General features: G+C 46.0%; 1 long non-coding RNA gene across 1 annotated transcript; it reads right to left on the bottom strand.

Annotated features, from left to right (window-relative positions):
- Positions 1-14,951: 14,951 nt before the first annotated feature.
- On the bottom strand, positions 14,952-36,352 carry LOC149444182 (uncharacterized). Its single transcript, XR_016306548.1, has 3 exons — positions 36,211-36,352; positions 36,012-36,084; positions 14,952-15,134 (listed from the first exon to the last, which is right to left on the bottom strand). It is a non-coding gene; the product is annotated as an uncharacterized LOC149444182 (long non-coding RNA).
- Between the last annotated feature and the right edge of the window lie 35,737 nt (positions 36,353-72,089).

Here is a 72,089-nt window from a genome sequence, read left to right on the forward strand (position 1 = left end):
AACAGACCCCCTCCCATCGTGTGATTTGGAAGACAAAAGAATGTTTTTCTCTTTTTAAGATAAGACTGAAGAAGATCACACCTATACCATGACGAAGATTGTTTTCATGTAAAGTGACCAATCAAAGACTAATATAATGCTTATGCTGTTATCACATGATGTTCGCATCATTTTTCATATATAAATTCACGGTTTCATTTCAATAAATTAGAGAGAAGTTTTCACAGACCAAACGTGTCAGTGCGAGTTTCTTCATGTGCGCACATTCCAAAAGCCAGCATCATAAATTAGGACAGGAACAGATAAGCACTGGACAATTAGGTCCACTACTAAATCATATATATATATATATATATATATATATATATATATATATATATATATATATATATATATATATATATATATATATATATATATATATATATACACATACATACATATATACATACACACATATATATACACACACACACACACACACACACACACGTGTGTGTGTATATACACACACACACACACACACACACACACACGCACACACACGCTGAGGGCATGTGGCCTGGTATGGTTCAGGAGGGGGCGCTCACTCGTTTTCCCCCCCCCCCTTTCCTGACCTGCCGGGCTGCATGCTTGGATAAGGGTCTGGTATTGATTTTGGGGGGAACTCCATGCTGTTTTATTTTAATTTCGGCGTGGAGTTACCCCTTAATATCCATGCCAGACCCGAAGGGCTTGGTGTGGATGGGAGGGGGGACCCCATGCCGATTTATTATGGTGCTGGTTTTTAAATGTAATTTTCCCTTTTTTTTTTTCTTCACTATAGCTCAGAAATTCAGATGTCACTTCCCCCAGCTAAAAGAGAAAGTTTTCTTGGAATTTATATCCCTAAAGGAAACAATGTTTACTTTGAGTTTATTAAAAGATACAAAGTTTTCTGTAATTTTGGGAAAAGTGACTTCTAAGCTTGTGATTCGAAAATCAGCGCCAACATACTTTGTATTGCGAAAAAAATTTATTAAATTGTGTAAACCGAGGCATTATTTTCAATGGATTTTCATTTGTAAACCGAAAATTACCTTAACTGAGGCGTTGGTAAACCGAGGTACGCTTGTATTAGTATTGCAATCCTTTGTATTGGGATACATAGAACCAACATACATCTGAATTCGCAACATAGCACAACATTTGTGTCATATTTGAGATATCTAGCTAGTTACACTGACCTTTCCCAAGGACTTAGGGTTGATTCACACCACAGAAATACAGGCTGCCTTAGTGTTCAACAGCTCTGTGGATTAGTGGTTAGCACTGCTGACGCTAGGGTTGTCAGTTTGTTGTGGACCTTTTGAATTATGTCTCAAAAATATGACTTTATCAAGACATAATATTATATGACAAACAGCTCAGTATAGCCGGATGCTAAGAGTTAATTTTGTCTTGGTTGAACCATCAAGGATTCTAGTTAAAGAAATGGAGAGAATGGGGGAAGTAAGACTTTTCCAAGACAATAAGACTGTTTGGACTGTCAACAAGGACTATTTGTATATTGAGGTTGAGAAGAATGCATATACAGAAAGTCAAACAAATAGCCAGATAAGACTTCGACTTTCAAACATTTTAACAATAATGAGACGGGAACTCAACTGGTTGAAAGCTTAACCAAAACTTGCAGAGTGTGATGAACTAACAGACCTCTGAAACTATTACAATATACTATTGTTCACCAAGGGTGAAAGCATTAACAGTTGTTTACCATGATTCCAATACAAGAGCCAGGCAAACAGAAAGTTTTTCCCTACACATAGAAAATGTTGATTCTAAAACAAAGAGGTGAAATTCAGGACATTTAAGTCTAAAAGTTGACTGTATATAATTACAAAGATATATTACAAAAACATATTATAAATGAGATGTTATGGATTTTACACACCACTAAATATTCAGAAATGGGAACTATATATCACTAACTTGAGTATTGAGATGATGGGAAGTAAGATGTATTATAAACTAGCATTAGTTACATGTCTTATCAGGAAACAAACAGGATGGTATTTCAAGAAGGAATAACTGAATATACACCTATATTCCATGGTCCCTATTTAGAATATTATAGGTATGATCACTTATATCTGGAAAAAGACGTATATTTGATCCCTGAAATTACCTTAAGATTCCACCCGAGGTATGAGTCATCTCAAATACTCAAATTGTTCTATGATACATGACCGCCACCTGGCGGGCAGGTGAGAAATAGCTTATGTACACACATTTCTCAACTAGCCAATCAAGAAGCCTGGTGGGAAGGTATCTTAGAACAATGGATTAGTGGATATAAAAGCCCTTGTACCTTTAAGAAAGAAAAACCTCTTGAAAAAAAAACCTCATGAAAAAAACCTCATCAGAAGACCTCATCAAGAAAAACTCATCAAAAGAAAAGACCGCAGCAAAAGAAAACCTGACTGAAGAAGATCTCTGCTGAATAACTACTCTTCCATACTTTCAAACTTCCTAAAACTTTAACTAAATTTCTAAACCTATAACCTTATAACTTCCTACATTCTCCCATACTAAATACCTATCACTTGCCCTATAATATCAGTCTAAAGGCGTTCCACTGCCAGCTAAATCCACGGGAGAGTTGCCTAGTCTGAATGCCGGGTGCGGTGAGATTGTTTATTTGATTTTGTATCACCTATTTTTTCCGTTGTGTGGGATCATAAAATTACCTTAGTGTATCACAACAATATTGGGTAGTTAGATATATGTAGAGAGATCCTGTTTTACTGTTAAAATTGTTTATTGCCATATTATAATTTTTTCATATTTCATAATTTATTGAATATTAATAACCAGAGCATCATATATCAAGGGCTTGCTTCTTGCAATCCTATGGCCACGGCTTGTGAGAATATAACCTTTGAGATATTCGAAATTATTAATTATTAATACATTTAATAAATAATCATATCATTTAAAAATTGTGATATTGATGTAATTAGTTAGAAACCTTATTATTGTGTCTTACATTGGTAGGATATATTTTTGATTGTGTGTACCAATATTCATTTATCACCAGTCTTTTGCGTTTTGTGTTAATATATATATAATTTTTGTACATAAATAAATTCTTATATTTATCTATTACAAGGCAAATTTTGTGTGTATGGTACGAAATCATATTGGCTAAAAGAATTCAAGGTATAATAATAAGTGGTGATCAAATTATCAAGGTGTCCAAATTATTGGTTTACTAAATATTTGCCGTATTTTAACGGCTGGAGGCACTGTAATATTTCATCTAAGGGAAAGGGACACGCCCTTTATAAATAATATATATCCTTACATTAACCACCACAAGTTTGAACCCCAACCACGGCAATGAATTTGCAAGATCTCTGTGTGACTACCCTAACATACATGTGCTGGTGGCAGCATCTTTGCTTTCTGTCTAAATGATCCCTAGAATGTGAATTAGAATGAGGCCTTGTCTGTTCAAACACCTTTAAAGTTGCACCTTATGTGAATGTCAACCGATGGGATGAGGTGGTTTGTCAAACCATGAGAAGAGTGAGCGAGAAGGATTAAAATTAAAAAAAAAAAAAAAAAAAAATTAATAATGGGGAGGAAGAGATATTGTGGTGAATTGCCCCAGGCCACACTCACGCTGTGTTTGGATGTGGGCTGTAAATGTTTTGCATGTTCTTCCTTCTAAGGTGCGTTTGTGTGTTATTGTACAATGATTGTGTGTTTATCTTTGCACTGTAATCCTAACACATGTCAATTGCTCTGCTCTTCCAAGATTGCTTTATTTAGAATGAAATGCAGTTTTCAGACAGACAAACATGTTGAGAAATGTATGTGTGGGGGATTTGGGGAGGTGGGAGGTGTTTTATTTTGGCATGTATGTATTTTTATATTGATATTTTGATCTGCAGCTTGTTTTGTGGATAAGCCTAAGTGATTCATATTAACCGTCTGTTTCCTGCTGTAACCTGTGAAAGCACAGTTCATTAGAAGTATAATCTTTTAGATTGTAAGCTTTTATCAGCAGGATGTCAGGGCAGGGCTGTGAAAATGGACAGCTAGGCCTAGTGGCAGGGTAACGCACTGGCTGACGACAAGCACCACCAACAGACCGAAGTCCCTCAGGGCGCAGAGTCTATGTCCCAGGCTGCCCTTCACCAGGGCCCCTGATGGTGGGGATGGACTTGACGCAGCCAGGAACCAGGTCACGGCCCCCAGAGACATCCCGGCTGCGGTAATGGCCGCCGCCAATGGCATGTAGCTGGTAAGAATGACAATAGCGTAGTCAGGCAGGCCGGGTCGACAACGGGACAAAACGGTACATTACAGTAGACAGAATCACAGGTCATGGGCCGGGTTCAGCAACGGAAGGTCAGATCGAAGGAAAACACAGAGAATGGTCTAGTCACAAGCCGAGTCAGATACCAGAAGAGTCACGAGAGTATACACAGAGCTGTAGCAAAACAAAGACACAAGTGCAAAGAGCATGTGCGGATCACAGGCTTACATGTACTCAGCCACACCCCTCTGGGGGATGGACCTCAGAGACCTGAAGGCATAAAAGATTCCCACCATGCTCAGCAGAAATCCAAGATGGATGCCAGCACATGGAGTAACATAACCTCTGGGAAAAGGTAGGACCTTGACAGTACCTCCTCCTCAAGGGCCCCTCCCCCTCCGCGGCTCAACAAAAGGTTTCTGAGGAAAGCGGGTATGAAAAGCGCGGAGGAGGGCAGGAGCATGGACATCCGCGGAAGGAACCCAGGAACGCTCCTCGGGACCATAACCGCGCCAATGAACCAGGAACTGTAATCGGCCACGCACCAATCGAGAGTCCAGGATCCGGCTCACCTCATACTCCTCATGACCGTCAACCCGAATGGGACGGGGCCAAGGCAGAGAGGTAGTGAAGCGATTGCAGATCAGAGGTTTCAACAGTGATACATGAAAGATATTGGAGATCCGCATCCCAGGCGGAAGGGCAAGGGCATAGGCCACCGGATTCACCTTGCGGAGAATGCGAAAAGGACCGACAAAACGGGGAGCTAGTTTGGATGTGGGCACCCGAAGATTGAGGTTACGAGTAGACCACACCCGATCGCCGACCTGGTATGAAGGAGTGGGCAACAGTCTGCGATCAGCCTGGAACTTCTGACGCTGAGCCAAGTCTCTCAAGGCCCTCTGGATCTGCCCCCATGAAGAACGCAGGGCAGCAAGATGGTTCTCCACAGCCGGAATGTCCTGTGGTGAGAACCTCTCAGGTAATACCGCGGGTTGGTACCCATAGTTGGCCATGAAGGGAGACATCCCGGAGGAGGAGTTGACCGCCGAGTTCCTGGCAAACTGTGCCCAAGGCAGGAGATCGGCCCAATCGTCCTGATGGTCCGAGATAGAACACCAAAGAAATTGTTCTAAGGCCTGATTGGAACGCTCCGCAGCCCCATTGGACTGCGGGTGGTAGGCTGAAGAAAAGGAGAGACTAATACCCAACTGGGAGCAGAAGGCGCGCCAGAATCTGGACACGAACTGACTCCCGTGGTCCGAGACAATCACCTTGGGCAACCCATGCAGGCAAAAAATCTCCCTGGAAAAGACCGTGGCCAGTTCTTGTGCTGTTGGTAATCTCCTGAGTGGAATACAATGGCACATTTTGGAAAAACGATCGACGACCATGAGAATGACCGTATGACCCCGAGACACAGGGAGGTCTACAATAAAGTCCATGCCCAGGTGTGACCAAGGACGCTCCCCATTGGGAATGAGTTGCAGAAGACCCATTGGAAGATGCCATGGAGATTTATTCTGGGCACAGATCGAACATGCCGCTACATAAGAGGCGATGTCGGCATGGAGAGTTGGCCACAAGAACAACCAAGAGACGACCCAAGACAACTGGTTCCTCCCCGGATGCCCGGCAGTTTTGGAGTTATGGTAGGTACGCAGCAGACGGGTGCGCAACCCCTCGGGTACAAAACATCTACCCTCCGGTCTCTCGGGAGGAGCGTCAGTTTGAGCCGCCAAAATCTGCTCCCCAAGGGGAGAAGTCAGACTGGTGCGAATGGCAGCCAGGATCTGATCCAGAGGTATGACCGAGGTTGGCTCAGAGTCCTGCATGGACAACTCAGTATTGCCGCGATAATGCATCAGCCCTGACATTCTTGGAACCAGGCAAATAGGAGACCACATAGTTGAACCGTGACAAGAACAAGGCCCATCTGGCCTGACGGGGTGTCAATCTTTTGGCCTCCGAAAGATAAGTCAGGTTCTTATGATCGGTAAGAATGAGGACCGGAACCGCGGAGCCCTCGAGCAGGTGCCTCCATTCCTTGAGAGCCAGAATGATTGCCAACAACTCCCTATCTCCAATCTGGTAATAGCACTCTGCAGAGGAAAGCTTCCTGCCTGGGAGTAGAACCCACAGGGAAGTAGGGGTCCATCGGGCGACAGACGTTGAGACAGGAGATCGCCTACTCCAGTCTCGGATGCATCAACCTCAAGGATGAAGGGCAATCCAGGATTGGGATGAGACCGTATCGGAGCCGAAGCGAAGGCGGATTTCAGAGCCTCGAAAGCTACGATGGCCTCGGATGGCCACTCGTGAGGATTACTGCCCTTCTTGGTTAGGTCTGAGAGAGGCTTTGCCAGCGTGGAGAAGTTCCTGATGAACTTCCGATAGTAGTTGGCGAAACCCAAAAAGCGCTGAATGGGCCGAAGACCATTGGGACGAGGCCACTGCAGAACCGCCGCAACCTTCTGAGGGTCCATGGAGAATCCCTCTGCAGAAATGATGTAGCCCAAAAAGGCAACTTGGGATTGATGGAATTCGCACTTCTCAAGTTTACAAAAAAGTTCGTTCTCACGTAATCGTTGGAGCACCTGCTTGACATCCTGGATATGGGACTCCATGGAGGCAGAGTAAACCAGGATGTCATGCAAGTAAACTACCACGGACTGCTGCAACAAGTCACGAAGGACATAATTTATGAATTCCTGAAAAACTGCGGGCGCGTTACACAACCCGAAGGGCATCTCCAGGTATTCGTAGTGACCGGTTCTGGTGTTAAACGCAGTCTTCCACTCATCCCTGTTTGATCCGTACGAGGTTGTACGCCGCCCTAAGGTCAAGTTTGGTAAAGACTGTTGCCCCCTTAAGGCGGTCGAACAACTCAGTAATCAAGGGACTCGGGTAGGCATTCTTAGTGGTGATTCGATTGAGACCCCTATAAAATCGATGCAAGGCCTCAATTCACCACCCTTCTTTACAAAGAAAAAGCCCGCTCCTGCTGGGAAAGTAGACTTACGAATGTGCCCCCGGGAAAGCGCATCCGCAACGTTGCTCCTCCATGGCCTTATTTACGTATGTAAATACGCCTCCATGTACGTACTCCTCCATTGCCTTATTCTCCGCAACCGAGAGAGGATACACCCTGCCACGCGGAGGAGTGGCACCGGGTTGCAAGGATATGGCACAGTCGTAAGGACGATGAGCAGGTAAGGCACCAGCACGTACCTTATCAAACACGTCCTGGTACTTTCCATAATCGGTGGGCAACGCAGAGTCCGAGGAGGCACACAACACCTTAACCAGCCCACGTATGCACCCGGCCCCACACTGTGGAGACCACGAAAGAATCTCAGCCGTTCGCCAATTAAAGGTTGGATTGTGCGTCTGGAGCCAGGGATACCCCAAAACCACCGAATAGTGCAGAGAAGAAATCACCTGGAAACAGGCCAACTCCCTGTGAACAGCCCCAATCGCTACTTCAACTGGCATGGTCTCGTGGGTAACCTGCGGTGGTTGCAGGGGCCTGCCATCTATCGCCTCGAGATCCAATGGGGTAACTCGAGCCTGCAGGGGAATGGAGTGCTGGGCAGCAAATGAGCTGTCCATAAACAACCCGCCGGCCCCAGAATCTACCAACGCCTGGGCCGTCACACCAAGCCCTCCGCCCAAGAGAGGACAACGGTGATCAGTGGTTTATCTCTGCATTACACCGGGGACGAGGAGACTCCACCCAAGATCTGTCCCCGACAGGATCTCAGGTGCGAGCGTTTCCCGGACGGACCGGACAGGACTGCCGAAAGTGCCCACCAAGGCCACAGTACAGGCAGCGACCCTCCCGATGCCGAGCGGCCCGCTCTCCCTCGGAAAGGCGAGCAAACCCCAGCTGCATGGGCTCACCACCAGACAGACAATCTATCCCCAGGAGGCGTGGGAGGAGAGGGAGGAATGGGTGGGACAGAAAAACAGGTGCCAGTCGATTGGAAGGCCTCCACAGGCGTTCCTTGAGTGAAGGCCTCTCCCTGAGCCTGGTATCAATCAGGATCAGGAAGGAAATTAGTGCTTCCAGCTCCACAGGCAGTTCCTTGGCTGCGATCTCGTCCTTCAATGCATCAGAAAGACCCTGAGAAAACGCAGCCACCAGAGCCTCATTGTTCCAACCCACCTCTGCCGCCAGGGTACGAAACTCTATGGCGTACTCGGCAACGGTCCGTAAACCCTGATGCATAGACATGAGCAGCTTGGCAGCCAAGGCGGAGCGAGCCGGTACGTCGAATACCCTGTGGAAAGCATTGACAAAACCGGAAAACTTGTGAATCACCGGGTCATTCCTCTCCCATAAGGGATTTGCCCAGGCCAAGGCCTTGTCTGAGAGTAGCGATATTAGGAAACCCACCTTTGACCTCTCAGTCGGAAAAGCGTGGGGTATTAATTCGAAGTAAATCCCCACCTGGTTGTGGAACCCTCGGCTCACCCCCAAAGCGCTGTGGAAGAGGGGCTGAACCAGTCATACCTCTGGGCGCCGCGGGTGCCGCAGCAGCCACAGCAGTAGGTGCAACAAGCGGAACAGCAGTGGGAGCGACCACCGGAGTGACAACCGGCCTAATAGCACCAGGAGTAAGGTGCGCGGTGCGTGCAAGCAGAGTTTGCAACGCCTGAGCAAACTGATCCAACAGGAGATCCTGTTGATCCAGTCTGGCGACCAACATTGGAAGCGAAGGCGTACCTGCACCGTCAGGATTCATGGCACTTGTGTAATGTCAAGGCAGGGCAGGTCTGTGGAACGGACAGGTAGGCCTAGTGGCAGGGTAACGCACTGGCTGACGACAACCACCACCAACAGACCGAAGTCCCTCAGGGTGCGGAGTCTAAGTCTCAGGCTGCCCTTCACCAGGGCCCGATGGTGGGGATGGACTTGACGCAGCCAGGAACCAGGTCGCGGCCCCCTGAGACACCCCGGCTGCAGTAATGGCCGCCGCCAATGGCGTGTAGCTGGTAAGAATGACAATAGCGTAGTCAGGCAGGCCGGGTCGACAACAACGGGACAAAACGGTACAGAACAGTAGACAGAGAATCACAGGTCACGGGCCAGGTTCAGCAACGGAAGGTCAGATCGAAGGAAAACACAGAGAATGGTCTAGTCACAAGCCGAGTCAGATACCAGAAGAGTCACGAGAGTATACACAGAGCTGTAGCAAGACAAAGACAAGTGCAAAGAGCATGTGCGGATCACAGGCTTATATGTACTCAGCCACACCCCTCGGGGGGATGGACCTCAGAGACCTGAAGGCATAAAAGATTCCCACCATGCTCAGCAGAAATCCAAGATGGATGCCAGCACATGGAGTAACATAACCTCTGGGAAAAGGTAGGACCTTGACACAGGACCGTTCTATTTTAGCAACATCAATCCTGTTTTTTGTTTTTTTTTTCACCAAGATATTGAAATGTACCTACTTGTTGTTGCTGTCCAAATAAATGTGGAATGTGTATTTGATCAATAAACATTTGGACTATGTATTTTTTGGGGCGATTATTTCATGTTCTAGTTGAATATAGCCCAGTGGCTAAATGGTTAGTACTTCCACCTGGCAGTACTAGGGTCGTTGGTTCGAATCCCAACCATGGCACCTCCTGCCTGGAGTTTGCATTTTCTCCCTGTGCGTTTCCTCCGGGTACTCCGGCTTCCTCCCACACTCTAAAGACATGCTGGTAGGTTAACTGGATCCTGTCAAAATTGGCCCTAGTACATATATGAATGTAAGTTAGGGACCTTAGTACGCCCCTTGAGGGTTAGGGACTGATGTGGATTTACCACATATATGTAAAGCGCTGCGTAAATTGACAGCGCTATATCCAAATATGTCCAAACTAACAAACCAAAAGCCCCCTATTGCACCACAAGACCATGTTATGTACCAATGAATAGGTAGTGTTCAATGTGCAGCTAGCTATTCTTTTTCTACAATCCTCTTAACAGTAATAAATTGGGCCCCCCCCAATTTATATTAACTTTGGGCCTTTACAGGCAAATATATATTCGCCAATGTCATATACACAGTATAGCTGCAAGCATACATTCACCAATGGCAAATCTACAATAGAACTGCAAACATATATTTGCAAATGTTATATACACAATGGAGCCGCATGTAAAAATGCTATGATGCACAAATAAACACCAAGACGGCTGTTGGAGGAGGCGCTAGAGCAGCTGTCATACTGGAAATACGCCATGACGTCTGCAGAAGGACGTTTGCACACACCCAGAAGTGGTGATGGGGAGTGTTAGTGGATGGGAGTGTAGTTAGGAGAGTTTAGTGGTAATTTGCAAGTCTATTTTTGAGCTTTGTGAATTGTTCTTTTGTGGAATTCCAGACCACATCTGGACATAGCGAGATCGCTGTTCTCCACCAAGGAGCTGATCCTCATTTGCCGGGGAAACAGTCCTAATAATTGTTGTATTTTCAGTTGAAAACATGTCCAATTCCTAGATCCGTTGAGGCACGTAGCAGAGGTTCAAGGTTCTTCCTAACTATACAGGTGGCACAGACAAGCATACACCCAGGGCCACTGTTAGATATCACGGGCCCCATACAGCATACCTGACAGTCCCCCACCTCCAGAGAAAATTTCCAAATTATATTTATGGTAAAAATACCCTAAAAACATTAATGCACATAATCCCAACCATATTCCTGTGAAATCTAAATGATAAAACTGTACTGAGTTCATAAATAAAGCTTGTGTGTAATTGAGGTCTTGGGGCTCATTCACATGGGTGCAGTGGCCTGTAGAGTGGGAATCAGTGGTTTGTTTTTGTGGCTATCGCAGTTTGCAGGCAACCTATGTTACACTATGGAAATGCTGCAGATCCTAATTTTGACAAGCATATAGGTGCAGGTGTACAGCCCTGAACACAGACAGTGAGCATTCAGGGCCACTACCCAACGCCTTCACACCTGTCAGATTAAAACCCGTGTTCATACAGCTGCTGTGTCCCCATAGTGTAACAGGTGGCTCCAGCCACATGAACAACCCACTCATTCATGCTGTACAGGCCAGAGAACCTGTGTGAATGGGGCATTTTTTACTTTTTTTTTCCTCAGCTCATTAACTTCAATAGGCTGCCTGACGTGTGGGAACATGCAAAAATACTGCAGGCATATTATTTTAAAAGTGTGTTGCACCTAACCGCACAGTAGTGTGGTGCCATGCGTTTTGGTGGCTGTGAATGGGTCTGTTTTTAATAGACGTGTGTCGGTGCAATTACGTTTTCATCATGGTACCTGCGCACATCTGCAAAGGGCATTGCATTTCTTTGCTGTGCTGGAAAATGTGTGTTCTTGCATGCGTTTCTGCACCACCAATGGTGTGAACAAGTCCTAAGGGCCAGTTTACACTATAGAAACAGTGTAGATGTGTTCCTGATGCGTTTTTGCATGCCCTTTTGGCATGCATGTTTAGTGTGTTCCAGTACATTTTGGATGCATTTGGACACGTTGCATTGCATTTTTGTATCCCTTCCAGTTAGTTTTTTGTGCAGAAACAATGCAACGTGGTCAACTTTGTTTACAGCACCTGCAATGCACTGAAAATGCAAGTGCTGATGTGAATTATGACATTGACAACCATATAACCTTCTTTGTGATGCCGAAAAAGCAACTGAAAACACATGTAGTGTGAACTGGCCCTAAAGATTATTAGAAGTAAGGGAACGGGACTGACCAGGAATTGTGAATTCAATCAGACTAGTGGTGAGATACAATCAATCGTATATAATTATGTGAGATCTGAGCTGTAGATGATAGAAAATGAGACATTCACTTGATCAGTAAATAGTTAAGAGTGGAGCGGTGATCCATAGATTTGCATATGGGACAGGTGATGATGGGGTGGGGGAGAGGGTCAAGTTGTATAAGGAGACAGGTTTAAAAGAAGATAAAAAAGTTACAATGAAATATACACAGCATGAAACTTGCACATTTCCAACTTGTCAGAAGAACAGGACGCAGGTAAGAGTCACCCCCTTTCCACTTTCTAGTCATTAGGCAAAATCTTAATTGATTGATCATATTCCTGTCACTGACAACCTAGAAAATGTATCTCCATTTTTTTAACATTCAGAAACGTCAAGGAGCTTATAATCTAAGGGCAGAAACTCAGCCATGTACTAGGCCCAATTAACCTAACAGCATGTCCTTGGAGTGTTGGCAGAAACACATCCATACAGGGAAAGCATGCAAACTGGGATGCAGCCATGACCGGGAGTTAGAACCCATGACCCAAGTACTGTAAGTTCTGAGTTCTAACCACTAAGTCACTGTGGGAGACAGAGTTTAAGCTCCAATGTAGAATAGTTACATTGTTTATATAATTTGACCATTATATCATTTTTAGACTACTAAAATGGTATTACACAAGATAAATATAGGTATAGATATGAAGATCGCAGCTAGCACTCAGGGTATTGGCAACAGTCCCAGAATAGAAATACGTTAAAGTAATAGCACAGCGCTATAAATGCATGTTAATCATAAACGCATGTAAAATCTAAAAAGTGCAAATAAGTGCAATAATTTCAGGTACTTATATAGCGCTGTCAATTTACACAGTGCTTTACACATATATTGTACATTCACATCAGTCCCTAACCCTCAAGGGGCGTACAATCTAAGGTCCCTAACTCACATTCATACATACATATACTAGGGCCAATTTGGACAGGAATCAATCCACCTACCAGCATGTCTTTGGAGTGTGGGAGGAAACTGGAGTACTCGGAAGAAACCCAAGCAAGCACAGGGAGAACATGCAAACTCCATGCAGGAGGTGCCATGGTCAGGAATCAAACCCATGACCCATTTACTGCAAGGCAGACGTGCTAACCATTAAGCCACTGTGCCGCCCATTAATAATGATGTAAACTGGTAAATGGTGCTAAAAAAAGTTCATATAATCATTCCTGAATAATGGAATGTCCTTCGGGTTTACCTTTCACGAGTTCATGCACTACTGTCCGTCACGGGCAACCGCACGTGCCATTCATAGGCACTCTGAGTTGGTACTCTCACACGAAGGACATTCCATTATTCAGGAATGATTTGAACTTTTTTTTAAGCACCATTTACCATTTTACATCATTATTGCAATTATTTGCATTTTGGATTTTACATGCATTCATTATTGATCACATGCATTTATAGCACTGAACTATGACTTTAACATAGAATAGTTACATGATTAAAGAGAAGGAAGCTATATCATATTGGGAACTTAGAACTAGACATTCCAAATTATTTGAGATAAGTGTGAAAAATGTTTAACATTTGAAAATAGAATGATCATTTTGGAGGAGAAACAGCAAAAAAAAATAAAATATATAATAATAATAATATATACACACACACACACAACTTGTTGTTATTTTACATTCTAAGTATTCTCATATGCAAACAGAAAAACGCCAACAGGACGAAGCCCGCGCTTGTGAGCCACCTAGCAAACATATCCGGGATTGCACCTAAAAATGTGCCAGAAGCGATTACACATTTACTAACAAGAAAGTAGACGCTTTTCAATGAGATTGCTAGACGCCTCTCATAAGACTGACAGGTCTTAATTGATTTAATTGAGTCTACCTGAATGGTCAGAGTCTGCAGGTAGACTCAATTCTTAGTAAATCAGGGCCATTGAGTCAACATGAAGAGGATATAGAATCAGTTTTGGAGATATTTTATGGTGGGTTGTTCATGTCTTTTCAAATTATTATACGCTGTTGGACACAGTACGTGTGTTTATAACTTACATTTACTGCACTTTCGTGGTGTGGCAGTAGTGTTTTGGACCTTCTTCCCCCTCCTTTCTTTGGGGGGGGGAGGTGAGAGAAATGTGACGGGAATCACTTTGGGTGGGGGGCCCATAGAACCCAGCTCACTTTAGAGAGGTGGGGAGACCCCTGTCTTAGCTCCCCATATCCCTATTATGTGTAAGTCACCCCTGTGCCTGTAGGGGTACAGGGTGATCTGTCCTAATATTGGGGTGGGCGGATTGGGATGTATGTGTTTATGTGTATTAGCTTACGGGGGGGGGGGGGACGACTGATGGGACTGTCTGCTGGTGTGAAGTTTGAATACCTGTGTGTCTCTTGTTGCTAAGTGTAGATTTCCTCGCCCTGTGTCATTATGCAGGGAGGGGGCGGGATTGTCCCCAGAGTCTATAAAAAGCCAGTTAGAGTTTGAAATAAAGAGTTCCATGTTCAGACAGATTGGTGTCATCTAGTCTTGTTTGGTTGGCTGTAGTCGGAGTTCAGACGGGGAAGCGGTAGTCTAACAGAAGTACCCGAGCGCAGTCTGGGGTCTGTTCCGTTACAGGGTGTCTCTCACGAATTTCCATCAAATACAATTTTGAGTTGGTGTGTGCTGACTTAGCGGTCTATACAGCTTATGGTGGGTCCCCTGTTTTACAAACTAACATGACATCTTGGTGCGATATACAGCATGTTTCATTACTCATATTGTCAGCTATTGCAGTGACCTGGGATGCCCTTGTGATTCGAGGCCTTTGAGGGGGGGGGGGGGGGGGGGTTCTGCTGTCCCAGTTCGTTCGGCCCCTAGTTTGATGAGGCAACATTTCTAAAGCATTTATGTCTTTTAACCAATTATTTATTTTGCATTTTCATATACTGCAAGTATATCTACAGATTACAAGGTATTATATGTTGTTTTGGATATGAGACATGTTCCAAACAAAATAGGTTTAATCTTGTAGATGTCACCCATATGCAGAGTTCTTCTCTGTTCCCTGAGGAAGGAGTGGAACCACTCTGAAACACATTGGAACAATTAGATTAGTATCTCTGCAGCTTTATTACCTTTATGAAGATACCAACTTCTATGACCAAACACTTATATTGGGTATCCTTATGTCATCTAATTTTCTGATTGTGATGCTTTATTATGACTCTGTATGATGTATTGTATGTCTTTGTGTTATCACCTTTTTTGACAATAAAATTTATACCTAAATACTTCCAGTACTTTTTAAGCCCTTAAAGTCCCAGTGTTATGGGGTCTCTCCTTTTTCCAATTGTTGTCTTGGGGTTGTTTGCTAATAAATCAGGAATTTGTCCCTTCTTTCCTCAGTGTATCAAACTGTTGATTTGGCAACACCTAATGTTGCTATTTTTCTGATGGATTTATTTCGTTTTTGAAGCCTTACAATGGCCTGTTTCACTTGCATGGTCAGCTCCTTTGAACGCATGATGTAGGTTCACAGCAATAGATTCCAAATACCACTCCAGACCTTTTAACTGCTTAATTGACGAAGAAATAATGGAGTAGCCCACACCTGGCCATGAAACAGCTTTTGATTCAACTTCAATTTGCCAAACGTCAGCCACCAAACCTTAAAGACGGAGAGCATCTGCCAAGGGGAGTGGGCCAAAATCCCTCCAGAGATGTGTGCAAACCTGGTGGTCAACTTCAGGAAACGTCTGACCTCTGATTGCCAACAAGGGATTTGCCACCACGTACTAAGTCATGTTTTGTGTAGGGGATCAAATACTTATTTCCCTCATGAACATGCAAATCAGTGCATAATTTGTTAGACATGTATTTCTGTAGAATTTTTTGTTGCTATTCTGTCTTTGTTACAATACACCTACCATTCGATTTTTAGACTGATCATTTCTTTATGAGTGGGCAAACATTCAAAAATCAGCAGGGGATCAAATACATACATATATATACGGTATAGATCTATACAGTGAGGAACAGAAGTATTTGAACACCCTGCGATTTTGCAAGTTCTCCCACTTACAAATCATGGAGGGGTCTAAAATTCACATTGTAGGTGCATTCCCACTCCGAGAGACAGAATTTAAAAAAAAAAAAAAAAAAAATCAGGAAATCACATTGTATGATTTTTAAAGAATTTGTCTTGCACTGCTGAACATAAGTATTTGAACTCCTAAGAAACAGCAAGAATTCTGGCTCTCAAAGACCTGTTACTGTGCCTTTAAAAAGTCCACCTCTACTCCACTCATTTATCTAACTTAGTAGCACCTGTCTGAGCTCTTTAAAGACACCTGTCCACCCCACAGTTAGACGCCAACTACTACCATGGGCAAGACCACAGAGCTGTCAAAAGACACCAGAGACAAAATTGTGGACCTCCATGTTAGATTTCCAGAGTTATGAGAAAACTATTAGTATTTCTAGGTTCTTGTAGATGGTTGTGGGAAGAAATCCTTATGGAAGCCAGTTAAGACTAAACAGTGTGACTTTATTTGATCACACACCAAAAAATACAAAGTCAATAAAAAACAGTAAATTCAGATATATGTAGCTTAATATGAAATAAAAATAAAGAATATAATTTGCTTGTTCCTTGGATATTAGAAGAAAATGTAGTTCCTTTGAATAGCTTAGATAGAAGTTTTGGCCTAGCTTAAAAATTGTCTATGTGCTGTTCTTTGTCCTTTGTTCAAGCATACCATGTGCTGTTCTTTTGTGTAAGTGTCTGAAGTGTAGGTATGTCTGAATAAAGTGAAATGTAAAGAAGATAGGAGCAAACTGACTCTCGTTCCTTGAAAAGCTACATACTTAAAATGCATGAGAAATTAAGTCCTCCCATTAACCTTTGTTTCAAATTCACGGGCTCCTTAAACACTCCCCTAGTCACTCCCAGCCTAACTAAAACATGTGTTACTTATTCAAACCACCAAGTCATTATCATGATTGACATGCATACTATGAAAGAGGTCTCTGAAGTTCTTATATTACATACAGCTGTCTGAATACGTGATTTATGAATACAATTTAAACTCTCAGACTCATTATAAGAATTCAAAATAAGGTATACATTACATAGACTAGGCTTAAAGAAAAAAACATGAATTTAAACCTCTACTGATTACCTAACTCAGACACAAATAATTCACATCTGTGACTACTCAATTTCAAAACCTCGCATTCACATCCAATTAAGAGGGTATTCTCTGCCAGGCATATATCAGAACTTACTAAAGACCGAATTAAAGTTTAGATATGAAAAATTAATTACACTCCACAAGGCTGGAAAGGGCTACGGGGCAATTGCCAAGCAGCTTGGTGAAAATAGATCAACTGTTGGAGCAATTGTTAGAAAATGGAAGAGGCTAAAGACAACTGTCAGCCTCCCTCGGACTGGGGCTCCGTGCAAGATCTCACCTCGTGGGGTATCACTGATAAGAAAGGTGAGGAATCAGCCCAGAATTACAAGGGAGGAGCTGGTCAATGACATGAAGACAGCTGGGACCACAGTTTCAAAGGTCACTGTCGGTTGAACACTACGCCGTCATGGTTTCAAATCATGCATTGCACAGAAAGTTCCCCTGCTCAAGTCATTACATGTCCAGGCCCGTCTGAAGTTTGCCAATAACCATCTGGATGATCCAGAGGAGGCATGGGAGAAAGTCATGTGGTCAGATGAGACCAAAGTAGAACTTTTTACTCTAAAATTCACTCGTCGTGTTTGGAGGAAAAAGGATTGGTTGCATCCCAAGAACACCATCCCTACTGTGAAGCATGGGGGTGATAACATCATGCTTTAGGGGTGCTTTTCTGCGAAGGGGACAGGACAACTGCACTGTATTAAGGCGAAGATGAATGGGGCCATTTATTGTGAGATTTTGAGCAACAACCTCCTTCCCTCAATCAGAGCATTGAAGATGGGTCGTGGCTGGGTCTTCCAACATGACAACGACCCGAAGCACACAGCCAGGATAACCAAGGAGTGGCTCCGTAAGAAGCATATCAAGGTTCTGGAGTGGCCTAGCCAGTCTCCAGACCTAAATCCAATAAAACATCTTTGGAGGGAGCTGAAACTCCGTTTTGCTCAGCGACAGCCCCAAAACCTGACAGATCAAGAGGAGTGATGTGTGGAGGAGTGGGCCAAAATCCCTGTTATAGTGTGTGCAAACCTGGTCAAGAACTACAGGAAACGTTTGACCTCTGTAATTGCAAACAAAGGCTTCTGTACCAAATATTAACACGGATTTTCTCAGGTGTTCAAATACTTATGTTCAGCAGTGCAAGACAAATAAATTCTTTAAAAATCATACAATGTGATTTCCTGAAATTATTTTTTTTTTTTTTTTTTTAATTCTGTCTCTCAGAGTGGGAATGCACCTACAATGTGAATTTCAGACCCCTCCATGATTTCTAAGTGGGAGAACTTAGAAAATCACAGGGTGTTCAAATACTTCTGTTCCTCACTGTATCTATAATCTACATAATCTACACACACACACACACACACACACACACACACACACACACACACACACACACACACACACACACACACACACTTGAAATCACCTTAGTGCGACAACATCTATAAGTTGTTCCTTATAATTATGAGTAGGATCCTTTAACACTATATTCGGCGTCATCTAATAACATCTGCTGTAACTGGAGTGTGTAAAACTCCTTATCCATTACAACACCTCCTCCTTTGTCTGCTGATCACACTATGATGTCATTTCTTTTTTCTAAGCTTTTAATACCTTCTGAAATATAAGTATTTCAAAAGGTATTAAAAGCTTGGTTATTGCACTAAGGTGATTTCTAATAAAGATCTGGTGCCTAGTAGTTTAAGAATTCCGGTTACACATTACCAAAAGTACATAAAAGTTCATTACATTCCCCAGGCCGTCCTATAGTGAACAGCATAGGTTTAGTCACTGCAAGACTGGGGGAATACCTGTACAAGGTCTTGCAGAAGAGCGTTCTAGGTACCAAAGCATACTTGAGGGATACGAAATATCTATTAGAACATCTGGAATTCTTAGAATTAAATGAGAAGAATACATTGTTTGTGACCCCAGAGGTAAACTCTTTGTATACTGTCATCAGTCATGAAGATGCCCTATTGGCCCTTAAAGAGATGACCTTCCCCATATTAATAAAGTATTTTTGGCAAAGTGTGATGGGCCCATAGAACACAGCCCCCTTTGGAGAGGTGGGGAGACCCCTGTCTCAGCTCCCCATATCCCTCATGTGTAAGTCACCCTGTGCCTGATAGGGGTACAGGGTGAAATGTCCTGCTATTGAGTAGACATGTATAGGTGGGGTGTGGGGGTTGTTCATTGTTTAATGCCATGTGGTTGTCTCATTGTTCTATTGTTTACCGCCATCCACGACCTCTTTGTTTCCCGCTCCCTCAACCTCCTAGCGATGACAGAAACCTGGATCCAGGCCACTGACTCTACCTCCCCTGCTGCACTCTCCTACGGAGGTCTCACCTGGACCCACTCACCCAGACCCAACGGACGTAAAGGTGGTGGGGTTGGTCTGCTCCTGTCACCGCAGAGCACCTTCCGAGTCCTCCCAAACCCCCCCTCTCTATCCTTCTCCTCCTTCGAGGCCCACTGCATCCGACTATTCTCCCCAACCCCCCTGAAGATTGCTGTGATATACCGGTCTCCTGGATCCATATCCCGCTTCCTGGATGAATTTTCCTCCTGGCTACCCTTCTTCCTCTCCTCTGAGCTACCCACCATCATCCTTGGGGATTTCAACATCCCTGTCAACCACGACAACCCGGCCACATCCCATCTCCTCCACTTAACCTCCTCCTTTGCACTTGCACAGTGCATACAATCCACCACCCACTCCGACGGTAATATCCTTGATCTCGTCTTCTCCAACCGCTGCGCTCCCCACAACCTCACTAACACCCCCTTCCCTCTCTCTGACCACAACCTGATTACCTTCTCTATCTCCTCGTCCTCCAACGCCTACCCCTCCAAATGTCACACTACTACCAGCCGTAACCTCCGCAACCTTAACCCTGCAGCTGATCAACTCCACGACAGCATCCTCCCCTGTCCTGCCCCGACTTGGCTATGACTGCCTATAACAACGCACTGTCAACAGCCCTTGACTCACTAGCGCCTTTAACCACACGCAACATCAGACCCCGACCGCTCCAGCCCTGGCAGACTGATCACACCAAAACCCTCAAACGACACAGCCGTGCCCTGGAGCGACTATGGCGCAAAACCAAATCCCAACAAGCCTTCACCCGCTACAAATCTGCCTTCCACACCTACACCTCCTCCCTCCAAGCAGCCAAACAAGCCTACTTCCTGACCCTCATTAAGGCCCTCTCCTCCAATCCTCGCCGACTCTTCTCCACCTTCAACTCTCTACTCTCTCCACCCCCACCTCCACCCAGCACCTCACTCACCGCCCTTGAGATTGCCAATCACTTCAAAAACAAGAGATTGACACAATTCGCAAGGACATCTCCGTAACTCACACGCCCTCTCAACCCGTCCCCTCTCACACAGCTACCCTCTCATCCCCCCTCTCCCTCGACATAACCCGCAGGGACTTAGTCACTGCTCAAACTCCCTCCAACCCCGTTCTCCCTCACTCAGCTACCCCCTCATCACCCCTCTCCCACGGCCCCACCACTGCTCTGCCCTCCACTTCCACCCCACCCTACATTCCTCATACTGAAGCACCCTCAACACTCTGCACCTTTGACCTTACTACCATCGAGGAAGTCTCCAAGGTCCTCTCTGATGCCCGCCTCCACCTGCCCCCTCGACCCTATCCCCTCAACTCCTACAACCTCCTTCCCCCTCCATCCTACGCTCCCTCACCCACATCTTTAATCTCTCCCTCTCCTCCGGCACTTTCCCCTCCCCTCTGAAGCATGCACACATCACCCCCACACTTAAAAAGCCCTCTCTGGACCCCAATGACCCGAACAACCTCAGACCCATCTCCCTGCTCCCATTCACATCCAAACTCCTCGAGCGCCTAGTCTACACCCGCCTAAGCTCTCACCCCAACGACAACAACCTCCTCGATTCCCTACAGTCTGGCTTCCGTCCCCTACTCTCCACCGAAACTGCCTTACTCAAACTCTCAAACGACCTGCTAACCGCCAAAGCTAATGGCCACTATTCAGTGCTCCTACTCCTTGACCTCTCCGCGGCCTTCGACACAGTCGACCACCCCCTCCTCCTCAAAAAACTACACTCCCTCGGCCTCAGAGACTCTGCTCTCTCCTGGCTCAACGCTCTTTCAGCGTTACCTATAATGCTACCACTTCCCCCTCACTCCCCCTCTCTGTTGGGGTCCCTCAAGGCTCAGTCCTCGGGCCCCTTCATCTACACCTTTACCCTTGGCCAACTCATACACTCTCACGGCTTCAACTACCACCTATATGCCGACGACACACAATTCTCTCAACCCCCCACCTCACCCCCTCAGTCTCCGCCCGAATCACACACCTACTGAGCGACATATCAGACTGGATGTCGCTCCACTTCCTTAAACTGAACCTCTCCAAAACCGAGTTTTTTGTCTTCCCCCCAGCCCGGACACAACCCCCCCCATTGACTTCATCATGTCCAACACCACCACCATCAAACCCGCCCCGCAGGCCAGAGTACTTTGTGTCATTCTGGACTCCAACCTATCCTTCCAGCCCCAAGTCCAACCTTTAAAAAACTCATGCAGACTCCACCTCCGCAACATCGCCAAAATAAGCACGTTTCTAACCCCAGAAACCACTAAAGCTCATCCACTCCCTCATCATATCACGACTCGATAACTGCAACTCCCTTCTTATTGGCCTGCCTTGCCGCTGGCTATCCCGGCTTCAGTCGATCTTGAATACGGCTGCCAGACTCATTCACCTTTCCAACCGCTCCATTTCAGCCACCCCCCTCTGCCAATCCCTCCACTGGCTTCCAGTTGCGCAACGGATCACATTCAAAATCCTAACACTGATGTACAAAGCTGTCCACCATACTGCCCCGAACTACATCACTGACCTAATATCCAAGTACCACCCAGCACGCACACTCCGCTCCTCACAAGACCTCCTTCTCGCTAGTTCCCTGGTCTGCTCCTCCCATGCCCGCCTCCAGGGTGTCACCCATCCTCTGGAACTCCCTGCCCCAACCCATCAGATTATCACCTATTCTCCTCTCCTTTAGGCGCACCCTGAAAACCCACCTCTTCAGGGAAGCCTACCCCACCACCTGCTAACTTGCCGACCTCCACCACTCTTCCTACCACTCCGTCCCCCACAGCTTTCTCCTCAAGTGCCACCATCCCCTCCCTCCTAGATTGTAAGCTCGATCCCCTCAGGTTTTGCATTGTATGGGTATTGTTCTGTCACATGTTCTGTCCCCCTTTGTAATGTACAGCGCTGAGCGAACTATTGGCGCTTTATAAATACTGTATAATTATAATAGTGTGTCTGGTTTGGGAGCAAACTATTATGGGATGGGTTTATGTGTATTGGCTTGGTAGGGGGGGTGTTCACAGCAGCCCTCCTGATGGAAGTGTCTGCTGTTTGTCTCTTGTTACTAAATGTATTGCCTCGCCCCTGTGTATATCTTATATGTGTTAAAATAAAGCAGTCCATTTCCTGTTTTAATACAAGTCTGGTGCTGTTTCGTCTTGTATGGCCAGCGGTGGTGTCCGTGGATCTGTGTTCGGACAGGGAAGTGGGAGTCTAATGGAAATACCCTAGTGCGGTCGGGGTCCGGTTCCGTTACATTGGTGGCAAGCGGTGGGATTGTGCTTCCAATCTGTGAACATGTCCAAACCACCATCGGGATTCAAGATGAGGAAAAGAGACGTCAGTCACCCCAGTGGAGATATGGACCTGGCATCAGAGTTCCCAAGGCTGCTGCAGATCGTTCTTGCAGCACACCCCAGGACTGTGTCTGCTGATCAATACCTGGAGCTCAGGCAGCAGATTTGGGTGCTGCTGTGGAGTAGAGCCCTCCACGTTGCTGGTATGTACAAAGGCAAGTGCTATCCAACACCAGGGGAACAGGCCAGCGGATGTTACGGATGCCATTCCTGGGAGAGAGACCCCAGGAGCAATGGGTGACTGAGTTGGACAGGCTGGTCCAGCAGGAGATAGAGCTGGACAACAGATATCGGGCTCTGCAATGGTATGCAGAGCAGAAATATTTAGGGGTAACAACAGAATGCTCTCCAGTGGGATATGACTTTGGTGGCCCTGGATTGCTGTCGGAGAGCCTTACAGATCTTTTAGTGTTTGGCGATGGAGAACCTACCCTTGAGGACCTGCGAGAAGACAGAGGCTATGTTCGGTCCCACAGGGGTCTCAGAGCTTGAACCAGACCTGGAATACCTGCTGAAGAAAGAACAGCATCTGGAAAGGGCATACAGGCAACTGCTGAAACATGTTAAGCAGCATGCCCAAGAATCGGCAGTGGAAATTCCAGAGATTGCCATCCCCAAACCTGAAGTGCTGACAAAAGGGCAGAGCTCTGCTAGCCTCTGCCCAGCACTGGTAACATCTTCTGAGTTCCACGGACAGGAAATGGTGAACCCCTATCCCCAGACACCAGTTCCAGAGACTGGGGATTTGATTGACTTTTCTGCTGAGGAGGAACCAGCCAGCAAGCCTACAGCAGAAGAGCTGGCAACCGGGCCAAACATTGCTGAACTCTACCCAGTACCAACAGCTTCAGTCTCCCTGAGAGAAAAGGTAGACGGCCTTTCTTCTACACCACTGACAGGGACATGGGATTTCCTGCCAGCAGCATCTTTGGGAGGTAGAAGAAACCTCTCCAGCTGAAGCGCTGACAACCGGACAGAGGGTCCAGGACCTCTGCCCCACACCTGCGGTCATTTCACAGGCCCAGGGGGAGAAGGGAGAGGAGATTGTCAGCCAGAGGGGAGGAAACAGTCTTCCCTCCCAAGCCAGGATCTGTGCACCTGGGGGACAGTGACAGAGGAATGCCATCCCAGCAGCAGATCCACAGTCTGGGAGAGGAGGAAGACAGCCCCCCTGCCCTACGGTTAGCCGGAGCAGATGTGGGGTCCCCAGCAGAAGTGCTGGCACCATGGCAGAGCGCCGCTGGCCTCTTCCTAGCAACTACAGTCACCACCTGGATACCCCAGGGATGTTGGGCAGTCGGCCCAGATCCCCAACAGCATGATGGAGTCGGCCCAGCCACCCTGTCTTCTCTCCAGCTGCTGAGAGGACTTCAGGGAGAAGGACCAGCCCATACTTCTCCCCAGCGGCAGGTATGTTCTACGAGAGAGGCAGAGGTTGGCTGGGTGAGTAATGCTTTGTGTGGGACAATTTGTTTGGGATACTGTGTGGGTGCTGTCATTGGGGGACTGGAAGTACAGACTAACTTCGAAGTCCATCCGTCTGGGATTTACTCCTGCGTTAGTCTCCTGCCGATAGGAGAGATATGTGACTGGAGTCACTTTGGGTGGGGGGCCATGGAACACAGCCCCCTTTGGAGAGGTGGGGAGACCCCTGTCTCAGCTCCCCATATCCCTCTTATGTGTACATCACCCTGTGCCTGTTAGGGGTACAGGGTGAAATGTCTACTCCATAGCAGGACATGTATAGGTGGGGTGTGGGGGTTCATTGTTTAATGCCATGTGGTTGTCCCATTGTGTGTCTGGCTGGGGAGCAAACTATTATGGGATGTATGTGTTTGTGTATTGGCTTGGTGGCGGGGAGGGGGGGGGGTGTTCCCAGCAGCCCTCCTGATGGGAGTGTCTGCTGTGTGCCTCATTACTAAATGTATTGCCCCACCCTGTGTATATATCTTGTATCTGTGTTAAAATAAAGCAGTCTATTTCCTGTTTTAACCACAAGTCTGGTGCTGTTTCATCTTGTATGGCCAGCGGTGGTGTCCGTGGATCTGTGTTCGGGCAGGGAAGCGGGAGTCTAACGGAAATACCCTAGTGCGGTCGGGGTCTGGTTCCATTAAACAAAGCCTTAGAATTTTGCCTCTCAGTTATTTTTGGTGTGACAACACTTTACCAACACAGTGGTGTAGCCATGGGAGAAAAATTTGCTCCCACTTTGACCAACATTTTCATGGCTGAATGGGAGGATAGAGTAATCTTCCATCATTATCCACAAGAGTTGTTTTACAAAAGATATAGATGATCTTATCATTTGGGAAGGATCTGAGTCTTCTTTACATACTTTCATGACCAAGCTGAATGACAATAATAAATCTATTAAATTGGATTACCAACTGAGTAATGATACTATCAATTTTCTTGATGTCACAATACAACAAGTTAATAGGGTTACCACTAAGGTATATTTCAAGCCAACAGACAGGAATTGTTACTTATCAAATCAGGAGTGACCACCATCCGGCGTGGCTTATAAATATACCTAGGAGGGCAATTTATGAGAGTCAGGAGAAATTGCACTTTAGAGGAGGATTACATCATGCAATCAAAGGTCATCAAAAACCGATTTCCACAAAAAAGGGTACGCTGAGGAATTTTTGGAACATAATATACAGTAAGTGTTGAATATCCCCAGATCTTCTAAGTAATAAAATAAAGGAGAATGATAAACACACACCAATGAAATTTTCTAGCCAGTTTTCAATTCTCAATATAAAGAAATAGAAAAAAAATAGAATATATGTTTCAGAAAACCTGGCATGTACTTTTGATGGGCAAAGTGTTAGGTCCAGTCATACCGGCATAGCCCAGATTCATCTATAGGAGAGCACCTAATGTGGGGGAAAGGATAGTTAAAAAGGTTTTGGATGCTCCAAAAACTGTTTCTATGTTTCCCTCCAAAAGGGGATTTAATGCTTGTAAAAAGTGCAAAGTATGTCGAACAGCTGTTGGAAAGGAAACTAAACGTCAGTCTCTCACTACAGTTAAACGAGTTTAAAATACTGGAATTAATCACGTGACACCACTTATGTGGTGTATGCTATTACATTACCCTTGTAATCTCATTTACATAGGTCGAACTAAGAGACCTCTTAAGGTGAGAACTGCGGAAAATATAAAAAAAAAATTAAAAAAAATAAAAATGTCTCAGATCATTTTGCAAAGTTTCATCATAGGAATCCCAAGGTATTCCGATTTTGGGGAGTAGATTGGGTTTCTCCAAATTGGAGGGGATCCAACAGAATTAGGGATTTGTCTCAGAGGGAGACTAAATGGATTCACTTACTCCAGTCAATAGTACTGAGAGTGCTTAATGTAGAAGTAGATATTATCTGCTTTATCAGTGATGTTTAGGAATATTTTAGGTTAATTATTTTAATTTAATATATATTTATTTTCAGAAATTCGATTTTTTTTTTTTTTTTTTTTTTTTTTTTTTTTTTTAGGCATCATGTATAGAGTTGCTATGGTGATCCATTTGTTTATATTTATGTTTATTTAGTTGTTACATACAATTTAAGAATACATTGTTTACGGGGGCGTGTCCAAGATGGCGACTGGAGCGGCCGCATAATCCGGAGCTCCGGCGCCTCAGAGTATAATCCGCTGCCATCCTAGCAGCAGCGGACTCCAGCGGGGCAGATTGCTGGTGTCCCCCGTGTCTGGGAGAGGGGTTCCTGGCAGTATTGCCTCCCTCCACGGTGGTGTATGCGGCCTGGTGCGGCTGCACGATCCGGGCTCCAGCGCCTCGGACCTGCATCCGCTGCCATCCGGGCGGCTGAGGATTGCCTGGATGACATCAGAGGCACCCTCAACATCCCTTGAGTCTGGGAGAGGGGCACCTTGCTATATTGCCGCTCTCCGTGGTATCTGAAGTCTGCGGCCTGGTGCGGCCTGCTCCATCCGCGTGGATATCCTCCCATCTGGGCCACAGTGAGTACAAGAAGTGAGGGGTCAGGCGGGTATTGGCCATCGGATCCCCCTCTGGCAATCCTAGGACTGGGGCCCCCGTTCATCGTCCGTGAAACCACCTCTCTGTGGCCACAGCCCCCATTGGGATTCGAAGCCTATCGAGGCCTATATATTGCCTTCGGTGGGGTGACAGGGCCCCCTGTGTCTGTCCTGGCGGACCCTAAGATAGTCATCGGGGGACTTTCGTTCCGCAGGGGCCCCTCATCCCTCTCCAACCCGGTGGTGAGAGTTGCAGCCAGCATCTGATTCCTGCACCTTATTAATGGAGTATACTACAACCTATGTCCACTCTAAATCTCCACGGTCCGCTAATTATTTTTGCAATATAACATTTTTGCGAATAAGCTTGATAGCCTCAATGTAACTATAACCCTAACCTGTTTCGGGCGTTATAGGTCTCCTGGGGTTATCTCCCTTGGCTATCCACTTTTCAGTTGATCACCCCCAGGAGACTTTCTGTATGCCGTCCACCAAGAAAAAAAAGGGGACAAGCTCAAAAGTCCCTTACGACATACCTACTTAAAACACATGAGATTTGCAGCATGTCTCAGGATAGCGCAGAACAAGCATCCCCATCCGATCCCATTCAGGATATCGTAGCTCACCCATCAGCTCTGGACAGTGATTGCGCACAGCAACTTAGAAAGGGGGACTTGGAATCTTGTTTGGAAACTATGTACACTAAGCTGGCCGCTAAATTCCAATCAGAACTCCACAAGAGCACAAATGTCCTCTCTCAGGAAATAGCCACATTGGGCTCCAGAACCGACCACTTAGAAACCAAACACGATGAACTCAGCCTGGCTTATGGTGAACTTTCCAGAGATCACGATCATTTACAAATGGCCTTTGCACAATTACAGGCACAGGTTGAGGACCTTGATAATCGCAACCGCAGGAATTAGCGAGTCAGGGGTATCCCGGAGTCAACGTCTGATCTTTTACAAACTATAACCAAGCTATTCAAGTCACTCCTTCCGGATCATGATCCTAGGTCCTTTGCTTGTGATCGTATTCATAGAGCCTTGCGCCCCAAACCACCTAAAGACAAACCGCCTAGAGACATTATTCTATGTATGAAAGATTTCCTGACCAAAGAAACATACTTAGAGCTGCTCGCAATACCCCAACGATCACCTTCAAAGGTTCGGTTTTACAAATCTTTCCAGATGTCTCTCCGGCTACGTTGGAGAAACGTAGAAAACTGAAAGAAATTATAACTGCCCTCTTCTCAGCTCGTATCCACTATAAATGGGGCTTTCCTTTCAAGTTGATAGTTCCACATAATGAGAGCACATATATAGCTACATCCCTTCCCGAGGGTAGAGAAATCTTAGCCAAATTGGGTCTAGCGGATGCTCCATCACCTCAACGTCCACCTTCCACCCCTCGAATCTCTCCCATCTGGCATACTCCATCTCCACGAAGGGATAGAAGGAGAGTCCGACAAGAACCGGGTTGACAAGACCATGTCCACTTGCATATTACCTACTGTTTTGATAGTTCTTTGTAGGACGCTGCAACCTGTTACAAGTTTATACATCATTATCTTTGATTTAATACTTAGCTGCTCGAACGTGTAAAAATTTAGCATAAGTCTTCAGACCCTCTATTTGCTGCCCATATGTTTATAGAAGTTTCAGACAAGTGCCCCGCCCTGCCACCTGGCGTGGTTGGAGATGTCGCCGCCTTGTTGAGGGGTGCCATCTCCGCTTCCCATAATTTAAGGTGGCGGGGGATGGGCCCGTCTGACCCTTTGATCTATTTTTCTATTTTTTCGGGGAGGGCATTTAGTCCACCTGATCCACAATTCACTATGACTGAGACAGGAATTGGTATACAAGGATTTTGCTCATTTGTATTTTTTACATCCTTAGGCTGTGAATTTTGGTGGTCACTACTGAGATATTTCTGAGTTTCCTGGGAAATATGTTTCTCAAAGATATCTGGATGCGTTAAAGTTTAACAAGGGTCTTTGGACCCTCTTAATATCGCCCACTAATTCATGGTATTAAAACTCTTGAACACGTTACCCCACCCTGCCACCTGACATGGCCGGACATGCTACCGCCCGATTGTTGGGTGGCGGCTCAGTTTCCCATGTTTTACGGAGACGGGGTTCGGGCCCATTTGGCCCTTTGATGTTTAAATGTTTTGTCTTTTCAGGTACGGCAAATTGCCCACCTGATCCATGTTTTATAGCTATTCTAACTGTAGGAGCTATTAAAGCTTCACCTTTACTGTTTTTTTGTCTTTTCTCTTTTCAAAGCTTTAGTACATGATATTGGTTTTGTGCCGGTTTGTGGATATCGTGACCCCCATACTGGGGTCTGGATGTCCCCTAGATCGGTACTAGTGCCTATAACTATATCTGATGTGGATTTACAGGTTCTTATGTCTAGCCAAACAATTCTAGAAGATGATTTTTCAATCTGTATTTTTATGCTGATAGTTATAATGTTTGTATACTATTATTATACAGTATTTATAAAGCGCCAATGGTTCGCTCAGCGCTGTACATTACAAAGGGGGACAGAACAATACCAATACAATGCAAAACATGAGGGGATCGAGGACCCTGCTCTTTCGAGCTTACAATCTAGGAGGGAGGGGATGGTGGAACAGGAAGAGATAGCTGTGGGGGATGGAGTGGTAGGAAGAGTGGAGGAGGTCGGCAAGTTAGCAGGGGGTGGGGTAGGCTTCCCTGAAGAGATGGGTTTTCAGGGTGCGCCTAAAGGAGAGGAGAGTAGGTGATAATCTGATGGGTTGGGGCAGGGAGTTCCAGAGGATGGGTGACACCCTGGAGAAGTCCTGGAGGCGGGCATGGGAGGAGGAGACCAGGGAACTAGAGAGAAGGAGGTCTTGTGAGGAGCGGAGTGTGCGTGCTGGGCGGTACTTGGATATTAGGTCAGTGATGTAGTACGGGGCAGTATGGCGGACAGCTTTGTACGTCAGTGTTAGGATTTTGAATTTGATCCGTTGCGCAAATCGGAAGCCAGTGGAGGGATTGGCAGAGGGGGGTGGCGGAAATGGAGCGGTTGGAAAGGTGAATGAGTCTGGCAGCCGTATTCAAGATCGACTGAAGCAGGGATAGCCAGCGGCGAGGCAGGCCAGTGAGGGAGTTGCAGTAGTCGATTCGTGATATGATGAGGGAGTGGATGAGCTGTTTAGTGGTTTCTGGGGTTAGGAACATGCGTATTTTGGCCATGTTGCGGAGGTGGAGTCTGCATGAGTTTGTTAAAGATTGGACTTGGGGCTGGAAGGATAGGTTGGAGTCCATAATGACACCAAGTACTCTGGCCTCCGGGGTGGGTTTGATGGTGGCGTTGTTGGATGTGACGGAGAAGTCAATGGAGGGTTGTGTCCGGGCACGGGGGAAGACAAGAAACTCGGTTTCAATGTAATTCAATGTATTTCACATAATGTCCAGGGTTTCAATTCACCAAACAAGCGCAAAACGGCTTTTCTTCAATATAAGCGACTAGGGGCTAAAATTATTCTATTAGAGGAAACACATTTTGCAGCCGCAAAACATCCGACATACTTTCATAAATCCTATAAGCAGGGGTATTATACTTTACATTCCTCTAAAAGTAGAGGAGTAGCCATTTTTCTACATAATTCATTCCCCTTTGAGGTTCAACATGTGTATCGTGATCCGGACAGCAGGTTTATCATTCTTAAAAGGCATCCTCTCAGGTCGTGAACTAACGATTGCTAATATCTATGCACCGAATTCGGCACAAGCTTCCTTTTTTTCTAAATTCTTTGGTGTTCTGGATAGGTTTTTGTCCCCCCATCTATTGGTGGGCAGTGATTTTAACCTAGTAGCAAACCCTCTTTTGGAACCGGAGCTCCTCCTCGCAATCTCCCAGGCTTTTCCAAAATCTCTTACTAAAAAGCTAGATGCCCTCCAGTTGGTGGACACCTGGAGGGCACATAATGCGGGAGCCAGGGATTATTCATTTTATTCTCACCCACATGACTCTTATGCTAGATTAGACTATATCTATTGTACCCCTATTTTACTAGCTAATTCTAGGAAAGCTTGTATTCACTTGAGCCCCTGGTTGGATCACAATATTATGGCCCGATCTATCACGTTTATAGGCTTGGCACCGACCCCCCTACTCTTGGAGACTTAATGACTCTATGCTTACTGATATTGACTATCGCCAAGAGGTGGTTACATCCATTCAGGAATATTTTCAGTCTAACTCTACTCCTGATATCTCCAGCCACACTATGGGTAGCTCATAAGGCGGTTCTACATGGCCACCTTATCTCTATGGCTTCAACTAGAAATAGAAAGCGATGGCAGCAAATTCTACAACTTACCCGAGAATTAGAAACATTATAGAAGCCATATTGCTAATCCATCTCTTCTTAATAAACGATTATTATCTCAGAAGCGTTTGGAATTGAATGCTCTGCTTTCCCAAAAGACTGAAAAGGCTCTCCGCTGGTCGAAGGCCTCGTTCTTGTTACATAGCAACTCGGCATCCACTATGTTTGCAAGGAAATTGAATCACTCTACACCCCCCCACATATTTATAAATTACGCACTAAATCAGGCGCTATCTCATCTCTACCTCAAGAAGTTTTGGGTGTTTTTGAAAACTTTTATTCTAATCTATTAGCTCCTCCACAGTCGAATTCTGTTCCATCTTCCGACTCACGGTTGGATTCTATACCCCTCCCTACTCTCACACCCTCTCAGATAGCCTCTCTTAATGCCCCCTGTACTTTGGAAGAAATAACCTGTGCGATTAGCACGCTAAAAAGTTCTACTGCACCGGGTCCTGATGGATTCACCGCTAGTTATTATAAACATTTTGCCTCTACATTGGCTCCCTATTTGAGAACTTTATTTAATGATGTTTTGCAGGGGGGTAAGTTCACGGAGGAGATGCTGTTGGCCAATATGTCTTTAATACCCAAACCGCAGAAAGACCACCATTTACCACAAAACTATAGACCAATTTCAGTGATGAATGATCTGAAAATATTTAGCTGTATTTTGGCAGACAGGTTGGCCCCTATCATTTCTTCTTTGGTCTCTCCGGACCAATCAGGTTTTATTCCAGACAGATTTATTACTGATAACATTCCCCTCACCCTAAATGTTATTCAATATGCTAATTTACATTCTAAAGAGGTTCTGTTGAGTCTAGATATAAACAAGGTTTTTGACAGTGTTCTTTGGCCCTATTTATTTTCCTTGCTACAGAAAATGGGTTTTAGTGGCGAGTTTTTGGCTGGTATACACGCTTTATACAACTCCCCTAAAACGAGAATAAGGCTTCCTGGCTGTAATTCAGATTTTTTTACATTGGGTAGAGGTACCCGTCAAGGCTGTCCTCTTTCACCCCTTTTATTTGCGCTGGTGTTGGAACCTTTGGCAATAGCAATTAGATCACATCCGGATATTTCTGGCTATCCATTATTAGTTTCACATTTCAAAATATGCATGTATGCTGATGATGTAATGCTTTTCCTTACCAATCCATTAATTTCATTGCCTAATTTATGTGCCGTATTGAACGATTTTGCTATAGCATCAGGTCTTACTGTCAATTTTACCAAATCGGTGGTTATGCCTGTTGGTGTTCCTGATTCCCTAAGTGCATCTCTCCGTAGCTCTTTTCCATTTCGTTGGGTCACAGATCGGATTTCCTACTTGGGTATTAATCTCACTCCTAGATACTCGGATATGTTTGCAGCTAATTATCCACCATGTGTATCACGTCTCTCTACTCTATTGAAGATTTGACATGGTTACCCTATTTCTTTTTTAGGTAGAGTCACGGCGGTTAAAATTAATATTCTGCCTAAACTACTATATCTTTTTAGAGCACTTCCAGTTCTGGTCTCAAAAATGTTTTTGGATCACTTTCAGCGAACTATTAAAAATTTTATCTGGGGTAATAAACGTCCACGTTTTACTTCGTCTGTTTTGTACCGCTCGCAACGGATAGGAGGTTTCGGTCTTCCCAATTTTTGGCTATATTATCTCTCAGCTCATTTTGCGCAGCTATCACAATGGGCAACTGTTAATTCCCAGATCCCCTGGATCAAGTTTGAATCCCCATCTATACGCCCATTTTACTTACCGGGTATATTGTGGTCTAAAATCTCCCCTTGATCGTTTACTTTTCATAACTCCATAGTGACCCATTCACTGACACTTTGGTCCAAATACAAATTTAAATTGAATCTGGTCTCTTCTATTCCCCCAGATGTTTCATTTTTTGGCGATCCTACTTTTGTTGTAGCTTTTAGAGGAAAAATCGTTCAATCGTTACGTTGGTGGTATGATCGATCTTTTATTAGATTACCTGATTTTCAAAGGAGGAGGATCTTATATTACTTTTGATATGCTGCGCGTGTTTTTTGATATTCCTCTTCAAGAGTACCATTGTTACCAACAGATTAGACATTTTTTTAATTCACATTTTGTAATTCACGTATCAGCTGGGATTCTCCTAGGGGAATGGGTCTGATTTCTGATCTTTATCACCAATCTTTGATCTGTCTCGCATACATCCCCTTTATATAGACAAAAATGGGAGGAGGATAGCGGTATCACTTTTTCAGATGAGGATTGGGATTCCATGGTGGATAACATATGTAAGTGTTCTAGATCTCTTTCTGTTCGCGAGACTGCCCTCAAGGTTCTAACCCGATGGTACTATACCCCATCAAGACTACATGTATTGTTCCCACAAACATCCCCTTTGTGTTTCCAGGGCTGTGGCCTCACAGGTACATTGGTTCATATATTTTGGGATTGCCCGACCATATCTTTGATTTGGCGCAAGATATCTGAGGTGGCTACCTCACTGGCGAGTATCCCGGTACGATTGTCTATACAGACCTGTTTATTGGGGGCTCTTATCCCGGGGATCTCTGATGCCACTATGAGACCGATACATACTATTTGTATTGCCACTTTATGGGCTATTGCCTTACATTGGAAGTCCAATGCTGTACCATTGGCCTCTGTTTTACACAGGGTTGATGCAGTGATGCTCATGGAACTTATTCATTATACCTTACTGGATAAGATGCACTTATTTGATAAAAAAATGGGAATCATGGAGGGATTATAGACATTTATTGCATGATTAACATTTCAAGTGAAGATTGACTGCCATATACTGCTGATAGATGTATCATTCAACCTACTTTATTGTCTACATATTTCATGTACTTGCAATCTATTCTTTTCTATTTCTTCTTTTTTTTTTAATGTTAATATACTTTTCTGTAGTGTATTTTTCAAAAGTGCCTTGTTTTTACTGTAAGTATCATTTGAAAATGTACTGTTGTTTTACAGTCTACTTTTGCAAAATAAATCAGTTTGTAAACAAAGAATGTTTAACAAACAAACAAACAAAGATGTTTAAATATGTCTCTGATGGGCATAGTAAGCCCAGTTATGTATATTTTAATTTTATTTTCATATATGTTTTTTAATTATGCGTATTTTATACAAAATAAATTATTTTTATATTTATCATTATTGTGTATTGCCCTTTAAGTTTATACATGGAGCCTGTGTGTTGCCAATAGTTTACATCACTTCCTGCGAGATGTAAGTAGACTAATTAAGAAGGATTAATCATCTGGTGATTCTAATTATTGTCCTCCGATTTAAGTGCTAAGTGACCTCACAGTCACCCCTATAAGTAGGTCAGGAAATGAAGAAACGTGTCAGAGTGACGGTGTGGTAAACCGGAAACTACGCAGGTCCGTAACTGGAAGTGACACGATAAGTGTCCAATAGTTCCGGAGGTGGTGAGAGCACCAAGCGATTCCCGCTGTTTACTACAATGTGTAAAATTAAAACAAGCCCATAATGGTGGTAGTACACCATTATGGGCTTGTTTTAGTTGTACACATTGTAAGTGCAATATAGCGATATATCTTGGGTACTACACCATTGGAGCGGGTCTTGTTCTCTTTTTTCACGATATGGTGGAGCATGGAGTAATAATGGAGTGGATATTTGTGTAACATTGGCATTTGATTGTTGAATGAGCCAAGTTTGGGAACTCCCAGTACTTACCAGTTGAAGTCCTCTTCTGTATTCTACATACCGAAGGCAGGGGACATTAAAACACTGGTGAGTGCACACCTGGAGGGGCGGCGCACTGTGACCACTGTCTTTTTTTTTTTTTAACACTATCATTTTCATCACTGGAGACATTTTTATCACTGGATTTGCTTTTCTCACTATTTTGTGTTGATCTGAACACTTGGTTTTTTGTCACTGCAATTTTATTTTTTTTGTCACTTAAATATATTTTGAGTATATATGATAAGTTTGGGATGGCATGTTTATATTTCAATTTTTATTTTTTTTATAAGTTTGGCATTGTGAAGTGTGTGCACCACTTTTCCACAAATTCACTGTCTTTATATTCATTTTGATTGTATAGTGGCAGAAAAGGATTTGTATCATTTACACATAATTTAGTTATAATTTTACATCTAGCACCATTTAGTGACATTGGCAGTTTCACTGGTCACACTAAGATTTAGGTTAAAATCCCTCACACTTACCCAGGTCCTCACTCAATCCAGCGCAGGACCCATCTGCAGCAGCTCTATCCTCTTCTCCCCACTCTCACAGGCTATGCTGAGAGCAGCGGGAGCCACTAGTTCCCACTGCTGTCAGTCAAATCCTCTGACAAGGGAGCAGACAGACAATGGACACAGCACAGCTCTTTATCAAGTAGGCAGGTGTAGCAGATTCCTATGATAGCACACCAGGAATGGAGCCAGGAGCACCGGAGGGGGACCTGAGAAGAGATTCAGAGCCACTCTGTCCAGATAAGTATAAACCCGTTATTTATAAAGAAAAAAAAAAAAATTTTAATCTGAATTTTTCCATTACACCCTGCAGTTTACCATTAAAAGGGCCACATCCCTACTTTGGAGATCGTTCTCTTTATGCTTGCATAAATATATCCTTAAAAGATAAATGCATTAAAAAAAACTACCTTATGACAATCCAACAGGCTTCTTGCCACAGATCTGGCGTTATTTCGTCATCATCTTCATCATACTGCATATCTAGCAAAGCAAATTACATTTGAACAGATTTTTTTCAGCAAGCACATAATACCAAAAAGAATACAATTTACATACTAAAAACACGCCGCTTAACATTGTGAAATGAGCTCCCGCGGACTGCCTTACCTTCGTCTGCATCGTACATTATAGCAAGCCTTAAGCGTTTCTAAACACAAAAAGAAACCACACCGAACACGCAACAGAAGCACGCTCTAGTACAAACCCATTTCCTCTTCCGGGTTAGGTGGATTAACGTGTATGGTGGGGGGTGGAGCTACAGCGTGGTTAATTTATATTAGCATAATTTACTAAAATAAAGCAGGATGGAATTTTAAATTGAATTATCGTCTATTTTTGGGGCAGTTCATGGATATTTTGAAATAAATCAACTATTATTAAATATGTCAAAAACTCGATGATGTAGCGTATCTGTTGTTTTTGCAGCGCCATCTGTAACATCAAAACCTATCCCGTGAAGATGTGTACCCTTTACAGCAACTGCGCATGCGTCTTATACATATTTACGGGATACAGCTCTTAATTGTCACACCTTCTATTGGAGCATACTTGTTTAATAAATTATTAGAAACCTATGTGCGTATACGCTAAATTCAAAGCTTTTGTGGATTTTTTTTTTATTCTTTAGTTATAACTTGCCTAATAGCAAAGATATGAAATCTGCTACACAGAGACGTTTACCAGGACATTCTATAAGGAATGGAATACTTTAACAGGGCAGTGGAATTCCCATAGACAACAATTAAAGAAAAGGGAATGCCCAAAAAGAATAATGGAAAACAAAACATGAACTCATTTACAGGCAAATCTGAGAAATATAGCAATTTCAGCATTTCAAAAAGTGTTACCCAAGTAGAGTAGCATTTTGTAAAATTGAACAAAATAATAATAGGTCTGCGTGGTATATTAAGCCACCACACCCCTGCATATGAAAAAACAATCAAAAGAAAGTTTAAAGAATTGGGATTTTATAGATGCTGATACAGTCTCTCAGAGAAATGACAACCATATTTATAAAACAAACAGCTTTTATTGTACAAATAGTTTAAAAGTATTTGTGGGATATTAACTAGAGATGAGCGAATCGAACATGACGAAGTGGAATTCGTTTCGAAGATTAGGAAATATTCGATTCGCGCCGAATCCGAAAATTAGCAAACTTCGGATGCACGAATCGAATTTTCCCAAAAATGGCGGCGACATGTGTGGCGACGGAGCGGGGATCTCTGGGAAGGCGCGCAGACAAGGTGCGCTGACCCATAATGCATTCATTCATGACATGTGATCGCATTAGCCAATCAGCAGCCAGCCAGCCAGCACTGTGTAATGGTGGAGCTATAAATCGCGGCCATCTTAGAATTCTCCATTAGCCTCCGGTCATTCAAGAGAGACAGACCTCTGTGTATTAGGGAGAGAGTTAGGGCCAAAGAGACTTTAGGGCCACAGAATCGTTACTTAGGGACACAGAATCGTTACTTAGGGACACAGAATCGTTACTCAGGGACACAGAATTGTTACTCAGGGACAGACACAGAATTGTTACTCAGGGACACAGAATTGTTACTGAGGGACACAGAATCGTTACTGAGGGACACAGAATTGTTACTGAGGGACACAGAATTGTTACTCAGGGACACAGAATTGTTACTCAGGGACAGACACAGAATTGTTACTCAGGGACACAGAATTGTTACTCAGGGACACAGAATTGTTACTCAGGGACACAGAATTGTTACTGAGGGACACAGAATCGTTACTTAGGGGCACAGAATTGTTACTCAGGGACACAGAATTGTTACTCAGGGACACAGAATCGTTACTCGGGGACACAGAATCGTTACTCGGGGACACAGAATCGTTACTCGGGGACACAGAATTGTTACTCAGGGACACAGAATCGTTACTTAGGGAAACAGAATCGTTACTCAGGGACACAGAATTCTTACTCAGGGACACAGAATTGTTACTGAGGGACACAGAATCGTTACTCAGGGACACAGAATCGTTACTGAGGGACACAGAATCGTTACTCAGGGACACAGAATTGTTACTCAGGGACACAGAATTGTTACTCAGGGACAGACACAGAATTGTTACTCAGGGACACAGAATTGTTACTCAGGGACACAGAATCGTTACTGAGGGACACAGAATTGTTACTCAGGGACACAGAATTGTTACTCAGGGACAGACACAGAATTGTTACTCAGGGACACAGAATTGTTACTGAGGGACACAGAATTGTTACTGAGGGACACAGAATCGTTACTCAGGGGCACAGAATTGTTACTCAGGGACACAGAATTGTTACTCAGGGACAGACACAGAATTGTTACTCAGGGACACAGAATTGTTACTCAGGGACACAGAATTGTTACTCAGGGAAACAGAATTGTTACTGATGGACACAGAATCGTTACTGAGGGACACAGAATTGTTACTCAGGGACACAGAATTGTTACTCAGGGACACAGAATTGTTACTCAGGGACACAGAATTGTTACTGAGGGACACAGAATCGTTACTCAGGGACACAGAATTGTTACTCAGGGACACAGAATTGTTACTCAGGGACAGACACAGAATTGTTACTCAGGGACAGACACAGAATTGTTACTCAGGGACACAGAATTGTTACTCAGGGACACAGAATTGTTACTGAGGGACACAGAATCGTTACTCAGGGACACAGAATCGTTACTCAGGGACACAGAATTCTTACTCAGGGACACAGAATTGTTACTGAGGGACACAGAATTGTTACTGAGGGACAGACACAGAATTGTTACTCAGGGACACAGAATTGTTACTCAGGGACACAGAATTGTTACTCAGGGACACAGAATCGTTACTGAGGGACACAGAATTGTTACTGAGGGACACAGAATTGTTACTCAGGGACACAGAATTGTTACTCAGGGACAGACACAGAATTGTTACTCAGGGACACAGAATTGTTACTCAGGGACACAGAATTGTTACTCAGGGACACAGAATTGTTACTGATGGACACAGAATCGTTACTGAGGGACACAGAATTGTTACTCAGGGACACAGAATTGTTACTCAGGGACAGACACAGAATTGTTACTCAGGGACAGACACAGAATTGTTACTCAGGGACACAGAATTGTTACTCAGGGACACAGAATTGTTACTCAGGGACACAGAATTGTTACTGATGGACACAGAATCGTTACTGAGGGACACAGAATTGTTACTCAGGGACACAGAATTGTTACTCAGGGACAGACACAGAATTGTTACTCAGGGACACAGAATTGTTACTCAGGGACACAGAATTGTTACTGAGGGACACAGAATCGTTACTTAGGGGCACAGAATTGTTACTCAGGGACACAGAATTGTTACTCAGGGACAGACACAGAATTGTTACTCAGGGACAGACACAGAATTGTTACTCAGGGACACAGAATTGTTACTCAGGGACACAGAATCGTTACTCTGGGACACAGAATTGTTACTCAGGGACACAGAATTGTTACTCAGGGACACAGAATCGTTACTCAGGGACACAGAATTGTTACTCAGGGACACAGAATCGTTACTCAGGGACACAGAATCGTTACTCAGGGACACAGAATCGTTACTCAGGGACACAGAATCGTTACTGAGGGACACAGAATCGTTACTGAGGGACACAGAATCGTTACTGAGGGACACAGAATCGTTACTCAGGGACACAGAATTGTTACTCAGGGACACAGAATTGTTACTGAGGGACACAGAATCGTTACTCAGGGACACAGAATCGTTACTCAGGGACACAGAATCGTTACTCAGGGACACAGAATCGTTACTGAGGGACACAGAATTGTTACTCAGGGACACAGAATTGTTACTCAGGGACACAGAATCGTTACTCAGGGACACAGAATCGTTACTCAGGGACACAGAATTGTTACTCAGGGACACAGAATCGTTACTCAGGGACACAGAATCGTTGAATTAAAGAGTATGTCAGACAACACGCAGAGGAGTGGCAGAGGAGGCAATGTTTCAGGAGCGAGCAGACATGGTAGCAGAGGAAGGGGTTGAGGCAGCACTAGTCGCAGCCAGAGGCCAGTGCTCCCGGTGTCATCCAGCGGTCGTGTCTCCACCGACAACCCTGCCGTCATCGATTGGTTGGCTCGGTCGTCTTCCTCTTCCCAGGTCACCTCTGACACCTACAGCCAACGGTCGGTGGGTACGTCAGACACAACCGTTAGTTGGCATGGCCCGGGAGCAAGCCCACTGAAATCACGTGTCCTCTACCTGCCCCTGTCCTTTGGTGTTCCCTCACCAAGCGAAGTATCGCATGCTGTGGGCTCAGCCCCACTGTACAGTGAGGAAGAGCTAACAGAGGGCGGTCAGGAACGGGGGGAGACATCCGCCTCTTCAGCAGCCAGGCGAAAAAGTACTGGCGAGGAGAGTGGCTCGGTAGCCGGTCTAGAGACAGGTCTGTCTCCTGACCCACACGCAGCCGAGGGGGCTAGTAGTGAGGCGGAGACCCTAATTGATGATGATGAGGCTGATCGCACTTGGCAGCCTCGTCGTCATCAGGCTATTGCTTCCGCATCATCAGGAGAAGAGGGTGCCAGCTTGGCAGCGAGCAAAACAGTCGGTGGGTTGCCCAGGAGGCAGCAGGGTCGCAGCAGTGTCAGTGGAGGCAAACGGCCACGGAGTAGAGCACCAGCTCCACTGCAGCCTACCACCACGGCCAGTAGTGGTGCCGGTGTGCACGGAGGAAGTAGCAGTCAGCCAGTGAGGAGTAGCGGGGGCAAAGTTTCCTACTCGGCGGTGTGGCAATTTTTCGTCAAGCCGCCCGAGGAAGTAAACGTAGCCGTATGTCGACTATGTGGCCAGAAAGTCAAGCGTGGCCAGGGGGCCCATGTTGGGACTACAGCGTTGCGTCAGCATATGCAGCGTCGCCATTCGGTGGCCTGGGAAAACCGTGATAAAGATACGGCGGTTCTGCCTGCCCCAGCCCCCGCTCCATCACCCGCTCCGTTACTTGCTCCGTCACTTGACGTCAATCGCCCTCTATCAGCCAGTCAAGGCTCCAACACCTCTGCTGAGGGGAGTTGTCGCTCATTGGCATCTTCCGCTCGTTCAGATGCTCCTTCTCCTGCTACTCCTCTTCACGGATTCCGTCAGCAGTCTTTCTTGGAATCCGTTTCCAAGAGAAAACAGTTTGCGAGCACGCACCCGACGGTGCAGAAGCTGAACGTCCTCCTGTCCAAGTTGCTGGTGCTGCAGTCCCTCCCTTTCCAAGTGGTGGACTCAGCACCTTTCCGAGAAATGATGGCTTGTGCCGCGCCGCGGTGGAGAGTGCCAAGCCGGCATTTCTTCGCCAAAAAGGCAGTGCCAGCCCTGCATTCACATGTAGAAGAGATGGTGGGCCAGTCTTTGAGCATGTCGGTCTCTGCCAAAGTGCACGGCAGCGCCGACGTGTGGAGCTGTAACTACGGTCAGGGACAGTACATGTCATTTACGGCCCACTGGGTGAACGTGGTGCCGGCACAGCCACACCAGCAACTTGGACAGGTCACGCCGCTTTTGCCTCCACGTTTGCACGTACTTGGTCCAGCAAAGATGTCCGCCTCTACCACCTCTTCTTCCGCCGTGTCCTCAGCCGCCACCCCCGTGCCAAGTCCCTTTACCCGACCGGCATATCACATGTGCAGGGCGCAACGGTGTCACGCTGTGCTGCACCTGGTATGCCTTGGCGAACGTAGTCACACAGGGGAGGAACTTCTGAGTGTAATGAACAGAGAAATCGACAGATGGCTGTCTCCGCGCAAACTGAAAATCGGAACCATGTTGACCGACAACGGAAAGAACATGGTGTCTGCTCTGCGTCAAGGAAGGTTGTGCCATGCGCCATGCATGGCTCACGTGTTCAATCTGGTTGTCAAGCGGTTCCTAAAATCCACCATCCCACTGCAAGACATCCTTAAAATGTCACGTAAACTTTGCATGCATTTCAGCCATTCCTACACCGCAAAGCACACCCTCCTTGAGCTGCAGCGGCAGAACGGAATTCCACAGCATCGCCTGATCTGCGACGTTGCAACAAGGTGGAATTCAACCCTACATATGTTAGACCGCCTTTACGAAGAGCGAAAGGCCATCACCGATTTCCTGATGTTACAAGCGAATAAAGGTACTCCCCTGTGTAACTTAGATGTCAGCCATTGGCAGCTCATGCGTGACACCTGCCGCTTGCTCAGGCCCTTTGAGGAGGCCACGCTATTCGTGAGTCGGCAGGACTATGGGATGAACGACGTCATTCCTCTGTTGCACGTCCTGGAACAAATGCTGTTAACAATGGCTGGTCAGGGTGCGGTAGACGTGGCGCACAGATCTCAACGCCACATGACCCCTGTGGGGGCAGGACAGGAAGAAGAGGAGGAGGTAGAGGAGGACATTGGTGCTCAGGAATTATTGAGTGAAATGGGTGGTTTTTCCACTCAGCGGACAGGAGTGGAGGAGCAGGAGCATCTGGTAGAGGAGGAGGAGGAGACAGAGGACCCAGACGCACCGTGGCAGTATGCTGTGGAGATGGAGGCAGGGAGTCCCTCGCATTCCTTGGCACAAATGGCCCATAGCATGCTCGGTTGCTTGCGTAGCGACAGCCGAATAATAACCATCAGACAGAGGGAATGACTTTTGGCTGTCCACCTTGTTGGACCCTCGCTACCGTTTAAAAATGGTGGCCTTTTTCACACCTGCTGAGAGGGAGGCCAAAATAACGTACTATAAAAACCACTTATGTAGTCAGTTGGTCTCTGCCTTTCTGCACCAACGTCCATCCTCAGACACTGTGGGCCCTGTGCGCTCGCGTTCCGCTGCCATGGCAGCAGGGGAGGGGTGGGGTGGTAGGAGCAGTGGCAGCTCCACCAGCAGCGGCTGCCTCAGTCTGCAGTCGATGATGAGTAGCTTTCTTCACCAGCGCAGTGAGGAAACTACTAACCAGCCGCAGCAGCAGCAGCATCAGGTGGACCTGGAGCAGGACCTCAAACAACAGGCTTGGGCCTACTTGGACAGCACCCTGCCAACCGAGGTAGACAATCCCCTTGACTACTGGGCAACGAAACTTGACCTTTGGCCCCAACTAGCTGAATTTGCCCTTGAAAGGCTGTCATGCCCGGCCAGTAGCGTGGCATCGGAGCGCGTGTTTAGTGCGGCAGGAGGTATTGTAACTCCGCGGAGGACACGACTGTCCACCCAAAGTGTGGAGAGACTCACGTTTGTGAAAATGAATCAGGCGTGGATTAGTCTGGATTTCAAACCACCAGTTCCTGACACAACTGACTAAATCCGCCATGAATCATGCCCCAAACATGTTATTATTTTTAACATAGGCCTCTGTATGGCCTTCAATTTAAGCTGCTTACGCTTCGCCACTCTGCCATGGGCCCCTGTACCGCCTCCTCTTGCTGCTGCCAGGTCCAGAGTGTGTCATGGGTCCCTGTACGGCCTCCCATTGCTGCTGTCTCCATCGCCACACTCTGCCATGTGCCACTTTCAGGTCTCCTCACACTGCTGGTGGGTTCCATTTTGTCATAGGGTGCTGGCAGATTACGGGCCTCCCATTGCTGCTGCCAGGCCCGTAATCTGCCATGGGCCCCCGTACCGACTCCTCATGCTGCTGCCAGGCCCGTAATCTGTCATGGGCCCCTGTACCGCCTCCTCATGCTGCTGCCAGGTCCAGAGTGTCTCATGGGTCCCTGTACGGCCTCCCATTGCTGCTGTCTCCATCGCCACACTCTGCCATGTGCCACTTTCAGGTCTCCTCACACTGCTGGTGGGTTCCATTTTGTCATAGGGTGCTGGCAGATTACGGGCCTCCCATTGCTGCTGCCAGGCCCGTAATCTGTCATGGGCCCCTGTACCGCCTCCTCATGCTGCTGCCAGGTCCAGAGTGTGTCATGGGTCCCTGTACGGCCTCCCATTGCTGCTGTCTCCATCGCCACACTCTGCCATGTGCCACTTTCAGGTCTCCTCACACTGCTGGTGGGTTCCATTTTGTCATAGGGTGCTGGCAGATTACGGGCCTCCCATTGCTGCTGCCAGGCCCGTAATCTGTCATGGGCCCCTGTACCGCCTCCTCATGCTGCTGCCAGGTCCAGAGTGTCTCATGGGTCCCTGTACGGCCTCCCATTGCTGCTGTCTCCATCGCCACACTCTGCCATGTGCCACTTTCAGGTCTCCTCACACTGCTGGTGGGTTCTATTTTGTCATAGGGTGCTGGCAGATTACGGGCCTCCCATTGCTGCTGCCAGGCCCGTAATCTGTCATGGGCCCCTGTACCGCCTCCTCATGCTACTGCCAGGCCCGTAATCTGTCATGGGTCCCTGTACGGCCTCCCATTGCTGCTGTCTCCATCGCCACACTCTGCCATGTGCCACTTTCAGGTCTCCTCACACTGCTGGTGGGTTCCATTTTGTCATAGGGTGCTGGCAGATTACGGGCCTCCCATTGCTGCTGCCAGGCCCGTAATCTGCCATGGGCTCCCGTATCGCCTCCTCATGCTGCTGCCAGGTCCAGAGTGTCTCATGGGTCCCTGTACGGCCTCCCATTGCTGCTGTCTCCATCGCCACACTCTGCCATGTGCCACTTTCAGGTCTCCTCACACTGCTGGTGGGTTCCATTTTGTCATAGGGTGCTGGCAGATTACGGGCCTCCCATTGCTGCTGCCAGGCCCGTAATCTGCCATGGGCCCCTGTACCGCCTCCTCATGCTGCTGCCAGGTCCAGAGTGTCTCATGGGTCCCTGTACGGCCTCCCATTGCTGCTGTCTCCATCGCCACACTCTGCCATGTGCCACTTTCAGGTCTCCTCACACTGCTGGTGGGTTCCATTTTGTCATAGGGTGCTGGCAGATTACGGGCCTCCCATTGCTGCTGCCAGGCCCGTAATTGCCATGGGCCCCCGTACCAACTCCTCATGCTGCTGCCAGGCCCCTAATCTGTCATGGGCCCCTGTACCGCCTCCTCATGCTGCTGCCAGGTCCAGAGTCTCTCATGGGTCCCTGTACGGCCTCCCATTGCTGCTGTGTCCATCGCCACACTCTGCCATGTGCCACTTTCAGGTCTCCTCACACTGCTGGTGGGTTCCATTTTGTCATAGGGTGCTGGCAGATTACGGGCCTCCCATTGCTGCTGCCAGGCCCGTAATCTGCCATGGGCCCCCGTACCGCCTCCTCATGCTGCTGCCAGGTCCAGAGTGTGTCATGGGTCCCTGTACGGCCTCCCATTGCTGCTGTCTCCATCGCCACACTCTGCCATGTGCCACTTTCAGGTCTCCTCACACTGCTGGTGGGTTCCATTTTGTCATAGGGTGCTGGCAGATTACGGGCCTCCCATTGCTGCTGCCAGGCCCGTAATCTGCCATGGGCCCCCGTACCGACTCCTCATGTTGCTGCCAGGCCCGTAATCTGTCATGGGCCCCTATACCGCCTCCTCATGCTGCTGCCAGGTCCAGAGTGTCTCATGGGTCCCTGTACGGCCTCCCATTGCTGCTGTCTCCATCGCCACACTCTGCCATGTGCCACTTTCAGGTCTCCTCACACTGCTGGTGGGTTCCATTTTGTCATAGGGTGCTGGCAGATTACGGGCCTCCCATTGCTGCTGCCAGGCCCGTAATCTGCCATGGGCCCCCGTACCGACTCCTCATGCTGCTGCCAGGCCCGTAATCTGTCATGGGCCCCTGTACCGCCTCCTCATGCTGCTGCCAGGTCCAGAGTGTCTCATGGGTCCCTGTACGGCCTCCCATTGCTGCTGTCTCCATCGCCACACTCTGCCATGTGCCACTTTCAGGTCTCCTCACACTGCTGGTGGGTTCCATTTTGTCATAGGGTGCTGGCAGATTACGGGCCTCCCATTGCTGCTGCCAGGCCCGTAATCTGTCATGGGCCCCTGTACCGCCTCCTCATGCTACTGCCAGGCCCGTAATCTGTCATGGGTCCCTGTACGGCCTCCCATTGCTGCTGTCTCCATCGCCACACTCTGCCATGTGCCACTTTCAGGTCTCCTCACACTGCTGGTGGGTTCCATTTTGTCATAGGGTGCTGGCAGATTACGGGCCTCCCATTGCTGCTGCCAGGCCCGTAATCTGCCATGGGCTCCCGTATCGCCTCCTCATGCTGCTGCCAGGTCCAGAGTGTCTCATGGGTCCCTGTACGGCCTCCCATTGCTGCTGTCTCCATCGCCACACTCTGCCATGTGCCACTTTCAGGTCTCCTCACACTGCTGGTGGGTTCCATTTTGTCATAGGGTGCTGGCAGATTACGGGCCTCCCATTGCTGCTGCCAGGCCCGTAATCTGCCATGGGCCCCCGTACCGCCTCCTCATGCTGCTGCCAGGTCCAGAGTGTGTCATGGGTCCCTGTACGGCCTCCCATTGCTGCTGTCTCCATCGCCACACTCTGCCATGTGCCACTTTCAGGTCTCCTCACACTGCTGGTGGGTTCCATTTTGTCATAGGGTGCTGGCAGATTACGGGCCTCCCATTGCTGCTGCCAGGCCCGTAATCTGCCATGGGCCCCCGTACCGACTCCTCATGCTGCTGCCAGTCCCGTAATCTGTCATGGGCCCCTGTACCGCCTCCTCATGCTGCTGCCAGGTCCAGAGTGTCTCATGGGTCCCTGTATGGCCTCCCATTGCTGCTGTCTCCATCGCCACACTCTGCCATGTGCCACTTTCAGGTCTCCTCACACTGCTGGTGGGTTCCATTTTGTCATAGGGTGCTGGCAGATTACGGGCCTCCCATTGCTGCTGCCAGGCCCGTAATCTGCCATGGGCCCCCGTACCGACTCCTCATGCTGCTGCCAGGCCCGTAATCTGTCATGGGCCCCTATACCGCCTCCTCATGCTGCTGCCAGGTCCAGAGTGTCTCATGGGTCCCTGTACGGCCTCCCATTGCTGCTGTCTCCATCGCCACACTCTGCCATGTGCCACTTTCAGGTCTCCTCACACTGCTGGTGGGTTCCATTTTGTCATAGGGTGCTGGCAGATTACGGGCCTCCCATTGCTGCTGCCAGGCCCGTAATCTGCCATGGGCCCCCGTACCGACTCCTCATGCTGCTGCCAGGCCCGTAATCTGTCATGGGCCCCTGTACCGCCTCCTCATGCTGCTGCCAGGTCCAGAGTGTCTCATGGGTCCCTGTACGGCCTCCCATTGCTGCTGTCTCCATCGCCACACTCTGCCATGTGCCACTTTCAGGTCTCCTCACACTGCTGGTGGGTTCCATTTTGTCATAGGGTGCTGTATGGCCTCCCATTGCTGCTGCCTCCACCGCCACACTGTGGCTCCACACTCTGGTTTTGGCCCCGTGACTGCCCAAATGAGTGAAGTGTGCGGTGATTCTAAGATCGACGGCACTCATCTGCATGTCATACTGACTGACAGTATTATTTCTCTTCCCCAGCAGACTCCAAGGGCATTTAAATTAAAGGTACAGTGTTCTGCACTAATATAAAGGCTCTCTGAAGCCTAGAAACACCCTTTTTATAAGTTAAATTCGCAGCGAATATATTCGCCTCGAATCGAATTTATTCCTCGAATTCGCCGAATCAGCCGAATCGAATTTTTGAATACTTCGCTCATCTCTAGCTTTTTCATTACGAAATGGAATGAGACAAGGATATCCATTATCCCCCCTCCTATTTATCATCATTCTTGAACCGTTTCTGCACTGCATTAAACAAAATGATAGCATTAAAGGGATTGCAATTAATGGCAAAACACAAAAAATCGTGGCCTTTGTTGACGACATTTTGCTTTTCTTAACAGACCCACATATTACATTGCCTAACCTACTACATGACTTCAAGCTGTTTCAGTATCTAGCCAATTTTAAAATCAACTTCAGTAAATCTCAAGCCCTAAATATTTCCTTACCACGAGATACGCTTTGTCAGACAAAACTTAATTTTCCCTTTACCTGGCAGTCTGAAGCCATCAAGTACCTAGGAATCCAACTACCGGCCAATCTTACAGATCTTTTTGCCCAGAACTTCTTACCCATCCTCCGAAATATCACTAAAGACTTGCAGACTTGGGATAAACCGTTTTTCTCTTGGTTCGGCAGAGCAGCAATTATTAAGATGAACGTGCTTCCTAGAATTCTATACCTATTGCAAACAATTCCAATTAAACTGCCTAATTCCTTTTTTAAGTCTTTTAAAACCTTATGCACCTCATTCCTATGGTGTAACAAACATCCAAGAATCAGTTTTGACCAACTCACTATACCTAAATCCATTGGAGGTATTGGGTTACCGGATACTGCCCGCTACTATAGAGCATGCCAAATGGCTAGAATAGTAGATTGGTCTACGAATCATAGTCGAAAAGCGTGGGTCAACTTGGAGGCTGCTTTCTCGAAGACCCCACTTGCCTCGTCTCCTTGGCTGAAAAGTTCACACCTCCCCGTTGAGTTCACGGGACACCCTCTTATAGGCCCCACTTTAGCCTGTTACCATCAGATAATTAAGACATCGGGCTTTTCTTCTACCCCGGGCCCATTCTCGTCCATTACTTTGAACCGGGACTTCCCCCCGGGTCTGTCACCTACTTTCCTTGCAGGATCCAGCCGCCCAAACAATTTGTGTATACACCAACTTTTTAAAGATGGGACGTTTCTATCTAGAGACATCATTCCAAACAAGTGGCCACTCCTGACCTTGACGACATGGATGTACAGACAATTACACCATTTCGTTCACAGTTCCTCACACATTAACCAATATACTAGACGTCTTACCCCGTTTGAAAAACTCTGTTTTACAGACTCTCCCAAGAGACATGTTATATCACAGCTTTATTCTTATCTTGAAAACACTATTGAGGTGCAGTCTAGGAAAGCCTGTATAGCCTGGAGCTCTGACCTACAACTCCAACTACCGCCGGAAGACTGGGACCATATTTACGCGCTTATTCACAAGGGCTCCATATGTGTTTCCACTCAGGAAAGCAACTTTAAACTATACGTTAGATGGTACAGAGTTCCATCCCTGCTTCACCAGTTCGATCCCAATGTCTCGGACTCTTGTTGGAGATGTCACCTGGCTAAGGGTACACTCATGCACATTTGGTGGGACTGCCCTATGCTGCAGCCATTTTGGGGGAGAGTTCAATCCACAATTGCACGAGTAACTACGTATAGCCTGGAGCTCACCCCTCACTCCTCACTCCCATCCCGGACATATCCTAAATCACTCGCCATGCACATGGTCAACGCCGCAAAACAATGTGTCCCAGTCCACTGGCGCTCGACAAATATTCCCACTATCCATCAATGGTTTGCGAGGATCAATAGAACTGAGGAAATGGAGGAACTGATCTGTTGCCAAGGAACAACCCGAGAGATTCAGGGGAACTTGGGCCTGTTGGAAGCATTTTAAAACCACCCCTAACTACCACCTACTAATGCAGCAATGATTGTCTAGACCTATTCTGACACTGGGGAATGTTATCTTTTCTGAGATACCTCTCGATCTATGCCTAGATATACCTTTGTCCTTTACCAAGGCTTGGTCCTTTGGAACTTGTATCCGCATATTACCTGGTTGACTGTCTTGATTCGCACCATGGATTCAACTATAAGCTGATATTTCTATTGTGACACGTTTCACATGTTGAAAGTCACCTACCCACAAGAATATACTCCTTTTTTCCATTTCATCATACCATAAGCCCTTCCCTCCCTACCTCCTCCCCCCCCCCTTTTTTTTTTTTTCTTCTCTCTCTTTCTTCTTTCTCCCTTTCTGTATACTTACGTTATCACCAAGTTACTCTAATTACTAACTAACCCTCTTTCTACCTGATCTTTAGCTCTCGCCTGTGTTCTACTCTTATCTTCATACCATAAAAAATACAGAATGCTGTACCTCAAACAAACGTATTACACTCCATAACACTTACATTTCCAATTCTTGGACACGTGAAATGGATCTAAGGTTTCCATAGATGCTATTCATATTCGATATCATACACTTCACACTTCTCTGACAGAAAATTCTGCTCAACGGTCAAAAGACAATATATCTCCTAACTCATTTCTTATTTGTGGTACAATTCCTGGATTGTAATATTATGTTGACTAAATGCTTGACAACGTTATGTTTTGTATTGCCTGTTATGCTTTCACCCGTCTGCGACACGGGAGTTGACATACAGTAATCTGTCCGATTTTGGATTCACGTCTGTATATGTACTGTTATGCCTGTTTTCTTCAATTAAAAATCTTTTTTGAGAAAAAAAAAAAAAATGGTAAGAGGGGCCAAATCTGCCAATGAGATTTATACTACTCGAAAACCAACACCCATTCCATGCTCGTGAACCAGCCCATATTGTTCTCTGGCCAAGAAGTTTCAATTTGGAAATTAGAAGGGGGCATCACTTCCAAACCCCAGAAAGTCCTGTGCTACCCTGAACCCTCCAAGAAGTAAGTCATTTGCTCCACCAGGGGGCCCACTCTATTGGCAGGAATCTTCATGTCCCAGAGCAGCATCACAGCCCACATGGGCCACCCTTTTGCTGGCAGGAAATCAGCCATTTTGCACATTCACACCACTCGGAGGTCTGGGCTCCTGCTCTTTGCCCTCCATAAATCACAGGGGTGACCTATGCGAGAACATCCTTTGTGAGATGACTTACCATTAGTGACCCCTTGTAGCAAACACCCTGCTGTATCAACTGATTTGCTTGTTGCCTTGCAACAGCAATAAATGGCAACTTTGCGGACTCTCCCTCCCACGGACACAGATGTTAACCACATGCCCTCCTGAGGATTTAACCCCTTCCTGACCAGGCCATTTATAGCATTAAAGCAATGCATTACTTTAACTGACAATTGTGTGGTCATGGAACGCTGGCCCCAAATGAAATGTAAATCCTTTGTATCCCAGAATTTGAGCTTTCATTTGTAGAAATTTTGTGACCTGTGTGTTTTGTAATTACTTGCGGTAGATCACCCAAGCCATTCACTTTTGTGACTCAAGCAATCTTTCTCCCTTTTTGAGATTAAACATGTCCATTTCTGTAGTGCAAAATGTATTCTGCTCCATGTCTTTGCTGGCTAAAATCACAATACATGTAAATTTTGTTGCTGCTGTGAATGTTCGAGTGTCTACAAATGGCAGACTATATCCTGTTTTAATGGTGTTATTTGTATTAGTAATGGTGGGGAGCAGCAATTTATAGCGGGACTGTGGCAGACATTCTTGCCACTGGGGGGAATTAACTTGCTGTCTCTGACATCCCCAGTGACACCAAAACAGTGATCACTGCTGACCAAAAAGCACTGGCACTGTACTAATGGCACTGGACAGGAAGGGGTTAACATGTGGGGGGGATAAGGGTTACCTGTGTGCTGTGTCTGTGTGCTTCACTGTAAGGACACTGCTTAGGATGGCTGTGCTGGGCACATCCATCCAAAGCAGTATGCACAACCTGACAGGGAGGAGAATTGTCTTGTTTACATGCAGTTATCCTCCCCATCAGAGATGCTCGGGAATCAGCGGGCACAGCCGAGTCATCAGTAGCAATTACCCAGGGATTGACAGCCGAGGAAAAATGGCAACACGGCCAAGGTACGAGCACCCATGATGCCCTGTAGCAGGATACTGGGTAGAGGGTGGGTGCCAAGCATTGGTTGCCATTTTAGCCAGAGTGTAGTCAACATGACAAGTTGTCCTGGCCAATCAAACATTACATGAAGAAATGCTGTGGCTTTGGGCAAGAGAGTGAAGAGGAAGTAGAACAGCTGGCCAGTTGGGCCTATTGTCTGTGCCACCTGTAGATTTCTGAAGGACAAAACCTCTGCTATGGATCTAAATGTGTTTATTTTTCTTTCAGCTGATTAACTGCTGTAGGAGAAGGCAGATGGCGACCCTGGGAAGCCTGTTGCAATTCGCTGTCTGACGTCACAGTTGGGTTTGGAAAAGTGATCTTAAAAATTGTTCCAAACTACAATAATAAACATGTAAGACTAATGCCGGCCATAGACGGGTTGAAAATCAAAAAATTTTTTGAACGTTGGTGGTAACTTCGGCCCATCGAACAACCGATTTTTCTTTTTGTTTTTTTTATTTTGAAGATCAGCCAATTTTCAACCCGTCTAAGGACTGCTTTACCTGCTGTGAACAGCCGCTTGCCACAGAGCAACCAAGATCATTCATTTAGCTGCTCCCATGCCAGCATTCCTTGGCCCCTCTCTCCTGTCCATTGCTCCCCGAACAAGCACCTTGTTTTGGTGTGATCCCAAGAACACTCCTTCATGAGCCACGTATACCAGAGAGGCAAGCTTTTCAAGCACATCATGAAATCAGGATGGATTCCACTTCAAGTAAGCATTAGTGTGCCTGGGGGAGGGGGGGACCTTGGGCCTTTCCAAACACAGTAGGTGCTCCAAGAATGTTTCCTTGAACTCTTGAAATGGTTAAAAAGGAAAGACACTCTAGATAGCCTGCACTGAGAATTGACTGTCATGATGACGTGTCAATGATTATTTGCTCTCATTTTTCAGGAATGGTACTGCTTGCGGTTGAAGCTGGTAGAAATCCACCATCACGTCCTCCACTCACCTTCACTTGTGGCCAGTGGATATTTTGTGGCCGCGGGCAAGAATTGGCATCGAGGACCTGCATAAAGACCCTGGCATGCCTGAGGTGGTTTGGAAGCAGCACAGCAATTTGACCATCCCTTTCCTCTGTGTTGGTTTTAGGGGTGCAGAATTGCTTCTCGTTCGTGAACGGACTGTCGCCGGATATCAGAGTCCCCATATTTTCAAGATATGTTTTAGCCATGTTGGCTTATTTTTATCTTGAGTCAATTAAAGACTATTTTTTGTTACTTTAAAAAAGTGTCAGATCCTCTTGATTGTATTCCCGAGACTTAAGATGGCCACCCCTTCCTGACCAAGCCTTTTATAGCATTAAAGCGATGCGTGAATTTAACTGGCAACTGTGTGGTCATGCAACACTGCCCCCAAATGAAATGGAAATTCTTTGTATCCCAGACTTTGAGCTTCTTTTGGAGTTATTTTGTCACCTGTGTGTTTAATTACTTGTGCTAGATTACCCAAGCCATTCACTTTTGGGACCCAAGCAATATTTCTCCCTTTTTGAGATTAAACATGTCCATTTCTGTATTGCAAAATGTATTCTGCTCCATGTCTTTGCTTCCTAAAATCACAATATGTGTAAATTATTTTGTTGATGTGAACGTTCAAGCATCTACAAATGGCAGAATATAGCCTGTTTTAATTGGGTTATTTGTATTAGTAATGGTGGGGAACAGCAATGTATAGCGGGACTACTTCGGACATTCTAGCCACTGGGGGGAATTAACTTGGTGTCCCTGACATCCCCAGTGACACCAATACAGTGATCACTGCTGACCAAAAAGCACTGGCACTGTACTAATGGCACTGGGCAGGAAGGAGTTAACATGTGGGGCGAGGCAAGGGTTACCTGTGTGCTGTTTTACTCTGTGCTGTGTCTGTGTGTTTCATTGTAAGGACACTGCTTAGGATGGCTGTGCTGGGCACATCCATGCAAAGCAGTGTGCACAAGCTGACAGGGAGGAGAACTGTTTTGTTTACATGCAGTTATCCTTCCCATCAGAGATGCTCGTGAATCAGCGGGCGCAGCTGAGTCATCGGCAGCAAGGACCCAGGGATTGACAGCCGAGGAAAAAAAGGCAACACGGCCAAGGTGCGCGCACCCATCATGCCCTGTAGCAGAATATTGGGTAGAGGGTGGCATTGGTTGCCATTTTAGCCAGTGTATAGTCAACATGACAACAAGTTGTCCTGGCCAATCAAACATTACATGAATAAATGCTGTGGCTTTGGGCAAGAGAATGAAGAGGAAGTAGAACAGCTGTCCAGTTTGGCCTATTGTCTGTGCCACCTGTAGCTTTCTGAAGAAAAAAACCCATGCTATGTATCTAAATGTTTTTATTTTTCTTTCAGCAGATTAACTGCTGGAGGAGAAGGCACATGGAGACCCTGGGAAGCCTGTTGCAATTCGCTGTCTGACGTCACAGGTGGGTTTTGAAAAGTGATCTTAACAATTGTTTCAAACTACAATAATAAACATGTAAGACTAATGCCGGCCATAGACAGGTTGAAAATCAGTCAATTTTTATAATGGTGGTAACGTCGGCCGATCGAACGACCGTTTTTTTTTTTTTTTAAGATTAGCCAATGTTCAACCCGTCTAAGGACTGCTTTACCTGCTCTGAACAGCCTCTTGCCACAGAGCAGCCAAGATCATTCATTTAGCTGCTCCCATGCCAGCATTCCTTGGCCCCTCTCTCCTGTCCATTGCCCCCCAGAACAAGCACCTTGTTCTGGTGTGAGCCCAAGAAGACTCGTTCATGAGCCACGTAGACCAGAGAGGCAAGCTTTTCAAGCACATCATGAAATCAGGATGGGGCACCACTTCAAGTAAGCATTAGTGTGCCTGGGGGAGGGGGGACCTTGTGTCTTTCCAAACACAGTAAATCCTCCAAGAATATTTACTTCAACTCTTGAAATGGTTAAAAAGGAAAAAGACACTCTAGATAGCCTGCACTGAGAATTGACTGTCATGATGACGTGTCAATGATTATTTGCTCTCATTTTTCAGGAGTGGTACTGCTTGTGGTTGAAGCTGGGAGAAAGCCACCTTCACATCCTCCACTCACCTTCATTTGTGGCCAGTGGATATTTTGTGGCACCAGGCAAGAACTGGCATCGAGGACCTACATAAAGACCCTGGCATGCCAGAGGTGGTTTGGAAGCATCACAGCAATTTGACCATCCCTTTCCTCTGTGTTGGTTTTAGGGGTGCAGAATTGCTTCTCGTTTGTGAACGAACTGTCGCTGGATATCAGAGTCCCCATATTTTCAAGATATGCTTTACCATGTTGGCTTATTTTAATGTTTAGTCAATTAAAGACTATTTTTTGTTTCCTTAAAAAAGTGTCAGATCCTCTTGATTCTATTCCTGAGACTTAAGATGGCCAGATAATATGCATTGTGATGAAAAGTCAGTGCAATTTCCTCCACATGTAGCTAAAGTCTGTAATAGGAGGACCTACCAAAACAATGCATTCATTTGGAGTGGGCCAAGCCCATACAGTACATCATGGAGGCTTGCTATGAAAGAACATTCACGTTTGGATACTTAAGCTCATGCGGTTTGTGTCCAAATATTTCTGCCCATTGCAACGTATAGACTATTGCAGCTCAATATAGATCAGGCATACAGAAAAGTGTACCTTGTCCATAGAAGAATTTTGGATTTTTTCATAGGAAAACGTGTCCGATCTCTAGATGCATTGAGGTACATAGCAGAGGTTCAAGATATTCAATAGAAGAAGTTATTGTTCTTCCTAACTATACAGGTTGACACAGACAAGCATATACCCAGGGCCACTGTTTGATATCACAGGGCCCTGTACAGCATAACTGACAGGCCCCCACCACCAGAGAAAATATTCAAATTATATTTATGGTAAAAATACATTCAACATTTTCTTCATGGACACAATCCCAAACAAATTCCTGTTCAACCAAAATGATAAAACTGTACTGAGTTAATAAATCAAATGTTGTATAATTGAGGTCTTGGGGCTTATTCACATGGGTGCTGTGGCCTGTAGAGTGTGAATCAGTGGTTGGTTTGTGGCTGTCGCCATTTGCAGGCAACCTATGTTACACTATGGGAATGCTGCAGATCCTAATTTGACAAGCATATGAGTGCAGGTGTACAGCCCTGAACACAGACAGTGAGCATTCAGGGCCACTTCCCCACGCCTGCACACCTGTCAGATTAAAAACTGTGTTCATACAGCTGCTGTGTCCCCATAGTGTAACCGGTGGCTCCAGTCACATGAACTACCCACTCATTCATGCTGTACAGGCCAGAGAACCTGTGTGAATGGTGCATTTTGTGTTTTGTTTTTTTTTCCTTAGCCCATTAAATTCAATGGGCTGCCTAACGTGTGGAAACATGCCAAAATACTGCAGACATATTATTTTCAAAGTGTGTTGCACCTAACCGCACAGTAGTGTGGTGCCATGCATTTTTGTGGCTGTGAATGGGTCTGTTTTTAATAGATGTGTGTAGGTGCAATTACTTTTTCATCATGGTACCTGCGCACATCTACAGAGGGCATTGCATTTCTTTGCTGTGCTGGAAAATGTGTGTTCTTGCATGCGTTTCTGCACTACAAATGGTGTGAACAAGTCCTAAGGGCCAGTTCACACTATAGAAACAGTCTAGATGCGATTTTTTCATGCCCTTTTGGCATGCATGTTTAGTGTGTTCCAGTACATTTTGGATGCGTTTTGGACACATTGCATTGCATTGCATTTTTGTATCCCTTCCAGTTAGTTTTTTCTACTTTCTTTTTATTCAATTTAATTAGCGACATGTGCGTTTTAGTACATTCAAGGACGTTTCAACGTGTTCCAGTACAGTTCCCTGCAGAAACAATGCAGCGTGGTCAACTTTGTTTACAGCACCTGCAATGCACTGAAAATGCAAGTGCTGATGTGAATTATGACATTGACAACCATATAACCTTCTTTGTGATGCCGAAAAAGCAACTGAAACACATGTAGTGTGAACTGGCCCTAAAGATTATTAGAGGTAAGGGAACGAGACTGACCAGGAATTGTGAATTCAATCAGACTAGTGGTGAGATACAATCAGCAATTGTATAATAATGTGAGATCTGAGCTGTAGATGATAGAAAATGAGACACATTCACTTGATCAGTAAATAAATAGTTAAAAAGAGTGGGGCGGTGATCCATAGATTTGCATATGGGACAGGTGATGCTGGGGTGGGGGAGGGGGTCAAGTTGTATAAGGAGACAGATTTAAAAGAAGATAAAAAAGTTACAATGAACTATACATTTCCAACTTGTCAGAAGAACAGGACTCAGGTAAGATTCATCCACTTTCTAGTCATTAGGCAAAATCATAATTGTTTGATCAATATTCCTGGCACTGACAACCCAGAAAATTGATCTACATTTTTTTAACTTTCATAAATGTCAAGGAGCTTATAATCTAAGGGCAGAAACTCAGCCATGTACTAGGCCCAATTAACGTAACAGCATGTCTTTGGAGTGTTGGCAGAAACACATCCATACAGGGAAAGCATGCAAACTGGGATGCAGCCATGACCAGGATTAGAACCCATGACCCAAGTGCTGTAAATTCTGAGTTCTAACCACTAAGCCACTGTGGGAGACACAGTTTGAGCTACAATGTAGAATAGTTACATTGTTTAAAAATGATAACGCGAGCGCTGGTCAAATTATATAGACTACTAAAATGGTATTAGACAAGATAAATATAACCACGAACAGTAGTGCATGAACTCATGAAAGGTCATCCACCCTTGGGACGGGTGTACTACACTATTAAGCACCTTTCTGGCTCCTGTGGCTGAGCTAATTCCTCCCCAGGACCATTTGGGCACCCACCCTGATGAATGGATGGCTGGAGCTGGATGACTAACCCATAGCTTCCAGCATACCGCTGCACTCCCAGATGTGTGATGTGTATAAGCCCTGCGCATTAATGAACTTCTTTTAGCACCATTTACCATTTTACATCATTATTTGCACTTCTTGTGCAACAATATACAACTTTTTTATGCTCTTAGCAGCAAGTCACAACTACAATCCCTGAAGAAGCTAAATTGCAAAACGTGTCGGAATTTGGCATATCCTTCATGGACTAGTACATTTTGGCAAGCAATATTTAACATCTAATGTGCATGTGGGAGGGGAAGTGCAAGATAGGGGTTGTGATACTGCGAAAATAATGTGATGCTGTTTCAGTATTTTCTTTTATGGGAATGTTAATATTAGAGATGAGCGAATTATTCAAAAATTCGATTCGGCTGATTCGGCGAATTCGCGGAATAAATTTGATTCGAGTCGAATATATTCGCTGCGAATTTAACATATAAAAAGGGTGTTTCTAGGCTTCAGAGAGCCTTTATATTAGTGCAGAACACTGTACCTTTAATTTAAATGCCCTTGGAATCTGCTGGGGAAGAGAAATAATACTGTCAGTCAGTATGACATGCAGATGAGTGCCGTCAATCTTAGAATCACCGCACACTTCACTCATTTGGGCAGTCACGGGGCCAAAACCAGAGTGTGGAGCCAAAGTGTGGCGGTGGAGGCAGCAGCAATGGGAGGCCATACAGCACCTTATGAAAAAATGGAACCCACCAGCAGTGTGAGGAGACCTGAAAGTGGCACATGGCAGAGTGTGGCGATGGAGACAGCAGCAATAGAAGGCCGTACAGGGACCCATGACACACTCTGGACCTGGCAGCAGCATGAGGAGGCGGTACAGGGGCCCATGACAGATTACGGGCCTGGCAGCAGCATGAGGAGTCGGTACGGGGGCCAATGGCAGATTACGGGCCTGGCAGCAGCAATGGGAGGCCATACAGCACCCTATGACAAAATGGAACCCACCAGCAGTGTGAGGAGACCTGAAAGTGGCACATGGCAGAATGTGGCAGCATGAGGAGGCGGTACAGGGGACCATGACAGATTACGGGACTGGCAGCAGCATGAGGAGTCGGTACGGGGGCCCATGGCAGATTACGGGCCTGGCAGCAGCAATGGGAGGCCCGTAATCTGCCAGCACCCTATGACAAAATGGAACCCACCAGCAGTGTGAGGAGACCTGAAAGTGGCACATGGCAGAGTGTGGCGATGGAGACAGCAGCAATGGGAGGCCGTACAGGGACCCATGACACACTCTGGACCTGGCAGCAGCATGAGGAGGCGGTACAGGGGCCCATGACAGATTACGGGCCTGGAAGCAGCATGAGGAGTCGGTACAGGGGCCCATGGCAGATTACGGGCCTGGCAGCAGCAATGGGAGGCCGTACAGGGACCCATGAGAGACTCTGGACCTGGCAGCAGCATGAGGAGGCGGTACAGGGGCCCATGACAGATTACGGGACTGGCAGCAGCATGAGGAGTCGGTACGGGGGCCCATGGCAGATTACGGGCCTGGCAGCAGCAATGGGAGGCCATACATCACCCTATGACAAAATGGAACCCACCAGCAGTGTGAGGAGACCTGAAAGTGGCACATGGCAGAGTGTGGCGATGGAGACAGCAGCAATGGGAGGCCGTACAGGGACCCATGAGACACTCTGGACCTGGCAGCAGCATGAGGAGGCGGTACAGGGGCCCATGACAGATTACGGGCCTGGCAGCAGCATGAGGAGTCGGTACGGGGGCCCATGGCAGATTACGGGCCTGGCAGCAGCAATGGGAGGCCATACATCACCCTATGACAAAATGGAACCCACCAGCAGTGTGAGGAGACCTGAAAGTGGCACATGGCAGAGTGTGGCGATGGAGACAGCAGCAATGGGAGGCCGTACAGGGAGCCATGACACACTCTGGACCTGGCAGCAGCATGAGGAGGCGGTACAGGGGCCCATGACAGATTACGGGCCTGGCAGCAGCATGAGGAGTCGGTACGGGGGCCCATGGCAGATTACGGGCCTGGCAGCAGCAATGGGAGGCCGTACAGGGACCCATGACACACTCTGGACCTGGCAGCAGCATGAGGAGGCGGTACAGGGGCCCATGACAGATTACGGGCCTGGCAGCAGCATGAGGAGTCGGTACGGGGGCCCATGGCAGATTACGGGCCTGGCAGCAGCATGAGGAGTCGGTACAGGGGCCCATGACAGATTACGGGCCTGGCAGCAGCAATGGGAGGCCCGTAATCTGCCAGCAGCCTATGACAAAATGGAACCCACCAGCAGTGTGAGGAGACCTGAAAGTGGCACATGGCAGAGTGTGGCGATGGAGACAGCAGCAATGGGAGGCCGTACAGGGACCCATGACACACTCTGGACCTGGCAGCAGCATGAGGAGGCGGTACAGGGGCCCATGACAGATTACGGGCCTGGCAGCAGCAATGGGAGGCCCGTAATCTGCCAGCACCCTATGACAAAATGGAACCCACCAGCAGTGTGCGGAGACCTGAAAGTGGCACATGGCAGAGTGTGGCGATGGAGACAGCAGCAATGGGAGGCCGTACAGGGACCCATGACACACTCTGGACCTGGCAGCAGCATGAGGAGGCGGTACAGGGGCCCATGGCAGATTACGGGCCTGGCAGCAGCAATGGGAGGCCCGTAATCTGCCAGCACCCTATGACAAAATGGAACCCACCAGCAGTGTGAGGAGACCTGAAAGTGGCACATGGCAGAGTGTGGCGATGGAGACAGCAGCAATGGGAGGCCGTACAGGGACCCATGACACACTCTGGACCTGGCAGCAGCAAGAGGAGGCGGTACAGGGGCCCATGGCAGAGTGGAGAAGCGTAAGCAGCTTAAATTGAAGGCCATACAGAGGCCTATGATAAAAATAATAACATGTTTGGGGCATGATTCATGGCGGATTTAGTCAGTTGTGTCAGGAACTGGTGGTTTGAAATCCAGACTAATCCATGCCTGATTCATTTTCACAAACGTGAGTCTCTCCACACTTTGGGTGGACAGTCGTGTCCTCCGCGGAGTTACAATACCTCCTGCCGCACTAAACACGCGCTCCGATGCCACGCTACTGGCCGGGCATGACAGCCTTTCAAGGGCAAATTCAGCTAGTTGGGGCCAAAGGTCAAGTTTCGTTGCCCTGTAGTCAAGGGGATTGTCTACCTCGGTTGGCAGGGTGCTGTCCAAGTAGGCCTAAGCCTGTTGTTTGAGGTCCTGCTCCAGGTCCACCTGATGCTGCTGCTGCTGCGGCTGGTTAGTAGTTTCCTCACTGCGCTGCTACTCATCATCGACTGCAGACTGAGGCAGCCGCTGCTGGTGGAGCTGCCACTGCTCCTACCACCCCACCCCTCCCCTGCTGCCATGGCAGCGGAACGCGAGCGCACAGGGCCCACAGTGTCGGAGGATGGACGTTGGCGCAGAAAGGCAGAGACCAACTGACTACATAGGTGGTTTTTATAGTACGTTATTTTGGCCTCCCTCTCAGCAGGTGTGAAAAAGGCCACCATTTTTGAACGGTAGCGAGGGTCCAACAAGGTGGACAGCCAAAAGTCATCCCTCTGTCTGATGGTTATTATTCGGCTGTCGCTACGCAAGCAACCGAGCATGCTATGGGCCATTTGTGCCAAGGAATGCGAGGGACTCCCTGCCTCCATCTCCACAGCATACTGCCACGGTGCGTCTGGGTCCTCTGTCTCCTCCTCCTCCTCTACCAGATGCCCCTGCTCCTCCACTCCTGTCCGCTGAGTGGAAAAACCACCAATTTCACTCAATAATTCCTGAGCACCAATGTCCTCCTCTACCTCCTCCTCTTCTTCCTGTCCTGCCCCCACAGGGGTCATGTGGTGTTGAGATCTGTGCGCCACGTCTACCGCACCCTGACCAGCCATTGTTAACAGCATTTGTTCCAGGACGTGCAACAGAGGAATGACGTCGTTCATCCCATAGTCCTGCCGACTCACGAATAGCGTGGCCTCCTCAAAGGGCCTGAGCAAGCGGCAGGTGTCACGCATGAGCTGCCAATGGCTGACATCTAAGTTACACAGGGGAGTACCTTTATCCGCTTGTAACATCAGGAAATCGGTGATGGCCTTTCGCTCTTCGTAAAGGCGGTCTAACATATGTAGGGTTGAATTCCACCTTGTTGCAACGTCGCAGATCAGGCGATGCTGTGGAATTCCATTCTGCCGCTGCAGCTCAAGGAGGGTGTGCTTTGCGGTGTAGGAATGGCTGAAATGCATGCAAAGTTTACGTGACATTTTAAGGATGTCTTGCAGTGGGATGGTGGATTTTAGGAACCGCTTGACAACCAGATTGAACACGTGAGCCATGCATGGCGCATGGCACAACCTTCCTTGACGCAGAGCAGACACCATGTTCTTTCCGTTGTCGGTCAACATGGTTCCGATTTTCAGTTTGCGCGGAGACAGCCATCTGTCGATTTCTCTGTTCATTACACTCAGAAGTTCCTCCCCTGTGTGACTACGTTCGCCAAGGCATACCAGGTGCAGCACAGCGTGACACCGTTGCGCCCTGCACATGTGATATGCCGGTCGGGTAATGGGACTTGGCACGGGGGTGGCGGCTGAGGACACGGCGGAAGAAGAGGTGGTAGAGGCGGACATCTTTGCTGGACCAAGGACGTGCAAACGTGGAGGCAAAAGCGGCGTGACCTGTCCAAGTTGCTGGTGCGGCTGTGCCGGCACCACGTTCACCCAGTGGGCCGTAAATGACATGTACTGTCCCTGACCGTAGTTACAGCTCCACACGTCGGCGCTGCCGTGCACTTTGGCAGAGACCGACATGCTCAAAGACTGGCCCACCATCTCTTCTACATGTGAATGCAGGGCTGGCACTGCCTTTTTGGCGAAGAAATGCCGGCTTGGCACTCTCCACCGCGGCGCGGCACAAGCCATCATTTCTCGGAAAGGTGCTGAGTCCACCACTTGGAAAGGGAGGGACTGCAGCACCAGCAACTTGGACAGGAGGACGTTCAGCTTCTGCACCGTCGGGTGCGTGCTCGCAAACTGTTTTCTCTTGGAAACGGATTCCAAGAAAGACTGCTGACGGAATCCGTGAAGAGGAGTAGCAGGAGAAGGAGCATCTGAACGAGCGGAAGATGCCAATGAGCGACAACTCCCCTCAGCAGAGGTGTTGGAGCCTTGACTGGCTGATAGAGGGCGATTGACGTCGGGTGACGGAGCAAGTAACGGAGCGGGTGATGGAGCGGGGGCTGGGGCAGGCAGAACCGCCGTATCTTTATCACGGTTTTCCCAGGCCACCGAATGGCGACGCTGCATATGCTGACGCAACGCTGTAGTCCCAACATGGGCCCCCTGGCCACGCTTGACTTTCTGGCCACATAGTCGACATACGGCTACGTTTACTTCCTCGGGCGGCTTGACGAAAAATTGCCACACCGCCGAGTAGGAAACTTTGCCCCCGCTACTCCTCACTGGCTGACTGCTACTTCCTCCGTGCACACCGGCACCACTACTGGCCGTGGTGGTAGGCTGCAGTGGAGCTGGTGCTCTACTCCGTGGCCGTTTGCCTCCACTGACACTGCTGCGACCCTGCTGCCTCCTGGGCAACCCACCAACTGTTTTGCTCGCTGCCAAGCTGGCACCCTCTTCTCCTGATGATGCGGAAGCAATAGCCTGATGACGACGAGGCTGCCAAGTGCGATCAGCCTCATCATCATCAATTAGGGTCTCCGCCTCACTACTAGCCCCCTCGGCTGCGTGTGGGTCAGGAGACAGACCTGTCTCTAGACCGGCTACCGAGCCACTCTCCTCGCCAGTACTTCTTCGCCTGGCTGCTGAAGAGGCGGATGTCTCCCCCCGTTCCTGACCGCCCTCTGTTAGCTCTTCCTCACTGTACAGTGGGGCTGAGCCCACAGCATGCGATACTTCGCTTGGTGAGGGAACACCAAAGGACAGGGGCAGGTAGAGGACACGTGATTTCAGTGGGCTTGCTCCCGGGCCATGCCAACTAACGGTTGTGTCTGACGTACCCACCGACCGTTGGCTGTAGGTGTCAGAGGTGACCTGGGAAGAGGAAGACGACCGAGCCAACCAATCGATGACGGCAGGGTTGTCGGTGGAGACACGACCGCTGGATGACACCGGGAGCACTGGCCTCTGGCTGCGACTAGTGCTGCCTCGACCCCTTCCTCTGCTGCCACGTCTGCTCGCTCCTGAAACATTGCCTCCTCTGCCACTCCTCTGCGTGTTGTCTGACATACTCTTTAATTCAACGATTCTGTGTCCCTGAGTAACGATTCTGTGTCCCTGAGTAACGATTCTGTGTCCCTGAGTAACAATTCTGTGTCTGTCCCTGAGTAACAATTCTGTGTCCCTCAGTAACAATTCTGTGTCCCTCAGTAACAATTCTGTGTCTGTCCCTGAGTAACAATTCTGTGTCCCTCAGTAACAATTCTGTGTCCCTCAGTAACAATTCTGTGTCTGTCCCTGAGTAACAATTCTGTGTCCCTGAGTAAAAGTTCTGTGTCCCTGAGTAACAATTCTGTGTCCCTGAGTAACAATTCTGTGTCCCTGAGTAACAATTCTGTGTCTGTCCCTGAGTAACAATTCTGTGTCCCTGAGTAACAGTTCTGTGTCCCTGAGTAACAATTCTGTGTCCCTGAGTAACAGTTCTGTGTCCCTGAGTAACAATTCTGTGTCCCTGAGTAACAATTCTGTGTCCCTCAGTAACAATTCTGTGTCTGTCCCTGAGTAACAATTCTGTGTCCCTCAGTAACAATTCTGTGTCCCTCAGTAACAATTCTGTGTCTGTCCCTGAGTAACAATTCTGTGTCCCTGAGTAACAGTTCTGTGTCCCTGAGTAACAATTCTGTGTCCCTGAGTAACAGTTCTGTGTCCCTGAGTAACAATTCTTTGTCCCTGAGTAACAATTCTGTGTCCCTGAGTAACAATTCTGTGTCCCTCAGTAACAATTCTGTGTCCCTCAGTAACAATTCTGTGTCCCTCAGTAACAATTCTGTGTCTGTCCCTGAGTAACATTTCTGTGTCCCTGAGTAACAGTTCTGTGTCCCTGAGTAACAGTTCTGTGTCCCTGAGTAACAGTTCTGTGTCCCTGAGTAACAATTCTGTGTCCCTGAGTAACAATTCTGTGTCCCTCAGTAACAATTCTGTGTCTGTCCCTGAGTAACAATTCTGTGTCCCTCAGTAACAATTCTGTGTCCCTCAGTAACAATTCTGTGTCTGTCCCTGAGTAACAATTCTGTGTCCCTGAGTAACAGTTCTGTGTCCCTGAGTAACAATTCTGTGTCCCTGAGTAACAATTCTGTGTCCCTCAGTAACAATTCTGTGTCCCTCAGTAACAATTCTGTGTCTGTCCCTGAGTAACAATTCTGTGTCCCTCAGTAACAATTCTGTGTCCCTCAGTAACAATTCTGTGTCTGTCCCTGATTAACAATTCTGTGTCCCTGAGTAACAGTTCTGTGTCCCTGAGTAACAATTCTGTGTCCCTGAGTAACAGTTCTGTGTCCCTGAGTAACAATTCTGTGTCCCTGAGTAACAATTCTGTGTCCCTCAGTAACAATTCTGTGTCCCTCAGTAACAATTCTGTGTCTGTCCCTGAGTAACAATTCTGTGTCCCTCAGTAACAATTCTGTGTCCCTCAGTAACAATTCTGTGTCCCTCAGTAACAATTCTGTGTCTGTCCCTGAGTAACAATTCTGTGTCCCTGAGTAACAGTTCTGTGTCCCTGAGTAACAATTCTGTGTCCCTGAGTAACAGTTCTGTGTCCCTGAGTAACAGTTCTGTGTCCCTGAGTAACAATTCTGTGTCCCTCAGTAACAATTCTGTGTCCCTGAGTAACAATTCTGTGTCCCTCAGTAACAATTCTGTGTCCCTGAGTAACAATTCTGTGTCTGTCCCTGAGTAACAATTCTGTGTCCCTGAGTAACAGTTCTGTGTCCCTGAGTAACAATTCTGTGTCCCTGAGTAACAATTCTGTGTCCCTAAGTAACGATTCTGTGGCCCTAAAGTCTCTTTGGCCCTAACTCTGTCCCTAATACAGAGAGGTCTGTCTCTCTTGAATGACCGGAGGCTAATGGAGAATTCTAAGATGGCCGCAATTTATAGCTCGACCATTACACAGTGCTGGCTGGCTGGCTGCTGATTGGCTAATGCGATCACATGTCATGAATGAATGCATTATGGGTCAGCGCGCCTTGTCTGCGCGCCTTCCCAGAGATCCCCGCTCCGTCGCCACACATGTCGCCGCCATTTTTGGAAAATTTCGATTCGCGCATCCGAAGTCTGCTAATTTTCGGATTCGGCGCGAATTGAATTTTTCCTAATCTTCGAAACGAATTCCACTTCGCCAAGTTCGATTCGCTCATCTCTAGAAAAAGCATCTGAGAGGAGACCATTCACTCTCACTCTAGCCGTTGGCGTCGTGTATAGAGACATGATGAAGTTCAAGAAGCGGGGAGGAAGCCCGAGACCAGATAGAACAGCCTCCATATAATCCCATGCTAGTCTGTCAAAGGCCTTCTCCGCATCTAGAGAGAGGAAGAAGCCTTCTGTGTCAGCCAATGGTGTATGTTTATGGCCCTGATGGTGTTGTCTCTAGCCTCTCTGCCGGGTCGAAACCCACTTGATCAGTGGAAATAATAGTGTCAATAATGCTCAGTAGACGATTTGCCAAAATCTTTGCAAAAATCTTAAGGTCGACATTCAGTAGGGAAATCGGGCGGTAGTTTGCCGGCGATGTCTGGTCTTTATTGTCTTTCGGTATCAATGTAATGTGGGCTTCAGAGAGAGAGAGCATGGATTGACCTGGTGTATCTAGCAAATTGAAGGCCTTTAAAAATGGGTGTGCTAGGATATCTATGAAGGATTTGTAGTATGTGGTTATGAGACCATCTGGTCCCGGACATTTGCCTGGCCTCAGTTGAGCAATGGCCTGTTGTAGCTCCGTCAAATTCAAAGCCCCATCTAAATCTTTCGGTTGTGACTGAGAAATAGCTTTAGGAAGATATTGGGCCAGAAAAGTCTGGATAATGTCTTTGCGTGGTCTATCATCTCCTGTTGGTTTAGGTTGTAGGGGGAGGTTATAAAGCTCGGTGTAATATCGCTCAAATTCAGCTGCGATATCTGCAGATGTTCTAAGTGGATGACCTTGTTTCGAGTTAAGTCTATGAATGGTGTGTGCTGCTTTTTTAGCTTGCAAAGCCCGTGCCAGAAACCTGCCGCTTTTATTGCCATGCTCGTAGAAGAGTTTCTGGGTTAAAATAAAATTGCGTCTAGTTCTTTTTTCCACTAAATCTCGCAGTTGCTTGCGTGCCTGGTCAAGTTCTGCCACAAAGGCTACAGATTTTGAGCGCTTATGTGCACCTTCTAGGTCCCTAACTTTTAGCAGTAAGGAATTGAAAGAAGCCTGGGCTATCCGTTTACGGGAGGCCGAGATAGAAAGCAGGAGTCCACGTATCACACATTTGTGTGCTTCCCATGAATGCGCGGAGACGTTTCCATAGACATGTTCTCTTTAAAGTAATTGGTCAGAGAATCCTGTATTTGATTAGTAACGTCGGAGTCAGTAAGGAGAAAGGGATCTGTTGGATTTTAGACACATATAATACTACTTTTAGTGTCTTGAGGCGATTATGAATGAAAGAGCCGTTGAAATAAAAATAAAGTGTGATTTTATTCTATCACACAATGGCTTAAAATAACAATGTAAAGCGTATATCAAGCAGAAGAAAAAGTCACTATTATTGTCATAACTGTCTGACCATGTGCAACGTCCATCTTCTTCTTGTCCTTCACGAGACTTTGGGAAGAAGTCGAAAATAGACGGAAGTGACGATCTTGTCTTGCAGCATGCACCTGTTGCAGCTTCTCAGACGTGTATGTGTGTGTGTGTGTGTGTGTGTGTGTATGAAAGAGTGTCCTCGTGTCCGTTGCCTCATGGTCTTTTATGAGGTAAATTTATGTCATAGCTTGGGATTCTTAAGACCTTTTATGGAAAAAAGTACTGCTAGCAAAGCAATATAGAAGACAGGGGACGCTATATATATAATGTTTGATGGACAGGTACAGATGCTGATATACAAGTTGCAAGAAAAAGTATGTGAACCCCTTGGGATTACGTGGAGTTTTGCATGAATTGGGCATAAAATGTGCTCTGAACGTCATCTAAGTCACAACAATAAAAGAACACAGTCTGCTGAACATAATACTACACAAACATTAGATGTTGCCATGGTTTAATTGCACATAACATGTGAACATTTACAGCGCAGGGAGGAAAAAGTATGTGAGCCCTAGCTTAATGACTTCTCCCAGAGCTAATTGGAGCCAGGAGTGAGCCAACCTTGACTCCAGTCAGTGTTATGATATTGGATGTGTTGCTGACAGCTGTCCTGCCCTTAAAAACACACACACCTGTTTTGGGTTTACTGGTTTCAAGAAGCACTGTCTGATGTGAACCATGCCTCGCAGAAAAGAGCTCTCAGAAGACCTACGATCAAGAATTGTTGACTTGCATGAAGCTGGAAACGGTTACAAAAGTATCTCCAAAAGCCTTGATGTTCATGTGTCCACGGTAAGACAGACTGTCTACAAATGGAGAAAGTTTAGCACTGTTGCTACTCTCCCTAGGCGTTGTCGTCCTGTAAAAATGACTGCAAGAGCACAGCACAGAATGCTGCATGAGGTAAAGAAGAATCCCAGAGTGTCAGCTAAAGACCTACAGAAATCTCTGGCACATGCTAACATTTTTGTTGACACATCTACAATAAGGAAAACATTAAACAAGAATGGAGTACATGGGAGGACACCACGGAGGAAGCCATTGCTGTCCAAAAAGAATATTGCAGCACGTTTGAAGTTTGCAAAAGAGCACCTGGATGTTCCACAGCACTACTGGCAAAATAAACTGTGGACAGATGAAACCAAGATTGAGTTGTTTGGGAAGAACACACAACACTATGTGTGGATAAAAAAAGGCACAGCACACCAACATCAAAACCTCATCCCCTCTGTAAAACATGGCGGAGGGAGCATCATGGTTTGGGGCTGCTTTGCTGCTTCAGGGCCTGGACGGATTGTTGTCATTGATGGGAAAATGAATTCCAGAGTTTATCAAGACATTTTGCAGGAAAACGTACGACCATCTGTCCGCCAACTGAAGCTCCGCAGAGGATGGGTGATGCAACAGGACAATGACCCAAAGCATACAAGTAATTCAACAAAACAATCACTGCAACAGCACAGAATACGCCTTCTGGAGTGGCCCAGTCAGAGTCCTGACCTCAACCCGATTGAAATGCTGTGGCATGACCTTAAGAGAGCGATTCACACCAGACATCCCAAGAATATTGCTACACTGAAACAGTTTTGTGAAGAGGAGTGGTCCAAAATTACTCCAGATCGTTGTGCAGGTCTGATCTGCAACTACAGGAAACGTTTGGTTGAGGTTATTGCTGCCAAAGGAGGGTCAACCAGTTATTAAGTCCAAAGGTTCACATACTTTTTCCTCCCTGCACTGTGAATGTTTACATGTTATGTGCAATTAAACCATGGCAGCATCTAATGTTTGTGTAGTATTATGTTCAGCAGACTGTGTTCTTCTATTGTTGTGACTTAGATGACGTTCAGAGCACATTTTATGCCCAATTCATGCAAAACTCCACGTAATCCCAAGGGGTTCACATACTTTTTCTTGCAACTGTACATAATACTATAAGCTGATGATGTAACCTCAGCTATTCATATTTAAATGATAATATAACTTATCTTTACAACATATCAATGTTTAATCACTAATCTATATATGTATCAATGTTAGAAACGTATACTAAATACACACAGATACTATTAAAATACAGTAAGTAAGTCTATAATGAGTCACTCCTAGTACCCTTGACATTTTACTAGAGAATTCTAACATCTATACCTAAATATAGTCTTCAGCTGGTATAGCTGGTCTCAGCTAATTTACTCATATTTACTGTCTCAGCTTAACTTATATCTCAGCTATTTTACTGAAGAATTAAATAATACTCTCATTGCGTAAGTAAGGCGTCCATTCAAACATATTAATATTAATTATGATTAATCATAAAAGCCAAATATTTTGCAAGCTTGCCATCAGTATAAGTGCCGAATCATAAATTTAATTTAATTTCTTACAAGTCCCCCTTATTATGATTAGTCCATAATTAATTTATAACCAATGCACACTTCATTCATGGCCCATACACACAGCCTTGTACCAAATGATTGTACATATTCTTCATAACTGGACCAACCAAAAATAACTTTCCTTCAAAACTCTATATCTTATCTTCAGTTTCCCTTACTATAAAAATTCTTAATCATAATGCTAATTTTAAATGATAATAATAGTAATACAATAATAATACTTAAATGATGTAATAATAATTAAAGTAGTTTTTTTTCCATATTTGTATAATATTTTAACTCTCCGGAAATATACTTTCCATTCTAAAATGTGTCATAAGTTTCTATTGCTCCTATAAGAGTAATATGTTTCTTAACCTTTTAACAAAAGATATTCTATTAACTGGAATAACTCTATGAAGTTTTAACCAAAAAATATTCAGTATATGAATATGTAAAAAAATAAAAAATAATAATATTATTATCCTAATATGGATGTAAGTATCAGAATAAGAGGATCATTAAAATGTATATGTGACCTATAACAATATTTTCAATAATAAATTATTTTATCGCTAATAGATTTCCTCTTGATAAATCTTTTCTTCATGCAATGTCTATAAAATATCTTCTGTAAGTTCTGAAAAATTGGAAAAAAATTTTTGAATGTGATACATCAGTCATGAGTGTAAAGTATTAAGCTCTTGTTCATTCTTCTTCCCAGGAAGATCTCTTCTTTAACATCCGAATTCCTTAACGTTGGCTTCGTAGGAAATTGTTACGCTTCATATTTGATTTTAGATGCCATTTCTGTAAAGAAATGCAGTATCATTACTTTGGCACAAACATTACATTATTCTTGCACCTTTTTTCAACAAAAATGAAAGATTATGGAACAATCAGTTTATGAGTTTGGAACACATATGTGAAGTAACATTATTTTCTATTTCTTTTTACAGAAAACTTCTATATATATCAACCAAAGTACTGTCCTTATCCTGTCTAAAATTACCTAAACTAGAATACAAAAGTAGTGTAATATATTTAGGTATGACAGGACGCAATATTTCATCATAGGTCATGACCTCAAAACCCCGTTTTACTAAACAAAGAGGTTTTGTATCACCCCAGAGATGACAATGGATTATGGTTTTGTTCTCATCTCTATAAAATTAGAAATATGCGTAACTGTTTTCTGTGCTGATGTCATTATTCTGGTGTTAGTGTTCTTCAGTAATACATGTTTTGTTGTGAATGTGAGGTAGGGACTTGTCTAATACAGCTGTACAAACATGTGTTGGTGTGTCTTCCTGAAAATGTTTTCCTGATACATCTATCACAATGTGTTTGGCTAACAGTGCTCTTATCCACTGAGGATACCTTTCATGACATTCTCTGAATGTATCTTCCTCAAGAATCCTTCACTGTGCTTTCTGACGCTTTGATTGCATAAAAGACACTTAGCAGTTGTTGTACCTCTGATGTAAAAGTTTTTTCCAATGGTGATAAATTTCTGGAGAAGTAACTAATTGGTCTCTCATTACCTTCTTTTAATTGAGACAAAGTTACTGAAATTGTATTGTCAGATACATGAGTTTTCACAACAAAAGGAGCATTGGAACAAACCTCAATTGTATCTAATGCTGGCGCATTCTGCAATTGTTTTTTCAACACTTTTAAAGCATTATTCTCATTTGGACCCCATAGGTCAACTATATTCTTTTTACTCCTCAAGATGATATAATGGTTTAACTTTCTCTGCGAAACCATGTATAAACTCTTTGCAATGATTTATGTTTTTCAAAAATTGTTGCAATGCTTTATGAGTTGTAGGAACTGGAATCACAGTGATAGCTCTGACTGTTTCCTGCAATAATTGTCTCTTTCCTTGACTAATCTGCATGTGAAAGTATTTCACCTGACTTTTCATCAGCTGAACTCAGTCCGGGTTTAATTTTAGGCCTGCATCCTGTAATAACATAAATAACTCAGACAAAAGAGTAATATGTTCGTTAACATTCTGCATACTCAGCATAATTGTATTTACATGCTGAAAAATGCATTCTGGCCTTGAATATTGTGATAATATTTTTGCTATGGACTACACCTAAACCAGCTACTAATCGAGTGAATGCATAAGTCTCTTTCTGGAACTTGAAAGCTAGCTTGTATTGACAACTTTTAGCTAAGGGGATCGAAAAATGACTGTTATCGATTTCCAAAACAGAAAACACTTTGGACTCAGCCTTCAAATGTAACTTTATATTAGAATGATCA

This window comes from Staurois parvus, unplaced genomic scaffold (genome assembly GCF_062004578.1).
Source record: "Staurois parvus isolate SC_StPar_1 unplaced genomic scaffold, SC_StPar_1.0 ptg000805l, whole genome shotgun sequence".
Taxonomy (NCBI): domain Eukaryota; kingdom Metazoa; phylum Chordata; class Amphibia; order Anura; family Ranidae; genus Staurois; species Staurois parvus.